Here is a 60948-nt window from a genome sequence, read left to right as displayed (position 1 = left end):
TTCCGATTTTTATCTTCAATAGTAAGGCTCCATTCACATCTTGGATAGTCACACAATTTTACCACCGATTGTCACCTGACGGATCGCTGCAAAATCACACCCCAATCAGGGGTGCCATTGCATAGGACGGGATTGCCTAGGTGCCCGTAAATTGTTGCCATTTCAAATCGCGGTAATTCCGCCCACGATTTGGAATGCCACGGTGTGAACAGAGCTTAAAAGCGCAGTTACAATATGTAAACCATGGATTAATAATAAGAAACATCACCAAAATGTATCATCCAAAATGATTTTTTTATTCAAACCAGGAGGTATTCACCAGTTAGTGCAAAATGCACTGCACACCTTCAGCCTGAGGAATTTACACCTAGAGATGGCTCCATAACCCCAGAGAACTTGCAGTTAGAATGCAATAAGTAAGGGGTACATATCAAGTCTCTGCATTGGTGACTTTTGAGCAGGTGACTGTTCCCTGCACTCTGCCTCATGTCAAGTAACAAAATCAAGAACTACACTCAGTAGGAAATCACTGGGTAACTCAGAGATGCTGACTTATTGCACTCAACAACCCACAACCCCCAAAATAAAATAAAATTAATGAAAAATATATTCAGAAGCAAGGAGTTAAAACTTTTCTGAACTCCAGTGTTGCCGGAAACCCTGCAATTAAATTAAAAAATAAACCTGCATACATAGTAGAAAATCTTTTTGTTTAAAAAATTCACAATTTTTAAATGTATATATTTTATCTTTAAACATAAAAGTTTACAATTAATGGTAAAACAAAGGCTCAGAGAAAAAAAAATTCCCCCAAAACAAGGAAAACAATATGAACCAATAAACCTGAAGAGTTCCATTAAAGCTGCAGATGTTTTCAAGACCCTGTTTGGAACCAGTGACTCATTGGCTTTGTTTGTGCTGATGGGTCAAAAAAAAAAAAAAAAAAAAAAAAAAAAAAGAGATGTAAAAACTCTTGTCCAAACACCCACAGCTTATCCTTCAAATCATAGAACCTCCACAAGTCTCTAAGCAGGATGTGTCTTGACCAGGTGATTGTCACAAGTTCAGAGGTGGATGCGTCCTTTTGTTTCCACTGTGCACCCCATTCCCTGATGTTAACGTCTATAAGGATGGAATCCTTGCACATTGTGATTCTGTCCTCTTCCCAAGCCACTGCCACCCACAGGCGGGCCTGCCGATGCCGGTGCAGTTGTTGCTGTCGTGTATGAGGGGGTTTGTTGGCTGAGGTCAGAGTAACTCTGTCCAAACCCACTCATATCCTGTCCATATCCTATAGCAAAGAAACAGACAAGCATAAAGATTGTGCAACCAAAACCAATACACAGTCAGGGATGTTTATAAGTAAAATAGGGTAAATGGTGTTCTGTGCCCCCCCCCCCCCCCAAATGCATACCATAACACATGCACTCTTACTTTGTAAAAGCATCACGGTTTTCTTTGTTTAAAGTGGAGGTTCACCCGGAAATTGCAATTTTTAACCTTAGATTGATGCTCATTTAGTCTAGGGGAATCAGCTAGTTTTTTTAAAGTCAAAGCTGTACTTACCTTTTTAGAGAGCGATCTTCTCCGCCGCTTCCGGGTATGGTCTTCGGGTCTGGGCGTTCCTATTTTGATTGACAGTCTTCCGACGGTCGCATTCATCGCGTCACGATTTTCCGAAAGTAGCCGAACGCCAATGCGCAGGCGCCGTATAGAGCCGCACAGACGTTCGGCTTCTTTCTGCTACTCGTGACGCGATGGATGCGACCGTCGGAAGCCTTTCGAAAGACTGTCAATCAAAATAGGAACGCCCAGTCCCGAACACCATACCCGGAAGCGGCGGAGAAGATCGCTCTCTAAAACGGTAAGTACAGGTTCGATTTAAAAAAAACTAGCCGATTCTCCTAGACAAAATGAGCATCAATCTAAGGGTAAAAATTATTTTTACGGTGAACTCCCGCTTTAAGTTACAAAAGCAGGTGGGCACACTTTGGGTATACAATTTTCCATGACATTTTTTTGTATTCCAGGTTTCTAGCATAACTAAACCTATTTGTGTATTGTACAACATCAGAAAAGTTGGGCATCACTTCCATAAGACTCTCAACCATGCTGAATTTTTAAGGGTGCAACCGAAACTAAACTTTTACCCCAAGGCAGAGTACAGAGGAGGGCAGAGAGATCCCTCCAGTGAATATATGAAACTTACATTTTTTCATTAAAGTGAAACTAAAAGGCAAAAAAAAAAAAAAAACTTAGGGCAGGCATGCAATGTCTCTTCTGCAATAAAATAAACCTACCTGCCTTTGTGTGCTGTGGCATTTGCAGCCCAATTTATATAGACAGCACAGTCCCTGTATGCCGAGATAACCGACTCCTATGCATATTGCTGGAGTTATGTCATCCCGCCCTGGCCAATCAAGACCGCCAAAAACTTGCATCTGAAAGGTGCTGGGGAGAAGACACCAGTGGGGGAACCCTTTCAGACTTCGTACCACTGGAGGAGTGAATATGGTGCAGGTCTGCTTCAATAGAGTAAGTTGCCCAGCAAAAGTGGCAGTTAGAGGTTTGAGACAAAACAGTTAGGGCTCGTTCACACCATACGTATATGAAAACTGATGGGAAAACCACAGATTTCACTTGGAGACATCAATTTCACATCAGTTAACATGCCATCAGCTAAGTGCCCTATTCACACCAATGTTGATGTCATGCCAGTTTTTCCCCATGCAGAAAATTGCATACATGTTGCAGATTCTTGCGCATAAAAAAAAAATAATCTGCACATGATAGCAGTGTTGTAGTGTAACCAGGACAGAGAACAATTTTTTTTTGTGCTCTTGCAAAACGCATGCAGAAAAACAAACGATTCTGCACCATGGTGTGAAAGTGGCCCTAAAGAAAAACTGAAGGTCAAACAACTTGCAAGTAGGCAGGCTATTTACCTTAGAAGTATTTTCTACAATAAATCTACCTGCCTCCTTCGCAGTCATCTGCAATGTACACTGAGCTGCGCAGTTTACACAGCACCAGTGCACAGCAGTTAGATCACCCGGTACTGGCCAATCAAGACTCCTAAATGAAACTGGCACCATGGATGTTTTGCTGTTAGAGAGAAGGTGAGTATCTGCAGCTTTAATAACTATTCCTAAAATGGTCAGGTTTATATTATTTTTTTGTAAAATCTTTATCAAAAATGGGAAAAAAAATGATGCTGCAACTGCTTAAAAAGTGTTAGCTGGAGAGTTTGGCATTATTTCCTTAGATGCACTAGCAAATTTAGGACCATATGAACACCATCATCTTTAGTGTTTGACAATGCTGCTGTCCAAGGGTGGCTCCTCCTCTTCTCGCCACCCTTAAACAGGAAGTGTGTTACTGGCCAGATCACCAGGTGTAAACATGGGAAAATAAAGTGGTTATAAAGGCTGAAGGGTTTTTTTTTTTTTTACTTCATGCATTCTGTGTGTATGCAGCTCCCCCCACAGCCCTCCCAAAACTCACCTGAGACCCCTTTCGATCCAGCGATGTGCATGAGATCCTCATTGGCTGAGACAATGGTTTGAGCGCCACTGGCTCCCACGGCTGTCAATCACAGCCAGTGAGCCAATAGAGAGAGAGCAAGGGCACAAAGCTGAGCCGCGGCTTTGTGCGTCTTATGGGCATGCACCATTGCCCCCATAGCAAGTGGCTTGCTATCGGGGGCAATAATCGAGGGGAAGGAGCTACAAGTGTCAGGGGACCCGAGAAGAGGACAACTGGGGCTGCTATATGCAAAACTATTGCACAAAGCAGGCAAGTATGACAGGTTTATTTTTTTTTAAATAAACACCTCTAAACCCTTTAAATATGACAAATGATTATTAAGCTGCAATACATAACATTTTTATTTTGGGGTTTAGATTTAAGACACTCCCAGAATGTTCCACAGTGCCAACCAAATCTTGGTTACTATGTTAAAGTGTTAGTAAAGGAAAAAAATATTTTCATTTAAAATAACATGTTATAATACTTACCTCCCCTGTGCAGTTAGTTTTGCACAGAGTGACCCCGATCCACGTCTTCTGGGGTCCCTCGGTGGCTGTCTCTGGTCCTCCCCACAAGTACTGACCACAGTCATGCGAGACCTCGCATGGTGGTCAGTAATTGCAGGTGACACAGCGAGCGGCCATAGCCGCTCACTGTATCACTCGGCCCCACTCCTCGGCGCGCGTCACGTCACTGGATGTGATTGACAGCAGCGCCAGCCAATGGCTGCGCTGCTCTCAATCCATCCGCTCTAGCCAATCAGCGGCCAGGCTGAGCGGCGAAGAGGATCTCGGGACCGCGCTCTGGACTTTCGACGGGTCAGGCAAGTAAAACAGGGGCTTGGGGGCGGTATACACTGAAGTTTTTTCACCTTAATGCATAGATTGCATTAAGATGAAAAAACATTTTCCTTTACAACTCCTTTAAGTACTGCAAGTGCGACGGACACCTAAGAGGTCAGAATTTGACCAATAATCAAGTTAGGCTTACTACTTAAAGCGGGGGTTCACCCTAAAAAAATGTTTTTGCCTAACCTATCTCTAGCCTTAATAAAGGCTTTTGTGGCGTTGTAATTTTTTTTTTTTTTGTGTACACTTACCTGTCTTCAGCCACACTTCCGGGTCTTCTTCCTTGCGGGGAGTGGGTGTGTCGCTCCTTTTCTCCAACGGGGAGCTCTGCATAGATGATTGACGTGCGCGTCATCGCCTTCCGAAAATATCCGACGGGGTCTCGACTCTTTACGGCGCTATACGGCGCCTGCCGTGTAGAGCTGACTGCGCAAACGCCGTAAAGTGCCGGGTCCCACTCGGATATTTTCGGAAACTCATCTATGCAGAGCTTAGGAACGCCTACTCCCCAGGGGATCGAGAACCCGGAAGCCGGGTGAAAAACGACGGAAAAAGGCAAGTACAGACCGAAAAAAAAAAAAATCCAGCATACTGTTGATGTCAGCAGTATGCTGGATAGAACAGTTTTTTTTTTTTTTTTTTTTTTTAGGGTGAACCCCCGCTTTAACACTGCTTGTTATTAAGGGGTCACTTTGCCATCCTCCACCCTCCTATTTACATGCTGTCGATTCCAATGTATCTTATTTGCTTAATTTCTGCACTGTCATATCTTTTAAACACAATATTTGTATATAAAAACAAAAAAATTATGACACTGGTGTTTTTTCTTATTTTGGTACGTCCTTTTAACCCTCTAATCAATTAGGATTACAAGAAAATCCTAACACAATAAAGCTGATAAACTGCTACAAGTAACAATCCTACCTTTATGCCATAAACAAGCCTTTCAAACAAAGCAGAGGCTTTCCAGGCACTAAAAATGATGCATATAGAAACAAAAACATATTTAATTACTGTTCTATGACGAATATCTTAACTCTATCTGGATAAAGCATTGTAGAAACAATTCTATTATTTTTTCAATTTTACAGTACTTTAAAGTGTGCACTAAAATTTTAGTGTGTTTTTACTTAAAATTAAAAATACTTTTTAAAAAATTGTTAAACAGTCATGCAAAATATCGTGCAACATAAAAAATTGCAACTGCCATTATATTCTACTGGGCCTCTGTTCTCAGAAAATATATAATTGAATTTCTAAAATGCAGATTTTAAAATGTGTGTGAATAATTAAACTGCTCCAGTAGTTAACGTGGTTAATGAAAGGCTTATGGTAGAGTTATAGGAGTTTTAAGGGCACCGAGGTTAGGTCTACTTCAAGTGGACAGTCTTTAAAAAAAAAAAAACGAACTAATCCTAATATTTACATGGGATGTTATTCCAAAAAGCCATAGCCAACTATAACCAACTGCCCTGTCACCACTAAACTCCACCTTGACGGGGGGGGGGGGGGGGGGGGCATAGAACACTGCGTCTAAATGACCTACCATTAAAAAAGCCACTAGATATCAATTCCATCATTACGAAGAGTACCTCACACTAATTTTGAAAGAGCTCTGAACACCATCTATCCATATATGCCAAGAGAAACTTTGCAAGCCGGGGGAATTAAAAACTCTTACTATTCCTACATAAATCACAGAGACAGCCATTGCTGGGGATACCCCTTTTTCTTTAACCACTTAAGCCCCGGACCCTTTTGTTGCTAAATGCCTAGGCCAGGTTTTGCGATTCGGCACTGCGTCGCTTTAACTGACAATTGCGCGGTCGTGCGACGTGGCTCCCAAACAAAATTGGCGTCCTTTTTTCCCCACAAATAGAGATTTCTTTTGGTGGTATTTGATCACCTCTGCGGTTTTAATTTTTTGCGCTATAAACAAAAATAGAGCGACAATTTTGAAAAAAAATCAATATTTTTTACTTTTTGCTAAAATAAATATCCCCCAAAAACATATATAAAAATTTTTTTTTTCTCAGTTTAGGCCGATACGTATTCTACCTATTTTTGGTAAAAAAAAAAAACAAAAAAAAACGCAATAAGCGTTTATCGATTGGTTTGCGCAAAATTTATAGCGTTTACAAAATAGGGGATAGTTTTTTTGTATTATTTTTTTTTTTTTACTACTATTGGCGGCGATCAGCAATTTTTTTTCGTGACTGCGACATTATGGCGGACACTTCTGACAATTTTGACACATTTTTGGGACCATTGGCATTTTCACAGCAAAAAATGCATTTAAATTGCATTGTTTATTGTGAAAATGACAGTTGCAGTTTGGGAGTTAACCACAGGGGGCGCTGTAGGAGTTAGGGTTCACCTAGTGTGTGTGGCTGTAGGACCGACGTCATCGATCGAGTCTCCCTATAAGAGGGATCACTCGATCGATGCAGCCGCCACAGTGAAGCACGGGAAAGCCGTGTTTACATACGGCTCTCCCCGTTCTTCAGCTTCGGGGAGCGATCGCGACAGAGCGTCTATAAACGAATAGCCGCGCAGTCGTCCCGGATCGCTCCCCACGGGAATCCGCCCGCCGCGGAGGGGGTCCCGATCGGACCCCCCACCCGCTAGAAGGCAGGGATGTATATATACGCCCATCTGCCTCTACGTGCCATTCTGTGGACGTAAATAGGCATGCGGCGGGCGTTAAGTGGTTAACGTGCAAACACTTATCTGCCACACTGCACTTGCACATTTATTTAAAGGTGAACTTATCCTTTAAGTCCTGATTAGCCATTGGTGCTTTGAATCTCTAAATTGATCCCCACATGAGAGTCAGTATAATCACCATATCAGTTCACCCTAGTATGTTCTCAATTTGTTATCCGTTCTTGGTATTCTAAAGTTTTACCCAATTAAAATACATCCAACAAAATGGTGACAGTCTGCACACAGACAGACTGCCTGTGGAATAAAATATATATGAAATAAGGTGGGTAAAAGATGGCTTCAGCACCTGTTCTCCACTGGTTGTGAATTCCTCAGAAGCCTTTCTCCCTTCTTGGGGCTAAACCATTGAGGCCTCAACAGATGTGGACAAACACCCCTGGTATTTTAGTGATGTTTCCTGTAACTTTGTCAAGAGCCTCCCAAACTCCCTACTAAGACTGTTAATCTCATTAGAAGAAAAGTTCTTGCTCACGTCAGGCCCATTTCAACGCATCCTGTCACTGTAAAAACTGCTCACAGGAGCACATCAAAACCCTCCAGCATACTAAGACCCCTTTCACACTGAGGAGTTTTTCAGGTGGTACACTGCTAAAAATAGCGCTGCTATACCGCCTGAAAAACTCCTGCACTGCATACTCAATGTGAAAGCCTGAGGGCTTTCACACCGAGGCGATGCGCTGGCGGGAGAGAAAAAAAATCTCCTGCCAGCAGCATCTTTGGAGCGGCGTGTATACCGCTCCTTGCCATTTAAAACAATGGGAAACCCGCGGCAATACCGCCCCGCAAAGCGCCTCTGCAGAGGCGCATTGCAGGCGGTATTAACCCTTTATCGGCCGCTAGCGTGGGTTAATACCGCATCGCTAGCAGCCGAATCCCGCAGCAAATACGACGGTATAGTGTCGCTAATTTTAGCGGCGCTATACCGCCACCCGGCTCCCGCCTCAGTGTGAAAGGGGACTTAGTCAACTGGAAGCAGGTTGTTGTCTCATACCCTCTCTGACAAACTTCTTCTAATGTATACTTCCTTGGACACCACCAATACACTGAGGATTTATTTTAAACTTCCAGATCAGTGAAACAGACAAATAAAAAATAGGTGGGACACACAGGTTTCTCCTAGTGCTGGATGGGTACTCGGCTCCCTCTCCCATATTTGAGGGCAGTGCCCACTTATTAAATCTTTTTAGAAACTGACCCAATAGCGAAAATTACCACTCTGAGCCTTCTACTAGACCTTACTTATTGCATAAGATAAATATTTCTGCCACTGCATATAATCATTGATACATTGGTTAGGACTAAGGCCTTATAGGCTGAAACACGTCAACCTTTTCTATTGCGTTTGTCTACTGTGGCTTGTCAATAAATACGTCTATTGTTTAAGAGCAACGACCGGAGTGCGGATCATCTTTTCCTCACCAATCATTGATACTTACACTTTCCAGAAGGGTTAGCTACATTATAAAAAAATCCAACTACATGTCTCTTATGGAGATATCTATGAAAAAGCTTTACATGTTCTCATTAGACATGGGAAGACCAGATGAATACATGCAATGCCACAACTAGGCTCTTACTGCATTCAACTGCCCCCTCAATGTAATTTATGTTAATGGTTTAAACAACTCATTTTCTACAATGTTCTGGTATATGCACCATTCTTTGAACTGTTTAATTTGCATAGATGGTCTCAGTCTTTATTGTAGGACTTGACCTGTACCTAAAAGTGACACGGATATCCCTTAGCTGTCCATAAATGACTCAGGTTTTTCCGTTTGGTCAGTGGGCTGAATGAAAAAAAAAAAAAAAAAAAAAAACACATCACACAACCAGCTGAGTCACTGTATTCTTATAGCAGACAACCCAGCTGGTTTGCAGCATTGATCAAACTATTTTTTTTTTCAGCAAGCCCAATCACGTGCAGTAGATTGACTGCTCTCGAACAGGACCAGCCATAGACTGGTCAAAATACATCTGGTCCCCGCTGACCTGGCCAAATTTAGATCCAGCCATCTCCTCCAAAAAGAATCCATACACATCCTAAACCCCTCCCCCCCCTCACTTCTGTTTGAAACAGGCAGTGCACATTATTTGCAGTCATGTGCACTTCTGTATACACACTACAAACACATCACAAAACAGATTTCCCAGCACACTTGCCAGCCTGCAAAACAACCAAGTTGGCCCTGTAACAGTTTACAGTTAAAATAGAGGGATTTATTTTCATAAGCCACAACTATTAGACAGGGTCAATTTGGTTGTTTTGCAGGCTGGTGATTATACTGAGAAATCGTATTGCCCCTTTCATGTGCGCCTTGCTCCAAAAAACAGTTATAGGTTGGTGTGGTTGCCACTTAAGTACACTACAAAGTCTATAGTTCCCAGGCCACCTCAGGAGCAAGCCAAAAAAGGAATTTGGAGGCAGAGAGCAATAGAAGTTACTTGTTTAACTTAATACATACTTAAATAGAATGTATTCTTTTCAAACCAGAGTTTAGTGTCACTTTAACTATTCCACTGTACTCTATGAATCCTTTATCATGAATTAAATGTTTATTTGTAAAACAAAGATTGGGTATATAGAATAAACACAATCCGACAGATGTAGGCCTGGCATTTGTTTACATCCAGCACCAGAAGTCTTTACTGCCTGGCCACGCTTGTGCATTAGTGCCCTATACACTATGGGGCTGTGTGTTAGGTTCAGAAACAAAGGGAAACCGTCCTATAAAAGTATGGACTTGCAAGACTATGTAAAACACACAATAGAGCCCGAAGGTCAGATCAAGGTAGGTGAGCATCTGAGGAGAGGGGTGAGGATGTTAGGTTAGCTCAGGTGAAGGGGGCAAAAGAGATGAGTACACTTTGTTTTAAAATGTACAGGCATACCCCGCTTTAAGTACACTCACTTTACATACACTCGCGAGTAAGGACATACCCGCGAGTGTATGTTAAGTGCCTCACAAGTACTGTACAGACATTTTGAAGCCACAGTAGAAGGAGCTGAAACTCCGAGATCATACCCCACCCTGTTCCAGTGTGCCCCTGACACCCCCACTACAGCCCCTGGGACCTCAACTACAGCTCTTGACACCCCCACTACAGCCCCTGACCCCCTAGAAGTGGAAAAAGGTATTGTTTCACTTTAAGTACATTTTCGTTTTACATACATGCTCTGGTCCCATTGTGTACTTAAAAGTGGGGTATGTCTGTACTTATTCTTTAGGAGCAACTCTGAATGACTGGGATGACAAGAGACAAACCTACCTAACAGAACAAAAAACCCTCAAAACGGATTTCAGATGGCTTTATATACCAGCTGAGCCTCAGTGGTCTGGTGGAAGAGGTAGACTATATTTCCTTATAATCCCATAACCCTTCCTGCCAAAAGGGAGGTTTCTCACTTTTATAGTGAGAAGAAAAACCTTTGCCATTTAAAAATCTAAAAATCCTAGTTCTGCGGCTCTATAATTACGATAAAACTGGCATAAATGCCTTCGATTTAGTGTTTGTACTTGAGGTAATTCTATTTTTTAACCAAGCTTCCATTCAAATATTGTTATATGATTTAGCTTGACTGTTTTTTTAGGGTACAAAATAGCCACTACAGGACTAACCATCAAAAAATAAAGTTCTTCAAAAAAAAAATAAAAAAAAATAAAGATATGGGCATTTGAAATACCCTAAAGAAAAGATAAAAGACTAATGTTAATGAATGGGGTGGTACTCTCCATAATGGAAGTGGTTAAAAACGATGATCTACCACTACCTACCATCTCTTACCTTTTTTCCTTCAGAGAGAGTTCAAATCCACTCGGATAATTTCACAAAGCAGGCATTTCCTAGAAAGAGTGATTTCTTCAGGCTTTTTACGTGGGATGATGAAGGCATGCACTAAAACCCCAACCTGATATGCTAACCAGCCAGGCAGCAGGGTTAATGCATGGCATGGTTAGGAATGGAGTGGTCTGCCCCAAACTATAAAGCAGGGGAGGGGCACATACAAATTCATAAAAAGCTATAAAAAAAGGGAACCTCACACATCCCTCACAAATGAAGAGCTCCAGCCTCTGCTCAAGAACTGTGCAAGACTTACTAACCACCCAACTAATGCCAAATTAAATTTTCAATAAAAGTTAATTAAATATTACTCTCATTGCTTACCAAATTGGCTAAAAGAAAAGTCTTGTTGACCACCAGGTTTACCAAGATCCTGAGCCGACTGCCCTGGAGGTTGAGGGAATGCCAGTTGAGGTGCTCCAGGAGTACCAGGTGGAGGTGGAACGCCTGTAGTGACATACTGATCAGGAGGAGGTGCAGGTGCATAGCCATAACCTGGAATGACAGAAAAAACAAACATACACACAATAGTTTAACTTAAGTAGAAAGTCTTACTGGATTTTATAAAAGTAAATATAAACATTATAATTTACCAAAAGGAGGTGGCGTTGCATAACCTGTTGGGAAACCTTGAGCTGCAGGGAAACTTCCTGGAGGTGACGATACTAGGAAGGGGGTAAAGGCTTGAGGTGGAGGAGGAGCACCCCGGCCAGCAGGAGGCCCGTACCCGCCTGTGGAGAAGACTGCATTAGGAAGAACCAAAAAGAGGTAGGAGAGAATGAAGTGATCTGCCCAAGTTAAAGAAAAACAACATAGATTAATAGGGGATTACTTACCAATAGTTTGTCCTGCTGGCATCCACATGCCTAAGGAAAAACAATGATAAAGTCAGCAAGTGAAAAAATAAATAAATAAATAAAAAATAAAAAAAAAGGAAAGAATGGTGTGAATTTCTATTTGCAATGATTAAAGAGAATAAATGTGAATATGCCACATTCGGGGCTGGTTCGTTTTACACACTCCAGGTGGCTGCTTTGTGTACACTCGGCAAGCCACCTGTCAGCTTGGTAATGAAAGTGACCCGGTGGCTGTAAAGCTGCCCGATCGCTTTCTGTGACCCCCGGAGTGCACTCCACCATCACGCCCCACCCAAAAAAAAAAAAGGAAGACTCTGGCGTCGCATTAAAGGGAACCAGTCTTAAAAATATTATAAGCTTTTAGTGAATGCAAGGAAATAAACTCAAAGAATAAATTACACCCAAGCATTTAAACCACTCCCCCACACGCAAATGTAAATGAACCTGTTGGGGGAGCCTATGTATGAAAACATTGCTCACGATACAAGTTATATACTGCTCCCTACATGGAAGTGAGAGCAATAATGCATGATCAAAGTATAACTAAAGGCAAAACCTTTGTTTCGGACAGAGTGGAAGTGTATCAGAACACCCATTAGGTTTTTATTGCCATTTGTGCCCCATGTGTCTCCCACAAAGATTCTGCCTCTCCATTTGTCGTTTAACATCATTAAAAGTGAAAGTAAAAGAAAATCCCACATTTTGGGTTGTACCCAGAAAAGTAATGTGGGGAAGAATTCCCTTTGCAGGGATTTCCTCTCACTACCCGTTTTAGCTATGAGACAGGAAGTGAAGGTAAATCTCCCTAATTAGACACATATGGTAAAAAAAAAAAAAAAAAAAAAAAAAAAAAAAAAATTCTGACAGGTAATAAGCCTCCTTAAGTCTATCCAAAAGTGGAAAAAATATAGGGTACTGATGCATGCAAATTTTATGTAGAACTCTAGACAAAATATATTGTTCTTTTCCATTTTGGATAGAGTAAGAGAGGATTAGAACCCCTGTCAGATATATTTGCCACCTGTGTGCCATTTTAGAGATTTCACTTCCTGCCCGATTTCCTAACCGGAAGTGAGGAAATCCCTGCAAAATTAAGAGAATTCCTTGGGGACCCCCAGAACTAGTGTCCCCATTGGAAGTTTACCCCTTCCATTATTTTTCTGAGAACAAACCTAAAATTTGGGATTCTGCTCCCACTTCCGGGCATAAATACCCGAGCCACACGCGGGTATCTACACCCCTTCCAGCGCCTTCTCTGTCTCCCCCGCTGTCTTCTGGGAGACACAGGGGTCCCAGAAGATAGCAGGGACCAGTGGGAACCAGGAAGTGAAGCCGCAAGGTTTCACTTCCTGATTCCCCTACTGAAGATGGCGGCGTCAGCAGCCGAGCGATAGATCAGCTTTGGGTGCCAACATCGAGGGCGGCCCTGGACAGGTAAGTGTACTTATTTTAAAAGTCAGCAGCTGCCGTATTTGTAGCCGCTGACTTAAAAAAAAAGAAAAAAAAAGCGGACCTCCGCTTTAAACGTTTGACACGTTGAGCATTTACTTGGCGCAACCTAAATATTATATTGCATTTTTGAGTCCCGACATTAACTGAAATTTACTTTTACCGAAATGCTGCACTTGATAAACTGTTGCGCAAATATGGTATGACATGAACTGGAACTACCACCATTTTAATCTTCAGAGTGTGCTTCCATAAAATATATGTTTGAAGCTTTATCTAACCTCTTTGTCTAAAATCATTTTCTAAATGTGTGCAAAAATGGCTTAGACAGCGAAAGTGTTAAACTCCCCTCTCCTGCGCATTAGAAAAATCACAGTGCAACACAACCAGTTTTTATCACTTTTCCTAGTCAATATCCCCTGATAGATGGAGATTAAATCTGCATAAACTGTCATTAGTAAACAGAGGATTAAAGAATTTATCCCCCACTTTTCTCTACATAAAAAGGTAATACTTTGATCATTGGAGAGCAGATTGACAAAATAGATTACCAAGAATAGCTGTTACATGGGAAATTTAAACCCTTTTAAACATTTCTCATCGGCATGGTGCATATGTGAGCTCTCCGTGGATAGGCTTTAACGACAAGAGGTGGCATACATGCAGCCTTAAGTAAAACACTATTGTGTGGTGAGAGCGCGCTCCCAGCGGGGACTGGAAAGCTCTCGATGCATACTTGCGATCAGGAGCTTTCCGGTTATGTAAGCGCTATGACCCGAATGCCTGCTTTCCGGTGATCTGCCGAGCTGGTTCCAGCTATCGATATGGTTTTGTGCGCAGGCGCAAGCTGAGCCGACGGAAACCACCAAGCGGGAACAGCTGTTCGCGAGCTATAGATGCGCTTGCTCCCGATGCCTTATGAAAATGCCGCCCATTAACATTTAAAAACCCGCCACGCAGACGTGTACTTTATTACAGGGGCTTGCTGCGTGCAAGCGTGGTTCCATAGGACACAAGTCTCCTTGACCCCGCCCCCTTTTCCGGGTTGAAGTGCGGCATGGCATGTCCTCCAACCCTTTGTGTCCGCTCTGTGTCTGCCCCCGATTCCGCCCAACTGTGAGCGAGCGCATTACATGGCCGAGCGCATTAACAGCTGACGATCAGCTGTTGAGTTTGGCCATTTTGGTGGCCTGTTACTGCGCATGCGCGGAGTCTGCGCAGTCGGTTCCAGAACCTATCCGATGGCGGAACCAGATCGATAAGACACTGGCACTTAGATCTTAAAAGGCCAGTAGGCGGCAGTGGGAAGGGGTTAAAAAACTATTATATAACAATTGCCAAAACCACTAAATTTGACTATTTTTTTTATTTAACAACAAAACTATGTATGTAAAATTAGTTTGTGTTTACACCAACATTAGACTTCTAGTTATTTCATTACATATATTTTATTACAGGTACCTCTAATGCTTTTTTTTTTTTTTTTTTTTTAATTCACACACAGAATTAGAAGGCAGAGAGGATAGTATGGTAATGTCAGTGGCTTAACAACCACTTTAAAGAACAGTTCCAGGCTTTTTATGTTTATTAAAAGTCAGCAGCTACAAAAAGTATAGCTGATGACTTAAAGGGGTGGTTCCCCCTTAAAACAAATTTCTAACAATACATTTGGAAGACTGCTTACACTGCGGGTAGGCTGGCTTTTTTTTTTTCGTACATACCTCGATATCGCCGTTTCATCCCTCGACTTCCGGGTATGAGTCTTGTGGCGGTGGGCGTTCCTAGTTGATTGACGTTCCTCCGACCGACGCATACTTGACGTCACGACTTTCCGAAAGAAGCCGAACATCGCTGCGCAGGCGCCGTAAAGAGCAGACTCTATACGGCGCCTGCGCAATGACGTTCGGCTTCTGTCGGAAAGTCGTGACACGCAGTATGCGCCGGTCGGAGGAACGTCAATCAACTAGGTCCAGCAAGACTCATACCCGGAAGCCGAGGGATGAAACGGCGATATGCGATATGATCGAGGTATGTACGAAAAAAAAAAAAGCCAGCCTACCGAATGTATTGTTAGAAATTTGTTTTAGGGGGAACCACCGCTTTAATAAAACAGACACTTACCTGTTCCACAGTCCAGCGATGCGGCCACCCGATGCGTCCTTCCTCTCCCCCTGTTCTACGCTGGCGCCTCCATCGACAGTGTGGGCACCCGGCCATAACAGCTTTCAGCATCATGGCCAGGCATGCACGGCACATGCGCGTGTCACGCTGCGCTCTTGGAGTGGACAGGCAATCTTCTGGGACCCGTCACGTGTCCCAGGACATCGCCTAGAGGGTGGGGCCGCCTGGGTGGAAGTGGGACAGTAAGTCCCACTCCAAACGAAGGCCCCCCAAAAAAAGTGACATGCAAAAATGTGGCATGTAAGGGGGCGAAGAGTGCTTAAAGCGGAAGTTCCACTTTAAGCACTGACATTTGCAAAAAACATGAGAGCAACATCTGTTACTTTATAGAAATATGCAACGTGATGTTTGTTTTTACAAGCTACCAATCCCCCCCAAAAGTCTCACCTTGTGGACTGTAACTCTGTGGCCATGTGGGAGGTTGACCTGTCCATCCATTGGCTGTGCTGGGCATGACCCTATTACCCCACTGATTGGATCCTGCAGGTCCAGGAGTTTGGCTTTTACTGTCACGAGGCTCTGCACGTTTCACTTCAACCTAAACAAAGACAGAGAATGGTCAAAAATAGTTCCATAGTTGCTGCCCTCTCCCCCTCCTGCTGTGCCCCATATTTGTACTTACAACTAAACTTATCATAATAATACTATAATTCTATAAAGTTCTACATAAGGGTCAGTGAAATACTTGACACGTACAATATATGGCTTCATAAGAATTATTAATTCTGTGTACTAAGGGTTCTTATCATGACTATAAAAAGCAAGGAAGCAGAACTTGAGTCCAGTTTGAAGAGTCCTGTGGATGCAGGACAATGCCAGGGGCAATAAAAAGGACAGGTGTACTTCACATGAACTGAAGTCTAAACTTCGCTCACAAGCAGGAATCACATAAGACGGGACTGGAATGCTGCTAGGGAGGCTGGTGATTGGCTAGATCAGAAATAGCTAATGGAAGATAAAGACTTACCTTCCCCAGGCTAACGCTTTAAGAATCTCAATTTAATTAACTTGCAAATAATGTCAGAGGGAATGGATGTGGTAAGAGAATCTTACACTATATCTAACAAAAAAGTAAACAAAACATGCAAGTAATACAAAATGGACAGTTTGGTCAATAAGAAGCATATTCTTCATACTGTGTTGTTAAGTTATCAGACTGTAACTGCTTTTTGCCCTACACCCCAATCTTTTTGACCAAAAAAAAAAAAAAGACAGAACAGTTGACAAACAATTGCAACCTGAATGTCAATAATGTTCTCACCAACAGCCATTTCCTATCACCCTTGAAATTTTGTATTACTATCTTAATGCATCATTAAACCCACAAGTAAAAATATACTGCGGCCTAATTATTCTTAGATGTAGTGGCTACATTCGTTTCTTTTTTGGCTTTATTTTCACCTGATATTGCCAATAAGTTTGGTATTTTTCAACTTCTCTTAGAAGACTAAGCTGTCCATCAAAACCAGCAGTTGGAGGGTTGAGACAACCCCTTTTAAACACTGACAGAGGTGCTTACAATTGTCAGCTTTTATTTAAAACCTTTATCCCAAAAGAGAAAAAAAAAACTGTGGCTGTAAAATGCCCTAAAAAGTGTTCGCAGGTGTTCAGCTTTAACTTGGTTAAATCCATCTAAACTTTCTACTGCACATAACACTACCCTTTCCTTCCTTCAGGCTGAGCGTGTTACTGACCAGATCATGAGGTGAAAATAAGGCGGAAACAAAAAAAAATGAATGCAGCTGCCACATTCAAAAATTGCTAAGCTGCAATATATAAAAAAAAATAAGTGTAATAGCGCTTAAACGTGCCATACAGCACATCTATAAATACACATTATATTATACAGTTACGGACAAACTTTTTGGTACCCTTACAGCTCACTGAATCAATTTTTCATTCAGCCAGACTGGAATTTTCTATAATACATATTGACAGGCAACAATGGTTTAGGGGGGGAAGGTCCTTTGACAGAGGAGACAAAACTGGAGTTTTTTGGCAAGTTGCGTCACAGATGAACAAAATAAGTTTTCAAAGAAAGAACTTCATACCTATTGTAAAACATGGAGGTTGCTCGGTTAGATATTAGGACTGCTTTGCTGCGTCTGGCAGGGCTCAGGGCATCTTAAATCTGTGCAGGGCTCAAATAAATCTCAAGAATCTCAAGGAATTCTGTACAGTCTGTTATCCAGTCTCAAATCATGATCATCCAAACAGGATAATGATCCAAGAAAACTGTGGGTTCTTTTATCATGGAAGTGCACCAATACATTTGTCCATAGCTGTATACCAAACATAGATCAATATATTCTCTCCCAAAATTAATCCCAAAGTCACAACAATGATGAGGATGATCGGATGACATTTGAGTATACTGTGCAAGCATCGAATGCTCACATAAGTGAATGCAAAGACCACCGATTTTTTTTTTTTTTTAACCATCGCAAACCTGTTAGTCAATGTTGTGCCAATTTGTGTTCTCAAACCCTAACACTAGCAATTTACACAAACCATTTTCACCCCTTAACGTACATTAGTGTTGAAAGGGGGGGGGGAATAATAGGCATACTTTCTTTGAATTTTAGGGTTACAGTGAGTAAATAATCACCCCTCCCCCCTTAAAATAATCACATTTAGCGGAAATTGAGACAGTTTTTGTTTTATCAAGATTTACACAGTGAAACGTATAAAATCCAAGTGAAAGGTATAACACCAACATGTCAAAAAATTAAAATATAATCACCAAGTTTAAAAAAAAAAAAAAAAAGAAGGATCACCCCTCCCTCATTAAAAATGACTTGTAAATCCCTACCTGAAGCATTTGATAGTGCAACTGAAGCAATCATCTATGGGTGGCAAGGCACCGTCAAAAGATCTCCGGGATAAAGTTGTGGACAGGCACAAGTCAGGAGATGGATACAAAACATATTTCAAAGGCTTTATTGCCTTGAAGCACAGTGATGTCTATTAAGATGTGAAATGTATTTGGCACAACACAGACCCTCCCTGGATCAGGATGTTGCTTCAACCTTGACAAAAAAAGCCAGGAGGCTACCAAGAGGGCTACATTAACTCTTAAGCAGTTGCAGGAATTTATGACAGAGTGGCCATTGTATGCGTGTAACAATATAACAAATTCTCCACAAATGTGCCTTGTATGGGAGGGTTGCAAAAAATAAAAATAAAAAAAAAATCCCACTCCTTAAGAACAGCCACATGCAATCACCTTGAAGATTCTGAGGCCACATGGAAAAATGTTATGGCCAGATGAGACTAAAATTTAATTATTCAGCCTCAACACCAAAAGATATGTCTGGTAGAAATCCAATACAGCTCACCATCCAAATAACCCCATTCCTACAGTAAAGCATGGAGGTGGTAATATCCAGTTATGGGGGCGTTTCTCTGTAACAGGGACTGGAGCACTTGTCAGGATAGAAGGAAAATGGATGGGGCTAAATACAAGTCAAATTCTTAAAGGTAAATCTGCTGCCCTCTGCCAGAAAAGTTGTCAATGGAAAGAAGGTTTACCTTCCAACATAATAATGACCCAAAGCACACAGAAGATATGACCACACAGTGGTTGGAGAAAAGACAAATGTCCATGCATGGCTTAGTCAGAGCCCAAACTTAAACACCATTGAAAATCTGTGGAATGACCTGAAGACTGCAGTCCACAAATGGTCACCATCAAATTTAACTGAACTTGAGCAGTTCTGCAAAGAATATAGTCTAGATGTGCAAAGCTAGTAGAGACATTTCACAACAGACTAAAGGTTGTAATTAAAAGCAAAAGATTGTTCAACAAAATACTGACACAAGGGGGGTGATCCTTTTTCCAACTAAGGGATTCTGTTTTAGATTTTTTTGACATGTTGGTGTTATATCTTTCACTTAGATGTTATGAGTAAACATAGCTGGATAAAACAAACTGTGCCTGTCCTTATTTCAGGCTGCAAAGTAACAAAATTATTTTAAAAAGGGGGCGATTCTTTTCTATACCCACTCTATGTATCCAAAATTTCTTCCCAACGTGTAAGAGTAGACTACACATACTACAAAGGTATAATGTGTGGAAGCAAAACATCCGCAATATTAAAAAAAAAAAAAACGCTGTGGGATTCAGATTCAGGAAGGACTGGACTTAAAAATCCCAGGAGAGGATTTGCACAAAGGCAGATAAGTGTCTTTCGCCTTTTTGTCTAGTCACTGCTCAACCAACTGCGAAGATTTTGAGGATGTCAGAGCTCCATTTTTGTGTGGTAACACATTGTATAAGGAAGATGCAAGAGCCAAATCCAACACCCGGATCTGAGGCTCATAAAATTGGTTTGTTACAATAGTGTACTGGTAAAGATTGTTCTACTGTTGGCACTATAACTATATAAATCCTGTATATTAATAATAATGTTGGTTTTAGTAAAGGTTATATTGTGCCACTTGAGATGCAACTTTTCAGTGTGTTATCTCCAAGCTATTAACCTATTTTCACAACAGCCAACCCACAGTGCAGGAGGCCACCCTACAGTATTTCATAGACCTGACAACACAGTATGAACAGATCACTTTACTGCAGAATGGTTAAACTACTGAGAACATGGCATCTATACCAAAGATTCACAGTAAGTGACCAAGTAATGAAAACAATAACAGCGACCAGTCCTTCGTGATGTCTAAAAAAAAAAAAATAATAATAAATAAAAAATGTATACATAACGTCAGCTCTTCCCACTCATTAAACCCCCAACCTCATTTAAAGTTTCTAATGAAAATGACATCAGAAGGAGTGGCAGTAAACCAAACCTTAAGCAGCAGAGATGTCCTTGGGGGCCAAACAAAATGTCTAGGACATTGCATTCACAGAATAGCAACATGAACAAAATGGATACCCACTAAACCTAAACTATTAAGTTTGTTATTCTTCCTTTTGTATCAGAAGCATGTATATCCCACCAGCCCTATACCGCACACTACTGGCCATTCACCAAGGACATTGACTGCTACCCAAGGCTTAATTCAGTCTTAAGGTAAAATAAAACTACAACTACACACTTTTTTGCCCATGATGTCGTGAAAATGCATGTTGACAGCCTGGTCCACTGATTGGTCGTCCTCGAAAGTTATAAATCCAAAACCTAGCCAACGACGAAGAGTGAATCAAGGTAGCAGGGTGTTGTGACACAAAACAGGATGATGAACAGTATTAGGAGCAGAACCAAGGCCGTAGCAGCAGGATCACAATAAAGCAACTGCAGCAGTTCCTTACACGCCTAATGTTCAGCATGTAGCAGAAGACAATTGTACTGCATGATTAAAAACAAAGTGCTTGTATTGGATCTACTATTTTTAATACTGATTTGGCAAGGAATACAAGCTGTGAGGTTGCTTTACAGTCCTGATGCTTCTGCCCTGGTGGCATTTTGCTTTGCAGCTAGTGCTGACAGCAGCCATATATTGTTCTAAAGCGTTAAACAGAGATACAATATCTATAACAGCTAAGGACTCTCAAAGCTTTTCCAACAAAGTTGAGAAAGCCCAGAGTATGTTTTGGAGAGAAAAAGCTATGTGAATCCACAAAGATACAGGCCAAGCTGAGATGCAGCAGGACAAAACCTGCTGTCGGCAGCAAGAGCAAAAGACAAGAAAATAATTCTCAAAAAACAGAGGATTGCAATTCCCACACTACTTGATATGAAGTGTAAATGAAATAGTCGGCAGTGCTGCACCCTGTCACAAGCCTTACACTGCAAAAACCAAAAAGGAAATCAGTAAGTGCTTCAACCTTTACTGGTATCTTCTTATTTCCAAAAGCTCAAACAATGAAAGCTAGCTACATTTGTATTGCCATTCAACAATTATGTAAGCAGTGATATTTTTGACCTTCACTAGATGTGAAACTAATGGACTTGATGTAGAGAGAAGGTATACTAAAGCCAACTATTATGGCTATTCTAAGCCTGGAAAGCAAAACTATACTATTTTACCTCAAAATGCCTGTCTATTATCTTAAAGGAAACCTATGTTTTGCCATTTAAGGGCAAAAGAAACAAGTCTACTTTAAAGCGGAGCTCCACCCTAAAGTGGAACTCCCGCTGATCGGAACCCTCCCCCCCTCCGGTGTCACATTTGACACCTTTCAGGGGGAGGGGGGTGCAGATACCTGTCTAAAGACAGGTATTTGCACCCACTTCCAGCCACACAGTTTCAAGTAAACTGCGGGCATGACGTCACCTCCCGCCCCCCCGTTGTGTTCTGGGAACACTCGGCTCCCAGTACACAACGGGAGCCAATCGGCATGCGTAGCGCGACTCACGCATGCGCCACAGGGAACCGGGCAGTGAGGCCGGAGCGCTTCACTTTCTGGTTCCCTCACCGAGGATGGTGGGGGGGCAGCAGAGTGATGAGCGATCGCTCGTCCTCTGCTGCGGACGGCACTGGACTCCAGGACAGGTAAGTGTCCTAATATTAAAAGTCAGCAGCTGTAGTACTTGTAGCTGCTGGCTTTTAATATTTTTTTTTCAGCGCACACCCTCTTTAAACCCTCTCCCAAGCAGCAAATACTTACCTTTCTTTCACTACTCCAACATGCCATGTGAAAGTCCATATGCACTATGAAAGCTACAACTCCTGCAATCTGTATCTTGCACAGGGCGTTCCTTTCACATACTGCAGTTCAATAAAGCCTCACTGAAGGACTGCATTAAAGCTAAACAAACAGTTTGTTTGGGCCAAGATCACCCAAACGACTTCTGTCCCTCACAAACGTGTGGCCGCTGGATGTGCGGTATAAATGGTACGTAACTGAGGCTACATACAACATACCGCACTGTGTTTCAGTCGAGACTTCCCATCTCATATCCGGAACACACTAGAGTCTATCTGATCAGCGCCAATCAGCAATGAACACAAAGCTTCCTCTGATTGGCCGAATCAGTGGTTGTGACATCAGCCTACCCCTCTGACCAGAGGAGGGTTTGTATTTATTGCTAAAATGAATGCTAATCAGATAGATTTTAAAGCGGGGGTTCACCCAAAAAACAAATTTTTAACATTAGATTGAGGCTAATTGTGGGAAGCACAGATCGGGTGTTTTTTTTTTTAAATCAATGCAGTACATACCTTTTTAGAGATCGATGTTCTCCGCGGCTTCCGGGTATGGACTGCGGGACTGGGCGTTCCTATTTTATTGACAGGCTTCCAACCGTCGCATACAGCACGTCACAAGTTGCCAAAAGTAGGCGAACGTCGGTGCGCAGGCGCCGTATAGAGACGCTTTCGGCAACGCGTGACGCGCTGTATGCGACGGTCGGAAGCCAATCAAATAGGAACGCCCAGTCCCGAAGATCATACCCGGAAGCCGCGGAGAACATCTCTCTAAAAAGGTATGTACTGCATTGATTTTTTTTAAAAAAAAAACACCCGATTGTGCTTCACACAATAAGCCTCAAGCTAATGTTAAAAAAAAATTCGGGTGAACCCCCGCTTTAATGTGTTCTAGGTATTAGACAGGAAGTCTCAGCTCGAACCCTTAACAGCGCAATATGCTGTATATAGCCTTAACTACATACAGTTTATACCACACGCTCAGTGGCCTCACACGAAGGACATAGTTTATTTGGGCCAGCCTGGCCCAAACAAACTATGTAAAGTGTAGCAAAAGCGTAAAGTGTAGTCACACCTGCACCCCCTCCCCCTTGATTAGAGTCTAGGCTGAGGATGCTTCCACTCTTTACATGAGGGTTGTGTGTGATGTACGGCTTCTTTTTCTTCTTCACTGACTATGAAGTGGAGACAAGCTCTTTCCCTCTCTTTAGAATATAAGGATCTACTAGACTAGAGTCTGAAGCTGCACCCTCAATTTCTTTGTTTGGGTTCACCAAGGTTGTAACTGTTTCGCACTCTCGCCCAAATTTTTTTTTTAGCTGGAGTTGGGTTTTAAGGTAGCTTCTCGGTCCAATTAAGACTATTCAAAATTTCACTTGTTATAATTTAGTGTTGAGCTGCAACAACGCAAAGCAGTGCTTATATGCACATGCCACAGTACATCTGTAGAGAACTGATATTTTAAAAGCCTGTAAAGACATTAATCAGGCAAATATGACTATTTTTACTTTGATTTCACGGTCTTGCTTTACAGTGTTAATATGTCAAAGTTGGAGATGGACTAAGATTTTAATAGAAACCAAGGAGAAATTGTTGGTAACTGCAAAGTGGGAGAGTATGGAAAGTGCACAGCTGTTGCAGGTAAGCCAGAGGAAGCTTCCTCAACAGACGTGAGATTCATTTACAAATGAAGCTCATGTCACAACTACAACTGGTATGTGTGCAAAAATTGCAGCATAATTTGCATTCTGAGTGCATCAATTTCTGTTAAATAAGAGATATGCCTCTTCAGCCAATATCCTCAGCTTGCAGTTAAAGTATATTAGGCAACAAAACCTGGTGCCTTTTAAGAAAATCTACTCCCTAATAATGAAAGATCTGCAAGAGAGACAAGCCCACTATATACACGCACATTTCAAAAATCTTTATACCAACAAATACAAAACACACAGATAGGAACCATTATGCTGAATTAACTCTTCAAATAATTGTCCTACAGTGCCGATTTTAACAAAAAAGGCTTTGTATTCATGTTACACAAGAGCGTATTAAGCACTAATGGCGCTAAACATGTAGTTTTCTGACGTATAACTAATCATATTGCAGTGAATCTACAATATTCAAGATATGCTGCAAGACAGTTTAGCGCACCGCAAAAATGGTCGCTTTGCACTGTTAAGATTTGCAATGACAAGATCTGAACACTGCCATGGATTTTAACCGATTTTCATACCAGTGTAAATGTACCACAGAGGTGTGACTAACCCTCTACGTAGGCACACTTCATTTACACCCCAAAGTTAAAGCACCCATCCCTTAACTAAATTGGCCTGTACCTGAGTGATAGAGCTTAACACCTAGAGAGAAAAAAGAGCTAGAGAGATAACATTAATCACAGTCAAAACAAACAAAACAGACAACTTAACAGTACTTTACTGTAACTTAAATGAGTGAGATTGTAAAATGAGAAACACTATAAAAACTTAGCTTAAAATGCAAAGAGCATTCTACTATATCCATAACTTGACAATGAAATGGACAGGAGGACATTCAGATGGCAAACTATTTTGACACTATGTATGGAACAGGCAATGAATGTTCTGAAGCCAGAACCAGCATGTGACCTGGGCTCAGGAGAGGAACACTGAGTAGTATAACAAAGAGCAGACAACAGGACAGAAATTATGCTTCCTGCACACAATGCAGAACTCCTGGGATTCTGATTGGTGCACTGGCAAAGTGCCATTCATATGTAACAAAGGAAAAGCAAATATGGCAGTTTAAAAAGAAATACAAGTGGAAATGTCAGATGTCTAAGACAAACGTCACAGCTTGCAAATTACCCAAACTGCTTCCTGCAGCAAGAGAGGGGCTGCGCTCAGATTTGGATTTCAGGATTTTCTTATTTTTAGCTCAATTTACAAATGCTGTCAGTTTGTACACTATAGTAACACATCTCCAGTGTAAAATGGAGCATGGATTAAACCCCAGGAAGGTGAAGACAGGAATGTGTGAAGTTCTGTTACTTGTAAAATTGTTTGCCATCTAAATGAATATGATAAAAAAAAAAAAAAAAAAGGACTGCAGAATAGGATGGATCAGCCTTTATTTACCTCTGGGCCTCTGTTTTTCAGCATCATAAATCATCACAACCTCAGTTACCTATGAAGAGAAGAAAAAAAATGATATTGCTTTTTGAAACACTACTACAGAAAAAAATCATTTTGCCTAAGCAAGGACATAGAAAGATTAACTAAAATAACTAACTTTTGTCCGGAGTAAATATTTAATAAGTGCAGCTTTAATATTAAAAGCACAGAGATATTGAGATCTTCTACTAAAATCAGGTTTAACATAAGAATACAATCAAACTGCAAAAACCAAAGCATTGTATTGTTTCAATATAGTCTGTACACCATGTGAGCCAAGGTTCAAAATAACAAAACTTAGCGGCAAACTTACATTGTTTACAATCTAGTGGCATGTAACTATTGTTGGAAATTCGGTGCATGGCCAGGGCTACAGGTGAGATGGAAGCAGTGGCAGCACATCGGTATGACTGATGTCACTGCTATGCACTTTCCATTGATATAGAAACAGGAGAGGCTACAGGAGCACACACATATGGGCGACAATGACGTGGTCCTATTTAAATGGTAGTATGTGGGCATTTACCTGCGCTAAAGGGAACAGTAACATTAAACAGATTACGATTGCTAAATTAGAAGAGACTATGCAAAACAAACTTTAAAGGAATGGGAGGGCAAGCATTTAAGGGTCTATAACCACAACCAAACTGAATCTGCCTTTATTTACACTCAAAATGATTTTCTTGAAGTACATTACAAAGCTCTATACGTTTTAGAACATTGGGTCATGGGAGTGGGCCTGTGGCCTGTTAATGTACTCCAAGAAAATAATTTTACAGGCAAGATTAAAATCCTATTTCCCTAATTGTACTTTACAGGACACAGGCTCTTTAGAGCAGTTGTGAAAATGTTAGACACTTTCTAACATAGTTATAACTATGCAATAACCATAACATTATTTTTGACACTAAGCAAATGGCCAGCCAAAGGGATAAAACCTTACCATGCTAACACAGATCAGCCTCTGTGCTTTGTGTGGTCAGTTTAAAACAAGGAATAAAAGGTAACTGGCAGGATCAGCCAGGTACCGCAGATGGAAGTACATAAAAAAGGATAAAGACTATGATTTAGAAATGTACACAGAGTACTGTGCAAAAGTGTGAAAAAATGAAGTTAAATAAGGAACGCTTTCAGAAATAGAAGTGTTAATTTATTTTCCATTTTGTTATTTGATAACAGAAGAGAAATCCAAATCAATATTTGGCGTGATCACCCATTGTCATCAAAACAGCATCAATTCTTCTAGGTGCAGTTTTTGAAGGAACTCGGCAGGTAGGTCATTCCAAACACCTTGGAGAACTAACCCCAGATCTTCTGTGGATGTAGGCTGCCTCAAATACTTCTGTCTCTTCATATAACCCCAGACTCGATGTTGAGATCAAGGCTCTGTGGGGTGCAAACCATCACTTATTGGTTGAACTAGATGGGCTTTTCCTTTACACTGAAGCTAGTTCCTTATGACATTGGCTGTATGTTTAGAGTCGTACCACTGCCGAATAAATTGTGGGTCGATCACACACCTCCCTGATGGTATGGCATGATTGATAAGTATCTGCTTGTATTTCTCAGCATTGAGGACACCATTTATCCTGATCAAATCTTCAACCCCATTTGCAGAAATACAGCCTCAAACTTGCAAGGCTGTAGATACTCATATTGTACCGCTCTCCAGCCCATCAGCGAACAAACTGCTTTTTGCTATAGCCAAATCATTAAAATTTGGGCTCATCAGTCCAAAGCACCTGTTGCCATTTTTCTGAACCTTGGTTTCCATGTTTTCGTTCAAAGTTGAGTTCACAGTTGAGTCCCTTAGACTTGTTTCCTTGTCCTAGTAAGAAAGAACCTTTGATTCCAAAACACGTCTCATAATGGTGAGAACAAGGAAGGGAATCTCTCCAATAAACCATAAAAAACAAAACAAACTGAAGTCCCACAGTGTCACTGGAGACTGTAAGCGGGAACAAGGTGAGCAAACCCCTCTACAGAGGCTTTCACCAATTAAAGAGAGGAGATCTGGGTGGGCCTACAGAGAGTGTTGTCCAATGCTGAGCTGCAATGATCTAGAGTGAATCAGGCTGAAAAATCTCATGAAAAAGCTAATTTTTGGGTGGCTTGGGTCGAAGCATAGAAAGTTATATGAGCTTGTACAGTGACCAATGCTGGACACGGCTGTGTATTCAGCAGGCAATGCATCAGACCCAGAGGCGTTTTCTGAAGATTTAGGAACCATGCTATTCTCCATGCAGTCTGCACTGCAGAGCCAACTGCTCCCTCAACAGCAGCAAGAGAACAGGGCTAACCGAAATGCAGACAGGCCAAGAGAAAAAGGCAACAAAGTGGTAATGCTGTGAAACCCGACAGTAAAAACGTAAGTATCGTTTGATGTCCAGATAAGCATCCTTTATGTTGACAGAGGCCAGAAAAGTGATTCCATACTGAATGTTTTAATGCACAGCAATTGGTCTAGCATGTGGGGTTCCAGTATGGGATGAATGTTTCCTTTCACCTTGGCAAACCTGAATAGGTTTGAGTAGAAACCCTGGAACGTTTCTTGTTCCAAGGCAAAAGGCACTCTTTCAGAAAGAAGCTGCTTGAGAGTAGTGTGAAAATCTGACAGTCTTTGTGGAGAAGCTGGCAAGTCCAACAGCATAAAACAGGGTGGAGAGCACAGACAAACTCTAGTTTGTAGCCCCCTGGATATGATGTTCTGTACACAATTTCCACATTAAATTAATGAATGCTTAAAATAGTTAAAGCATGCGAGTCTCTCAGAATCCTAAATTCTAGTCTACTTTCTTAGCAAAGAGGTGGGAGAACGAAATTAAAAGTGCAAGTTCACCCGCTTCACCCCTGCTGCACTTACCTCTGGATGATTAGATTTCACTGCCCATGCAGCCAGTGTAGGGGGTCTGGGGATTTGAAAACCATTCTTCCCTTAGGGACATCTGGACAGATCAAGGTGATTCTGATGGGTCAAAGTGGTCATGTGCCAGCATGTGACCAGTCAGAATTGCTCTGATCCATCCCAGAAGACCACGGCTTTCAAATCCCAGCTTCAGCTTCGCATTTTTGGTGTAAATGTGAACTTTAAAAAGGGGTTGTAAAGGTTTGTGTTTTCACCTTAATGTGAAAAAACACCTGGCAGTCACAGGTCCCCCAGTTTTACTTACCTGAGCCAGTTCACCTGCTCGGCTCGTCCCCAGCGTCCTCTTCTCCATGGAGTCTCTGCGTTAATTGGATAGATTGATGGCAGCGCAGCCATTGGCTCCCGCTGCTGTCAATCAAATCCAATGACTCAGCCGCCGGGGGGGCGGGACCGAGTCATACACTCTGTCTATGGACGCAGAGTGTACGACACGGGAGCGCACCTGCAAGGTAACCCCCTAGGGGGGAGCTCCCCAGAGGGGGTTAGCTATTGCAGTGAGGAGCCGAGAGAGCCGCCGTGGGACCCCAGAAGAGGACGATCGGGGGCCACTCTTTGCAAAACAAGCTGCACAGCGGAGGCAAGTATGTTATATAAAAAAAAAAAAAAAAAAAAAAAATGTACCTTTATTACCACTTGTATAAACAAACACTTACCACGCCAAATCTCTTGAAGTAGTCCCTCAGCTCAGCTTCACCACAATTGTGAGGGATTCCACCAACAAAAACCTTGGTAGACTTATTGCTTTCACTTCTTGGGCTTTTTGGTTGCTGTACAAATAAAACACAATCTGCATTCACAAACTGGCCACTTGTGTTTAACGGTTTTCTTTTATTACAAGAAATTTCGAAAATTGCACTACTGCTTATAGATTCGGTCCTTACCCATCCTTCCCGTGATCTTGATCTTTCTGGCTGCATTCCACGAGGAGTGCATGGCTTTGGGTCAATCTGGAAAAAAATACTGTTCTATGAATACACAATCTAAAGAAAGAGTGTGTGCGTGTGTATTTTTTCTTTTTTATTATTACACACACTTTTTTCTATTTATCATTTTTATATTTTTGGGACAGTCACAAAAATATGGGGTCCTACAGTTCACACAACTGACATGAACAGTAGATCTCTGCTCCCTTTACTTCACACATGACAGAATAATCCCATTCCAGCATGTGCTCCAGAGTTTAAAGTGCACCTGCCATGGTATGGGTGCTACAACTCCAGAAATCAGCAGCTTAGCCGTTTCTGGTTTCAATTCTTCTGGGTCACTGACCTAGAACAAGAATTAAACACATGAAAGTCTCTGAAAGGCACAATTCTTTATTGAAACACTTGTTTCAGTGCACAGATTCAAATTATTGATACCAAAGCATCACATTTAGGCAGCCAGCCTTGTCAATGCTGCTTGAATTAGCAAGAAAAGATTTAGTGTATAAAAGTTACCCTGGTTATGCATCGCATCTCTCTCCATTACTAGAATTATACTCATCCATGGCAATAACAGAAAACAGAATAAAAAGACTTACGTTTCTGCCATCCAATGTGTGAGGTTTGCTGGCTAAAACTGTTCCAACACAGTTGGGATCTTTAAATTTGACAAATCCAAAACCTCTTGACTGATTTGTTGTTTTGTCTTTCATTATCACACAGTCAACGACTTCTCCATATTGGGAGAAATATGTGCGCAGGGTTTCTGTTTAAGGCATATACATACAGAAGGCATAAAGTTATTTCAGTTTCTAAGTATGCAACATTGCAAGAGTTTAAATATTTATTGGCATAAGGTACATATTCCTACTGGGGTAAATCCTAACAGCTGACAAATAAAATGTTTAGCTCCCCTTTAGTTCAGTAGCACATTTCAAAAAGCAACTTCTAATTCGAAGAGTGAAACAGGAGTCTGTTAGGCCAAATACAATATGTTGTAAATTAGTCATTTATCATCATAAACCCCAAAAAACTAAATTAAAAATATCGAAGACAATGTGAAAAAGCACACAAAGGGGATCATTTACGAAAGTGCAAATGAAATTACACTCGGAAGTGAGGGTCGCTGTAAATCTGAGAGGAAGATCTGAAATGAGGGGAAGCTCTGCTGATTTTATTATCCAATCATGTGCAAGCTAAAATGCTGATTTTTATTTTCCTTGCATGTCCCCCTCGGATCTACAGCGACTGCACTTCCAAGTGCACTTGTAGTGCAAAGTGGAGTTGCCTTTAGTAAGTCCCTATAGAAGTATATAAGGATTCTACTGTTCATACGGGATGAAGAAGCAGGTCTACAGGATGCAACTATTGTGGCAAGTTCCATTGGTGATAAATCAGTTACTTTCACTGAAAACACATGTACAAGCGGATGGACCTATGGCGAGTATCAAATTCACTGCTTTATAAAACATGTTCTTTGGTGTATATACAGTACATTAAGACAAATATATTATTGAATACCAATATCAACAAGTCTATGTAGGGGATAACTTAGGCTTCATATTGAAGTGAAAACAATTTTATGAAAATAGTTCTTGTAAAGGAAGTGTCTGTGCTGCTCACCACAGAAATACAAGTTTATATCTGCCTAGCCAGGCTATAAATTCAAAGGGATTTGTATTACATCTACATTCAACACAGATTATGCAGTCAGAGGAAGATAGATACCCCGTTTTAATCTAGCAATGACAGACTAAAGGAGCAGCAAGCAGAATCTGATAGTAGACTAAAAAAAAAAAAAAAAAATATCATTTAAAACTGCCAACATCTTCTAATATTACAAGCAACAGTGCCTTACCCTGCGTTGTACTCCAATCAAGGCCACCAACAAAAAGTTTTCTGAGAGAAAAAAAAAAAAAAAAGAAGATTAAAAAAAAAACACAGAAAAAAAACAGAAAAAAACATAGTTCGAATTCAAATATCTGCCAAATATAGTCAAACAAAAGTAACCCACATTAATTAGAGATCACAAATATTTGGTAGTAATTGTTTTTTATGTCAGAACCAGGATGTTGAACCTTTCGACTACTGGGGCACATTGAAAGAGAAATGGTCTTGGACACCACAAAAAAAAAAACCACACCAACAATAAGGCCCCAGCTACACTTTGCGATTTTGAATAGCATGCAGAATTGCTGCGATTCTGCCACCCACAATTCCAAATCGCACTGCAATTGTGGCAAAGCGCATGACGCGTTTTCGTATGCAATTTATTCCTAATAAAAGGCTCCTGCTCCTTTTTGGGCAACAAGCCTTGCGCAATGAGCTTTGAAGCAACTGCCTCATTATTATGTCAGACAACATTAATGGCAAATTTGCACCACGTTTAAGGTTCCATTTACCACTATCCGCCTGGCAAAATGATGGCCGGACGGGACTTTCGTTGATCCGGGTGGATGTCATATGTCTTACCAGGCCGTGCCGTGGGAGCAATCTGTCACCCACTGTGTCCACCAGCTGATGACATCACTTTACCGGCTGGCTACCCGTTCCATGCAATAGTTGTGACCAATGACAACAGATCGCTTGACAATTGTAAACAATGAATGGCTTCCTTTCATGCATCCATTGCGCATTTCATCCATTGTGTGGCTAGCTCTAATTGGTCACAGTGATCACATGGTACAGACAGGCCCAATCACGGCCCACCTGTACCTCATGCCAATCATAGCCAACAATAGTTACTGAATGTATCGGTTTCATTCAGTAAAAAATAGTTGCTTATACCAGTGAAATTCATTGGTATTAGCCATCATAATGTGTAAAAAAAAAATCCTGATCACTTTCCCAGACTAGTACAGTGTTACTTTGGTAACACTGTTATTGCTCGTCAAAAAAAAAAAAAAATTGACAAAAATGAGTCATTTGGGGGTATTTCTACAGTCCTGGTGTTTTTGGCCCTGAAGAAATCAATTTTCAGAAATATAATATACACATATTGCCAAAGAAATGTAGCAGAATACATTTTGGCCAAAAATTTATGAAGAAAGATTTATTTGCAAAATTTTATTAACAGAAATGAAGACAAATATACCTTTATTCAAAATGTTGTGTCTTATTTTTCGTTTATTTAGCAAAAATGTAAAACACAGTGGGTGACTAATACCACCAAAAGAAATCTGTGTGAAAAGGAAGGGGGTGCAAGTGCCCTGTATTGAAGCGATTAAAAGAGAAGGATATTTTTTTTTTAAATCGTACTTACCTCAGTGGATGCAGCATTGGTCCGATGCATCCGTCACTTTGGCGCCTCTACACTGAGAACTGAGCGATCGAACACCGCCGATCACTTGGTTTTCAGAGAGCTGCAGACTGTCAAGTCACAGCTCTGTGCTCTGCCCCATCCACGTTCATTGGAGCGCTGGGCTGTGGAGGCGTCGGGGACGGCTGGCTCAGGCTCTTAGCGGCTCACTTGTCCAGGCACCTGGCGGATCCAGACTTTGTAGTCGTAATGACGCGGTGCCTAGACTGACATCAGAAACTGGACTTCAACCCGCTCTCTGTGGAAAACAGGTCACACGAGTGCAAAACAAATTGCACTCCTGTGATCCATATGAATGGCACCGAAATACATGTGGTGCAGTTTGCCTTGATTGCAGTGGGATTTGGAATTGCAGGCAGAATTACAGCGATTCAAAATGTGAATAGGGCCTGCGGATGAGCAGAAAATGTCTAGCATATAGTCAGATTTCAACTATGTGCTGTGTATTCAGCACGTGTGTGTGTGTGTGTAGAGACAAAAGAAGGCACAGTATCACGGAAAGGGGGGGTGGGAGCCTAGCACTCCCCCTAGATCCAGTCATGCGGCATTTAGTTGGCTGGCTAGCGGGAGTCCCTGCATGTGCAGCCGGTGCTACTGGAACAATAAACTTTAATATTTTCAACATTACAACAAGCCAACTGTGACCTCTCAAGCTGCTTTTATTGGAAAATTATTGTTTTTTAAAAGATCACAACAAAGACTGTGGATTCAGGTTTTAGGCCTGGTTCACACCCTTTCGTTTTTATGTGGATTATGGAACACACAAAAATACATGTCATAAAAACACAATAAATCCCATGAGGCTGTTCCCATCTGGCCACTGCGTTAATAAAATTAGGTATATCCGATTTCTTTGTACATTTTTATGCTCTGCAACTCTCAATATCCAAAACACGATATGATGCTAAAAACGGAGAGAAGCATCCCAGTTGTCGCGCAACCCCCCCCCTAAATACTTAGTTTTCACTCAATCCAGTGATGTGTCCATCTGTAGTGAATCTTTCCCTACATTCACAGGACAGACAGGCAGCATTTGGCTCCTGCCAACCACATCCTGTGAGGAGAGGGGGTTGTTGGGCCGAGTCGCACTCTGTGCATCTATGGACACACATGGGGTTGACTTACTAAAACTGGAGAGTGCAAAATCGGGTGCAGCTTTGCATAGAAACCAATCAGCTTCCAGATTTCTTGTCAAAGCTTAATTGAACAAGCTGAAGTTAGAAGCCGATTGGCTTCCATGCACAGCTGCACCAGATTTTGCACTCTCCAGTTTTGGTAAATTAACCACAAAGAGTCTGGCTTGGGCACGAGTCCACAAGTTTGCTCCCGCAGCAAGAGCTTACTTATGGGGCAGACACAGAAGAGGAGGAGCCAAGAGCGCCAGTGGGGGACCCCAGAAGAGGTGGTTTGTGTCGCTTTACACAGGAGTAGGTAAGTTTAACATGTTTGTTATTTCAAGAAAAAAACAGCTAGGTTGGAAAAAAACGATATGGTTCAACCAATAGAAAAATATATATATACAATACATAGAAATCTTTTCCTCCAGAGTGCCCCCTGTCGTTTGTAATGACTTTACAGTGAATAACCGTTCACCAAGTTCACTACATGGTTATCCCCTCAATCACCTCTTCACAAGAGAGAATTGACTTATCAACTTGGTTGCCCTTGTCTGCACTTTTTCCAGTATCACAATATTCATCAACATAAATCAGAAAAAAATGATCAATGTATGCAATGGTTGCCAGGACCTTATGGAGCCACCTGAAAAGAGGAAACCTGAAGCAGCAATCTTTGGAATGACTAATTCAAGAAAAAAATCTTAAAAGCAGATGTAACCTCAATCAATAGCAAGTTAATTTTCAAAGTTAAAGCAGAGTTCCACCCAAAAGTAGAACTTCTGCTTATTGTATGCCTCCAGTCCCCACCATCTGGTGCCACATTTGGCACCTTTCGAGGGGGGGGGGGGGGGTTGGACGACAGCATACCAGTCTTTCACAGGTATGCTTTCCTCCACTTCTGGGAGCCTCAGCCGCGGGTATTGACATCACGGCTGGGGCTCCCTCCTCCTCCCCGGGCCAGTAGGAGAGGAGCCTCGCGAATGCGCAGTAGGGTTCCCGGCGTGAAGCTGAAAGGCTACACTGCCAGGTTCCCTTACTCGCAATGGAGGCGGCAGCACCCGACAGCTGATAGAAACATCAACTGCGGTGCCGACATCACTGGGCTCCAGGACAGGTTAAGTGCCTGATTATTAAAAGTACCCAGCTGCAGTATGTGCAGCTGCTGGCTTTTAATTTTTGCAATGGTGGGCGGGCCTCTGCTTTAATCAGTCAGTAGCTTTCAATAAAATACTTGATGAGTCGTCCATGTTTAGGTCCACCTCCTGCCTTCATTCTTCCCAGGTCAGAAAGACCTCCCCTTCGCTCCTAAAGCCTTTTAGGATACGCATGTCGTATATCCCAGGAGGCATTAGCAATACAACACAGCAAGAGGAAGGCGATAGACCCCAGTGTCTTGCATGTATTCCAATGGCTCTAGTTGGCTCCATTTCCACACCATGCAGTCAGTTTCTGGTGCGGAAACTGACTGCATGGTGTGAAAATGGAGCCAACTAGAGCCATTGGAATACATGCAAAACACTGTGCATGCAAGCACAGGGAACTAAACAGAACTGTGTCTGGTGTGAACTGGCCCTAAAAATAAAAAGTACATTTTCTACCTGCATAATCATGTGCATTCATTTATTAAAAGGAGTACTTGGCCCTTAAAGAAAATACAGATGTTACATTTCCCCCCCAGTTATGTCAGTCAACCTACATCAACCAGTCCCATCCGCCACAAAAGGGACTGTAAGGCATCATGCACACTGTAGATGTGGTAAAAAGCTGCATTTTACATGGGTGCTAATGTGCTTTCCTGCATCTGGCATTAATACATTCTATATGCCAGAATTCTGGCCATTACAATGAATTAATGTGGGAACACGCCTAGTGCCAATGAGCGTTAAGAATCTTTTGAGCGTTCCTTATGCTCAAAAGATCCTCTCCTAAACACACAAGTGATTTTTTTTTCTGCTTATAAACTCCCCTGCCTTTAAAACTCCTGAAAACATCTATAGTGTGCATGGACACACGGGAAAACATGGGAGGGCGTGAACACGCAGAAAAAAAAATCTCAAATGCCTGTAGCGTGCATGAAGCACAGTACTCAATTGAGCACACGTGGATTAGTGTCATCCAAATCCAAATTGTAGTCCTTTGATACGTTCTTCAGCTCCATAGCTTAAAGCGGAGGTTCACCCTAATTTCAAAGTCATCCTTAATCACACCGGCTCAGTGTCTATACTTAAAGTTGGCTATCAAATTTTTTTTAAACCAATGCCATACCGTGTTTGTCTTTTCTGAACCAGGCACTTCCTGGTTGAGCTCCCGCGGGAGTGGGCCTGTCGGTTTAGCTACGATCGCCCCAGTGATTCCTGGGATTAGTTTGCAATGTCTCCTGGGAGCATAGCGTGACGCTGCCCAGGAGACACTTCTGTAGCTAACAAGATGAACTATTGCGTGATTTGACACGTCACGTGACTCTTGCAGTCAGTCACGAGACGAGGACGGATCCAATTTCGCCATTTTAATTGATGGTAAATAGGTGAAATCACCATTACACACCTGCAACACTGCACATGCACGGGATAGAGCGGTGAATGCTGCAAAATCAGCATTCACCGTATCCCGGAAGGATTTGCTTGTGGGCTTCAGAGTGCCCACAAGCAAGATGGAACCGTACAGCAAAGCTTTTTGATAAATTATTGTTTATGGCAGAATGTCAATGCGAAGGTTTTTTTTTTTTTTTTTTTTTTAGGTCAAACCGAACCCCTTTTAAAAGTTCTATAAAAATCAGGCAGGTCCATGCACTACATAGCTGAAGGTAAACCTGAAGGAAATTACATTCTATAATGTATGGACAGCTTTAATTCATCTTTAAAAAAAAAAAAAAAAAAAAAAAAAAAAAATTGCCTTAAAGCGGTTTAAAAATTAAAAGCCAGCAGCTACACATACTACAGCTGCTGGCTTTTAATAGGACACTTACCTGTCCTGGAGTCCAGCGTTGTCGGCACCCGCAGCTGATGTTTCCATCAGCTGTTGGGTGGTGCCGCCGCCATTGCCCTTAGGGAACCCGGCAAAGTAGTCTTTCGGCTTCACGCTGGGAACCCTAGTGCGCATGCCCGAGGCCTGCTCCTACTGGCCTGGTGATGAGGAGGGAGCCCCGTGGTGACATCACGGCCCGCAGCCCAGACTCCCGGAAGTGGGAAAGGATACCTGCCCCCCCCCCCAAAAGGTGTCAATTGTGGCACCGGAGGGGGAGGGAGGAATCAGATGAGCGCAAGTTCCACTTTTAGGTGGAACTCCGCTTTATGCTATACTTTAATGTAGAACTATAGACAAAACTTTTTTTTTTTTTTTCCTATTTTGGATAGGGCAAGGGGTGGTTATAACCACTGTCAGATTTTTTTATTTATTTTTTTGCCATCCTGTGACCCATTTAAAAGGATTTGTAAAGGAATTTTTTTTTTTTTAAATAACATGTTATACTTGCCTCCACCCGATCGTGGTCTTCCGAGGTCCCTCAGCGGCTGCCGCGGCTCCTCCCCACAGCAACTACACACAGACATGCGAGCGAGCTCGCATGGTGTGTAGCTGTTGCGGGCGCGCTCCCGTGATACAGTGGCGGCCATAGCCGCCGCATCACTCGACCCCGCCCTCAGTGCGCCGCGTCATTGGATGTGATGGACAACAGCACCAGCCAATGGCTGCGCTGATTTCAATCCATCCACTGTAGCCAATCAACGGCCGGGCTTCGACTCGGAGGATGATGGGGCGAGCGCAGGACTTTCGAAAGTCCAGGTAAATAAAACCGGGGGGGATGGGGGCCGGTATCATCTGATGTTTTTTCACCTTAATGCATAGAATGCATTAAGGTGAAAAATGGTTTCCTTTACAACTCCTTTAACCTTCACTTCCTGTCCCATAGCCAAAACAGGAAGTTAGAGGAAATCCGTGCAAATTCAAAAAGGGAATTCCGTGGGGACCCCCAGGTCACCAGAACTAGTGTGCCCATTGGAAGATTAGAGAACTTGTCAGAAGAACGGAGCATGAGAAAGTCACGGGACTTCAAACCGAAGGGAGATGAGAAAAAAGCTACAGATATATGTACCCAGCTTAAATTTCATGAATCGAATTTACATCCACTTTAACAGGGGCAAAGATGGCAAATAAAAATTGACAGGTGTTCTAATCCCTCTCCACCCTATCAAACACACAAAAAAAAAATTGCCTTTAGATCAGGGCTTGACAAATTTACTCTGAAACTAGGCGCCAGCTAAAAAAGTTAGGAGCCATGTTTTTTCTTTGGTATGACTCCGCAACGCGAATTTATGTACAGGGCTGTATGCCACGCTGTCATACATGGGGCTAACATTGCGTTAAAAGAGAGGAAAACCTGCGCTACTGAACTACACTAGGTATCAACAGCCCAGTGAAAGAATTCCAAACATTTCAATAAAATTAAAAAAAGAAGGTTGATAAGGGAACAGCTGTTATTCTGTTTATGATAACATCAAAAAATTGTTATAATGAAAAAAGGTGGGGAGGGGGGCGTTAATCCTATCTAATAGTGGTTTGCAGGACTTGATATTTTTTGGCATGAAATAGTTGGACGTTTTCTTTATATATGCACTTTGGTTTATATTAGCACAAGGCACTCTATTGAATATGTTGTTTTTTTATTTGCATTTGAATTAAGCAATATTTTGTTGTCTTTTTTGCACATGAATTAAGTAATATTTGATACATTGCACAGGGTATAGGTGATATATACATATACTGTACATTTCCATGCTGCAAAAGGATTTTTTTTAGAAATGAACTATGTAATAAAAAGAAAATATAGAATGTGAAAAAAAAAAAAAAAAAACACAGTTTGCTGTGCGCAGTGTGTGGCCGCGATTGACACGATGGCAGGCATGCGATTACCTCCCAACGGCTCTCCATGAACTGCCCCCGGCTCAGCCTGTCCTCCAGCTAGAAGATCAGGGCGCTCTGGTGCTGGGAGACCACGACTCCGAATCCCCCATGTTCCCGAACCAGGCCGCTGCCTTCCGCAGAAACCAAGGGGAATGCAGCAGCAGTGGGGATGACAGGCTGAATTTCACTCTGTTGGCTGCTCGCTCCTCCCCCTGTGTCAGCGGCTGCTGCGCCTCTCTTACTGCTCCATCCCCGCTAATCACGTGCTACACGCTTCACATGCTACGCGCTACCACCGCTAATCACGTGCTACACGCTTCACGTGCTACCACCGCTAATCAACCAGACAGTGCTTTACGAGGCCCCGGGTCGCCTCCACTTTCCCGGCGAAGACCCCGCAACCTGCCCTATAGCAGAGGCACTCTGTCACTGACAAAAGCCTAGGAGCCAGGGCATAATTTCTAGTCGCAACGTGGCGCCCGAGATTTGTCGAGCCCTGCTTTAGATATACTTATAGACCCCTTTCACACGGAGGCGATTTTACGCTAAAAAAACGCGCCTAAAAAGCTCACAAACATTTTTTCATTAAAATCAATGAATGCTTTCACAATGGGGCAGTGTGCTGGCAGGGCGGTGAAAAAACTTCCCTCTCCAATGAAATGAATGGAAAGCTCTTCAAAAGTGCCTGAAAAGCTCTTCAAAAGCGCTCAGTGTTTTCACTGGCAGATTAGAAGCGCCTCAGTGTAAAAGGGGCCCAAGAATTGTTATGGTATGCAGGTTACATAGTTAACATCATGTAAGAAGCAAACATCTACATTTGAAAGGCAATATTTTTTAGAATACACTTAGACCCCTTTCACACTGAGGAGTTTTTCAGGCGGTACATCGCTAAAAATAGCGCTGCCATACCACCTGGAAAACTCCTGCCCAGCAACCTCAATGTGAAAGCCGGAGGCAGCAGTTTTACTGCTATAGGGTTACAGCTGTGCGCCGAATCATGTATATATTCAATTATATTCTCCTGTGAATATTAAGAGTAAAAACCGATCAGGGTGCCGAACACTCGATGTCCGCCGTCACCCGCCGATCGTTGGGCAGAGACACAGAAAGGAGCTCTGCCTCTAAACAAGGCAGAGTTCAGTTCTGACCTGGTGAAGGGATGGATTCTGTTTTCCTGCAAAGCAGAGACTAGAGTCCATCTCTTTCCCTAATAAAAGCAGCACACATAGTAACCGCAAACACTGGCTATGCCTACAGTAACCCTTGTATAGCCCTAGATGTTTACCCCTTCCCAGCCAGTGTCATTAGTACAGTGACAGTGCATTTTTAGCACGGATTAGTGTCTCTAGTTCCTGCAAAGCATCAATTAGTGTCCGATTGTCCGCTGCAATATCGCAGTCCCACTTTTAGTTACTGACTGCATTACTAATAAAAAAGAAAAAAAATCCAGTATATATTTAATTCTATGGTTTATAGACGCTAGAACGTTTGTATAAACCAACCAATATACACTTATTGGGATTTTCTTTTTTTACCAAAAATATGTAGCAGAATACATATTGGCCTAAATTCACAAAGAAATTCGATTTGTTTTCTATTGGATATGTTTTATAGCAGAAAGAGATATATATATATATATATATATATTTCAAAATTGTCAAAAACATTTATGTTTATAGCACAAAAATAAAACATCAGAGGTGATCAACTACCATTAAAAGAAATCTCTATTTGTGAGAAAAAGGGACCAATTGTATTTGGATACAGCGTCGCACAACCACGCAATTGTCAGTTAAAGAGGAACTGCAGTCTGCTCACATAATTGGTAATAAAAACATCTTTGCCATTCTGAAACTTCCCTCCAACCACTTTGCATATTTTATATATACAGGCAGTCCCCAGGTTACAAACAAGGTAGGGGCTGGGTGTAGGTTTGTTCTTAAGTTGAATTTGTCAGTAGGAACAGTTACATTTTTTAAGTGTAGCTCCAGCCAAAATAACAATTTTATGTTTTTGGATAGCATAGAGAAGGGTTGTCACCCCTGTAACATTTGTTTAGCTGTCTGTGCCCCTGTTCAGAAGATTTCACCTCACTTTCTGTCCTAATGAATTGGATTTTGAAAATGTTGGGGAAACAAGGATTGGTGATAAAGCATCAATGGAGGTACCTTTTCCCATAATAACTCTTAAGCCCTGTACACACGTTCAGGCCTTTGTCCAACCAAAATCACATCGAAATTCCATCGGAGTAAAAGAGAACATGTTCTCTATCTAAACTCTGATGGAATTACGCCCATGGGGCATACACACGGTCGGAATTTCCGATGGAAAAACGCTGTCTGACCTTTTCCATTTGTAATTCCGATCGTGTGTACGGGGCTTTACAGGAGTGAATTTCCCTTCCTAGAAGTAGATTTCCTCACTCTTCCTGTTGTCGCCCTCCGTTTGTAAAATCTAATGTTTGTAACTAGGGGACCGTCTGTACTGTGATTCTGTACCTGCCAAGAGCAACTGCAGTCTGCTCACATAATTTGTAATAAATACATCTTTGCCATTCTGAAGCTTCCCTCCAACCACTTTGCATATTATTTTATATATACACTGTTTCTGTACTTGCCAACTAGGCTGCAGAAATCTCCCTCCACTAAGTCTGGCTGCATCCATTTTAACTGTGGGAAGCAGAAGCTGCCGACTGTTCACTTCCTGGATTTACACAGAAGCACGCCTCCAGCTCTGCAGCTCTCATTGGCCCTCTCATGACCCCTCTCTTCCTGTCAAACTCTCACGAGAGGGAGATCTGTGCAGGATGTCATAACCCTAGGGCCCCTTGCACATTGGGGCGTTTTTCATGCGGTACAGCGCTAAAAATAGCGCTGTTCTACCGCATGAAAAATCATGCCCTGTAGTGTTCAATGTGAAAGCCCGAAGGCTTTCACATTGAAACGGTGCGCTAGCAGGAGCGCACCAAAAGTCCTGCTAGCCGCATCTTTACCGCGGTATAGGAGCGGTGTGTTCACCGCTCCTATACCGCGCCTTCCCATTGAAATCAATGGGAAAGCGCGGTATTAACCCTTTTTCGGCCGCTAGCGGGGGTTAAAACCTCACCGCTATCGCCCGAATATCGCAGTAAATACGACGGTATAGCCGCGCTACAAATAGCGCGGCTATACCGTCACCGCGGCTGCACGCCTCAGTGTGAAAGCAGCCTAAGCTTTTTACCAGACAAGAAAAAGGAAGGGGGGCTGTATAAGGCATTTACTGGCAGAAAAAAGTGTTTTATTATCCAAAGTTAAAACAATAAGGGCAGAAGATTAAATAGATGGGAAAAAAAATGACTGAAGGTCTGCTTTAAAGTAATGCATTGCTGTAGTGGCCTGGTCATGAAGGCTGCCAAGTGACCCAGAACGAGGCCCGCTACAGCCATGTGGAAGTAGATGCTCGATAGGTACTTGATTATGTAAACCTTCCAGGAATTAAGTGGTTAAAGATAATCATAGTATGTTTACTTGTAACCAAACAGTATTGAGAGAAAAAAATAATAATGAGAGAAGAGAAACCGGTCCACGTAAGAATAATTAGCTATTCCCAGTGAGGCCAGGCCTTAATTACCCAGCCTATAAATACTAGTATCAGAGAAGGAAATCTATGGGGAGCAGGGCAGCTCTGTACCCCCCGTGGGGCTGCTCCTACATATGGGCACTCACTGCGCCTACCGTCTAATCAGAATAATAAGCAGGAGCTGCACACAGCAATTACCAAACAAAGGATGAACCTGTCAAACCGGTTTATAGCCAAAACCTCTGAGCTGTAAGAGATCAAGGCCACCGAGGCAGCTTAATATTAAAAAAAATGGCTGGTAAAAAAAAGAGGGTGCTCAGCTCCTACAGAGCCCCTGTACAGATCAGACATAAAAAAAATAAAAAAAAAACGGGGTCTTGAGCAGCATAAGAGGGGGGTCATATCACAGCAATTGTTTTTTTGTGTTAGAATGAATCACATCAGCCATATGGGATGTGTCCGATATAGGGATCACCCCCCCAACAGGGTGCCAAGCGACCCAGAACGAGGCACGCTACAGCCATGCGGAAGTAGACGCTCGATAGGTACTTGATTATGCGCCCTGCTCTCCCACCAGCAGCCATGCATCACCTATCCTATCACCATGAGGTGTCCTTCCAGCAACTATCCGGCCTGCCCGTCTGACCTCCAGGCCTGTCCCTGCGCTGCCCATACTCTCAGGCCTGGCACCCCCCATCTCTCTCTCATACGATTTTTCTCTCTCTCAGGGTCACGCAGGCCTTTCCTTCTCCTACGAGCCCATTTTACCCCACCGCGTGCACCCAACCGTCTTCCCCCACACCTCGTGCTACTCACCCAATCTCATCCCCGCCCTGGCTGTTCATTTCTCCGCGGCCACTCCAGGCTCTCAGCCGCTGCTCTCTCCAGCTCCGGCCAACGGTAACACGGCGCGAGGCTACGGGGTTTCCACGCAGGGGGCGGCGTCATCACGCACGCGCAAAACACTGGAGAGAGCTGGGCCGTGTGACTGGAAGGGCTAAGTGAGCACTAGAGGACAAGGCTGCGGCTCTGCTTCTCCTGATTACAAATGGAGCCATTTTCCCAGAGACAAGAACTTAGCTAGCTAGACATAGCTGTGAAATGGGTGCCTGCATGGCGTGAGGTGATGGCTCCGGGGGAGGGGGGAGAACTTGCTCTGCACAGCACGTTAGGCATCATACTGCTGACTGAATGTTATTTAGGCCTCATGCACAATGGACGTTTTTGACATGGCTTTTTTTTTTCCTGCTTGAATGCATGTCAAAGCGGAGTTCCGCTGATTTTTTTTAATTATTTTTTAAGTCAGCAGCTACAAATACTGCAGCTGCTGACTTTTAAAATAAGGACACTTGCCTGTCCAGGGTGCCTGCAATATCCTCACCCGAAGCTCTCGCGTGGTGGTGCCGCCATCTTTGGTTAGGGAATAAGAAAGTGAAACCTTGCTGTTTCACAGCCAGGTTCCCTACTACGCATGGGCGAGTCGCGCTGCACGATCCCACTGGTCCCATCTGTCTTCTGGGACCCGTGTGTCTCCCAGAAGAGGGGCCAGACATGGCATAGATCACCGTGGAGCCTGTGGCACTCTATGCACAGAAGTGGGAGCAAATGCCTGGATTAGACGGGTATCTGCTCCCCCTCCCCCTGAAAGGTGCCAAATGTGCAGGAGGGTTCCAAAAAGCAGAAGTTTAATTTTTGGGTGGAACTCCGCTTTAAGCTTCGTGCACATTTTCGGACGACCGTTCGTCTGTTTGTTGTCGCATGCTAGTCTCATGTTTAAAGTGAAGAGGTTATTCACCATATGAAAATTCCCTTGCGTCAGAATACAACTTCAGAAGTGACGAATGGTTGAATCGTTTTTTATGTATTCTTTCCTTTCTGAGCATGCATAGTCTCGCTCTTAAGTTTTCTTTTGTATGAAACCCATACTGATTAAACAAAAGTCAGACGTTGAGTTCACATACAACAAAAATGTTATAGTCCGCACATCCAAGCTTTTGTCGGACAACAAAACAGAATCAGCTGTGGAAAGCATCGTACTAATGATCCGAAAAGCAGATTGTTCGACGGACAAATTATATATTTTTTTTTCAAATAGAAATCTTATTGAAAAGTACAAAAGAAAGGGGGGTACAGAAAAGATACAGTTCAACTGTGGTCAAATTCGACATTTCAACAAATATAGAGGTCTACAATAAAAGACTTGCATTTAGTCTCCAGGGAGGGTAGCATACCATATGTCAAACAAAAGAAAAGGACATGTTAGGTCAGTGTATAAATCATACTATTTAACCTGAGAACCAGTCCATACCACATATTCTAATATACGCAACATTGCTATAACAACTGGTTAGTGTACACCATCGGGCTACCGACTACCTTATGACCGTAACCAAGCTGGAGAAAGAGAACAGCCTCAAAGTAACGGGAGGCAAAGACATCAGTTGAAAAGATAGGGGGTGAAACAGACAGAAAATAGAAAAGAAAAAGGGGTGGTGTATCTGTTCAAAACTAACGCGATAGACATGGCAAGGGCGTCTTCCCACATTAGGTCTACACCAGCGCAACCCTCAGGAGTTCAGTAAGGTCTGGCCTTCATCAGAGAAAATGAACATATTCCATAACATCCCAGTTTTGGAATGCTTGTCCTGTTTGTGTTGGGCATTGAGCATTAAGTCTTCCAGTTTTTAAATGTCTTCTACTCTGCACAACCACAATCCAACGGAGGGGGGCACGTTTTGCTTCCATGTAGCTGGAATGCAAGACTTTGCGGTGTTGAGCAAGTGTCTAACCACCGATTTCTTGTACGACCGTGCCAGGATTGCGGTGGCGTGTAGTAGGAAGAACACAGGGTGTCTCTGAATAGTATGATCTGTACATTTTTGAACGATTTTCGCAATTGTTGTCCAAAAGTGTTTTTAGTAGTGGGCAGGACCAAAAGACATGGAGGAGTGTCCCTTTGTCTGTCTGGCAACTCCAGCACTTATCTGATGTAGTAGGGAAGAATCTGTGCAGCAACTGAGGTGTATAATACCACCTAGTTAGAATCTTGTAATTTGTCTCTTGAATTTTTGTGCAGATGGACAATTTCAGGGAAAATCTAAGAATGTTTTGTGTTTGTATGGCTGTGAAAGTACATTGTAGGTAATTTTCCCAAATCTGGCTGTTCCGCTGGGGTGTTGACCAGAGTATATGTTTTGGAGAGTACCTGGGGTAGTGTACCTTTTGTCCCTACAATAGTCTTCCAAGGTTGTCAAGTGGCGTTTGAAATGTGCAGGGTCTGGTATTGAGTGAACGAAATGGTGCAGTCTGATCTCTTTCCAGAAAGGTAGCTGAAAACCCCCAGTCTCACTCGTCAATGATTGGATCAAGGCCCAATGGTTCCCGTCTACGTAATGTAATGCACAGTCTTTGCCTGCCGTCTATAGCGTGTCATACTCCCGAGTGGTCCAGTCCCTGCGCTAATGGTGGATTGCCTAAAATGGGGAATAGAGGGGACTTTCTGGAGGTTAGGGCGGTGGTCTTTACTACCTCCAAGCCCACAAATAGCGTGGCGCATATGATAGGATGTGTAGTCATGACTGGGGGGTGTCGATCATAGCACCAGATTGCTCCCTTTAAGGGGACACCTACCTGGGTGCGTTCTATACGAATCCATAGTTGAGTTCGTTCATGTCTATTCCAGTCGATGATCCTCCCTAGGTGTACCGATTGGTAGTAGTGTTTCACGTCCGGGAGGGCCAGACCCCCATAATGTTTCGGTAGCATTAGGTAAGGTTGGTGTAGTCGAAGGTTTCGTCTGTGACCATATACATTTTGTGAACAGTGAGTGTACTTGTTTAAAATATTGGGAAGGTATCTTAATTGGCAGTGTTTGAAACAGAAATAAAAATTTTGAGAGATTGTACGTTTTGATGAGGTTGCACCTTCCGAAACAAGAGTGGAGGCCTTTGCCCCACTCTTCGGGCAGCCCTTTTGCTTTGGCTAACATTGGTGGGAAATTTAATTCAAATGTGCGATTCAGGTCACTGGGTATACTGGTTCCTAAGTAAGTAAGATGGCTGTCGGACCATTTAAAGTTAAATTTAAAGGGTGTCAATTTGTCGGTCATCATGTTAATGCCCATAGCTGCAGATTTGTCAAAGTTAATTCTTAGATTAGATATGTTCCCATATCTCTGGAATTCTTTAATTAGGTTAGGAAAGGACACGACCGGGTTAGTCAGAGAGAATAAGAGATCATCTGCATATGGAGAAATCTTATATTGGGCCTGATCTATGGTAATTCTTGAGATATCTGGGTTTTGGCGTATCGTACATAAGAAGGGCTCCAGTACTAGGGCAAAGAGAAGAGGCGACGGACAGAATTTTACTTCCGATTTCCGTATCGTGTGTACAGGCCTTTAGTTTATGCGCCCATGAACACATAGGAGTTTAGAGGGGGGGAGAAAAGGCACTCGCTGACAGAGCGCCCAGAAACAGTGGCGCTTTGGCAGAAATAAAAAACACTTGACGCATGTTAATTAGTCTAAACACATGTTAACACTGGTTGCGTTCAGCTCTTGAGCATTCATTTATTTTGATGAACAGAATAAATTATTGTGTCCAAGCACTTGATGTACCTAAATATGTTACACATGTTGAGGCCTGATTCACACCTATGCAAGTTGCAGTTTGCATATTCCAGGTGCATTTTGCGTTATTCAATACACGCTTTTTATTCATTGAAGTCTATGGAACCAAAAACCAGAAAAAAGTCCCTGACCCTTTAAATAAAATGCACAGATGTGAACTAGATCCATAGGAAACCATGTTAAATAGACTGTAGAGTGTTTCTGCAAAACTGAAAATGCACTAAAATATGCTTGGGTGTGAACCAGGCCTTACAAGCATCCTGTCGCCAAGAGCAAAGGCATCTAGGAGAGAGAGTAAAAACATTCAGTGTGCATGTGACCTTAGCCCCGGTTCACACTGCCATGGCTTAGATGCCGAAAACCAGCACAAGTTTGGCACGACTTGCATGTGACTTCTTTAACCACTTCATTACTGGGCACTTAAACCCCCTTCGTGCCCAGACCAATTTTCAGCTTTCAGCGCTGATGCATTTTGAATGACAATTGCACGGTTATACAACACTGTACCCAAATTATATTTTTAGCATTTTTTTCCCACAAATAGAGCTTTCTTTTGGTGGTATTTGATCATCTCTGCGATTTTTATTTTTTGCGCTATAAACAAAAAAACAGAAAATTTAAAAAAAAAACACAATTTTTTACTTTTTGTTATAATGATATCCCATTTAAAAAAAAAAAAAAATTCCCTCTGTTTAGGCCGATACGTATTCTTCTACATATTTTTGTTAGAAAAAAATCGCAATAAGCGTATATTGATTGGTTTGTGCAAACGTTATAGCTCCTACAAAATAGGGGATAGATTTATGCTTTTTTTTTTTTACTAGTAATGGCGGCGATCTGCGTTTTTTTTTTTGTCAGGCCTGCGATATTGCGGCAGATGTATCGGACACTTTTGACACAATTTTGGGACCATTCACATTTATACAGCGATCAGTGCTATAAAAATGCACTAATTACTGTATAAATGTGACTGGCAGTGAAGGGGTTAACACTAGGGGATGAGGAAGGGGTTAAATGTGTATCCTGGGTGTGTTCTAACTGTGTGGGGGAGGGGACTGACGGGGGGGAGGTGACCGATGCTGTGTCCCTAAGGGACACAGATCGGTCTCCTCTCTCCCTGACAGGACGTGGAGCTCTGTGTTTACACACAGAGCTCCACGTCCCTGCTGTCACCGCCGATCGCAGGTACCTGGCGGACATCGCGGCCTGGACTGATGCCTTTCTCAACCTCTCAGTGAGCCGCTAAGAGCCTGAGGCGACCGCTCCCTACCCCTGCACAGCTCAGTGCTCCAGTGAGCGTGGAGGAGCAGAAAGGGGAGCTGAGAGAACCAAGCCATCTGCGATGTTCGATCACTCGGTTCTCAGTGTAGAGACGCCGGGGGAAAGATGCAGCATCGGGCCAATGCTGCATCCACCTTGGTAAGTATGATGGGTAAAAGAAAAACAAAAAACATACTTTTCTTTTAAAAGAAGTCGATGCAAGTCGTACCAACAGTAGTGCAGGAACCCTTTTCTAAGTCGGAGCGACTGAAATCGCACCAATTAGAACGGTTCCATGGGGTGCGACTTCTGATGTGACGTGCTCTAAAGTCGAAGTGCTTCTCACAGTGTGAACCAGGCCTTATTGTGTGGTTGGAACAGGCTGTTCTGTGGTGTATTTATGAGCGGTGTCACATCACATGACCCTGATGAAGTATTTGTTTTTTAATATATTTTATATATAAAGTTTAGGGGTGTCTGGCTTACGAAGACTGTTGGAAAGGAGGGTACTTTTTCCATTATTTGGGAGACCTGGTCTCAGAGCAGAAATGCCCCTCACCAGAAAAAACATAGACGCTTTCACATCTATGAATGGAAGAATTATTATTATAATACACAATTAATATAACGCCAACAGTTTATGTATTGCTTTACAGTGTAGAGCGGGGACAGTACAATTATAATGCAGTTCAATACAGAAGGAATAGGAGGGCTCTGCTCATGGAGCTTACAATCTAAAGGGAGGGGGAGTTTATACAAAAGGTAATAGATGCAGGGGATGATCTGATGGAGGTTCTTGGGTGGGGGTGGGGAAGGCTTCCTCGAATAAGTGAGTTTTCAGGGATCGTCTAAAGGCAGACAGGGTAGGGGCTGACTGGCCATACTGGGGCAAGGGAGTTCCAGAGGATGGAAGATGCTCTGTAGAAGTCCTGAAGGCGAGCATGGGAGGAAGTAACAAGGGAGCTAGAGAGCAGGAGATCTTGGCAGGAGCAAAGAGGATGATTTGGGCGATATCTGCAGATGTAGCTGGGGGCGATGTTGTGGATGGCCTTGTATGTTGTGGTTAGTAATTAGAATTTAATACGATGGAGTAGGGGAAGCCAGTGAAGGGATTGGCAGAGAGGAGCAGCAGTCATGGATTGGTTAGTGAGGTGTAATAGTCTAGCAGCAGCATTCATAATAGATTAAAGGGGGGGATAGCCTGTGTAAAGGTAGGCTAGTGAGGAGAGTTGAATGAATAAGTTGTTTTGTGGTGTCGTTAGTCAGGAAGAGGCGATTTCTGGAAATGTTGCGAAGGTTATGGAGGCAAGATGTAGCCAGTGATTGGATGTGGGGTCCATAATAACACCCAGCAGCATTGGGTGTGGGAAAAAACAATGTTTGTGCCATTGATCTCAATGGTAAAGTCACGGGGAGGGGATCAAAGAGGAGGAAATATTACAAGCTCAGTTTTAGAAAGATTGAGTTTTAAGAAGTAGTGGGACATCCATACTGACATTTCGCAATAGGGGTGAACACCCATGCAATTAAAATCCAATTTGGGGGAAAAAAGGGTCCTGCACATTTTTTCGTCTGAATACGGTGCAATTTGAGCCATAAAAATGAATGGCTCATATCACAGCGCACAGACATCCCTGTGAACCCAGCCTAAAGTAGAACTAAACCTTCCTGTACTTTACAGACACGGAAACTGCCATCTTGGCCTCTTTTTGAACTGCAGTTGCCAGGGTATTGTATACATAACAGCGTTGTTATGGCAACTCCTTATTATTTAATCGGGTGCACGCTATCCATCCCCACATCCGCTGAAGAAGTCCCGCCCTAAGGGACGCAACGTTCAGTGGGGAAGGACGTGACGTCACCCGCAGCCATTCTCAGTTTTTATATCTTGCTGTATTGCCTGGCACTGGGCCAGTACCCGTGTTTGTGAGTTTTATTCTTTATTTATCAATACATTTTGTACCTGTATATGCGGAGAGCACTATGGTTTGTCCTCCCTTTTTTACATGATTATATCCACGATTGCATCTACTTAATATATGGTATCATCTGCTGTTTTGATTGCCTGGTCCCTTTTGGAGCATTGCCTGGATCATACCCGTAAGGGAAAGCGTGCTTGACCCTATCTAACAGAGGGTCCACCCTGTGAGGTGAGTGGCCATTCCAGCTATTGGTGGAGGTGTCACAATATTTCCACGCTCATCACCTGCATGATATTTGTTTACAGTCACCTTGTTTACAGTTCACGTGGATGACTCTTATGGACTTTTCATTTAGCGCTGCACTATCTTTTGTATATTAAAGTATCTTGCCTCAGTGGGTTGTTACGTATGATACTTACAATGACAAGAAAAATATTGTAGAAAATAAACTATGGAATAGGGCTCAAGATCAGAGGTCCCTGCTCCATGCAATAGTTGCTGCCTGTGAGAATATTACAGAAGATCAGTGTAGGGGATGGTTGCGACATTCACGCCGTTTCTTCCCTTGTTGCATCGCAAGGGCGGATATACGCTGCGATGTTGACGAGAATCTGTGGCCAGACGAACAGCAGCATGTGGATGGGTAGAAGGGTGAGGATGGTGGCCAGGAGAGGGAGGGTGAGGACAACGACCAGTGAAGAGATGTTACAGTAGTTGTGAAACTCCAGCTTTATTTACAGCATTGTAGGCTAAATGTAATTTTTCTTGTTTTTTGTTTGTGTGTCTATATTTCCGTATATTATGCTGTATACATTTTCTTTTTACTCTGATGTATGGAAGTTACTTTGTGTGTGAATGATAATGGTTACAATACTGTAAAGTAATTTTTCCTTGGCAGTATGAGTGCAATGTGTGATGTTAAACCTTGTAGGTTACTCTTATGCCGCGTACACATGATAATTTTTTGGCATGAAAAAAATAACGTTTTTAAAAAATGTCATTTAAAATGATCGTGTGTGGGCTTCACATCATTTTTCGGGTTCTGAAAAACGACAGTTTTTTTTCCCGAACATGCTGCATTTTTTAACGACGTTTTAAACTATGTCGTTTTTCGGGTTGTAAAAAATGATCGTGTGTGGGCTAAAACGAAGCAAGTTATGAGACGGGAGCGCTCGTTCTGGTAAAACTACCGTTCATAATGGAGTAAGCACATTCATCACGCTGTAACAGACAGAAAAGCGCGAATCGTCTTTTACTAACAGGAAATCGGCTAAAGCAGCCCCAAGGGTGGCGTCATCCGCACTGAACTTCCCCTTTATAGTGCCGTTGTACGTCACCGTGCTTTGCTAGAGCATTTTTTAAAAACGATAGTGTGTGGGCAACGTCGTTTTAATGAAGTTGGAAAAAACAAAGTTTTTTTTCTACATGCCGAAAAATGATTGTGTGTACACGGCATTAGGCCTTGTACACACGGGCAAGAATCTCGTCGGAAAAAAAATTTCGTTTTTCCCGATGAGATTCTTGGCAAGAATCTCTTGCCGCCCGAGTGTACACACAGACCTTTCAAAAGAACCGGCGTTCTCTTTTGAAAGGCAAGAACGCGGTGACGTCATTGCGTACGACGAGCATGCGCTCGTCACATTTGATGCCGTCGACGCCATCTTGCTTTACCCTACCTATGCCGTGGAAGCTACCGCGCATGCATCAAAGTAATTTTGAGCATGCGCGAGTTTCCACAGCGACAGGTAAGTATACACACTCTCGGGTTTCTCGTCAGGAAACAGGCCGACAAGAATCTCGTCGAGAAAATATATTCTTCTCGTCGAGATTCTCGCCAGATTACCAGACGAGAATCCTGAAAGCCCTAAAAAATTTCTTTTCTTTTTTTCAGTTTTATACACAATTGTATTTAGTTAGCTAGACAAAAACTGTACAGTAACCATTGTCAATGAAGGACTGGGCTAAGACTGAAAGCTGGACATGAGGGATATTTCAATGGTCCTCTGCCATAGAGACAAAACATCTAAACTAGGGTTGTCCCGATACCACTTTTTTAGGACCGAGTACAAGTACTGATACTTTTTTTCAAGTACTCGCCGATACCGAATACCGATACTTTTTAGATGCAGCCATGTCCCCCACAGATGCAGCCATGTCCCCCACATATGCAGCCATGTCCCCCCACATATGCAGCCATGTCCCCCCACATATGCAGCCATGTCCCCCCACATATGCAGCCATGTCCCCCCACATATGCAGCCATGTCTCCCCATACCGCAATGCCCCCGCCGCCTATTTAATCAGCGTGCGGGGAACATTACAGCTTTCATTTGAATAGCTGTCTGTTCCCCGCCGCGTATAGACACTCCCCCTTGCTCGGGATTGGACGGGTGATCTGCACTTTGATAGACAGATCACCCGTCCAATCCCGAGCAAGGGGGAGTGTCTATACACGGCGCGGGGGGAACAGACAGCTATTCAAATGAAAGCTGTAATGTTCCCCGCACGCTGATTAAATAGGCGGCGGGGGCATTGCGGTATGCGGCGACGGGGGGGGGGGGTTCTGGGGGACTAGTATCGGATCTGGCATCGGGGGCATTTTCGGGAGTACAAGTACTCCCGCAAATGCTCAGTATCGGTCCCGATACTGGTATCGCTATCGGGACAACCCTAATCTAAACATTTTGATTTGCAGTCCTTACACAGTGCCAAAGGGATGAAGCATTTTGGGGGCACTGACTATTTGAATGAGAAATAAATTTAGTTTTGACACATGAGTGAACTGTTTTGAGAAAGATATGAGCTTTTGAAGGTGAGCTATGGTGTTGTGCTGAACCATCCAGGTTATTTTGGCAAAAGCACCAAGAGAGTTGAGAACGTCTGGTCTGTTTCAAGAAATGAGCTAAAGCAATTGAGAAGAATCTTTGCCATTTTGGGGGCACTGACTCTTTATATGGGAAAGGAATATGGTTTTGAAGCATGAGTGAACAGTTTTGGAAAGATATGAGCTTTTGCACGTGAGTTATAGTGTTGTGCTGAACTGTAAGGCCCCGTACACACGACCAGTTTCCTCGGCAGAATTCAGCTTCCGACCGAGTTTCTGGCTGAATTCTGCCGAGGAAACTGGTCGTGTGTACACTTTCGGCCGAGGAAGCCGACGAGGAGCTCGACGAGGAAATAGAGAACATGTTCTCTATTTCCTCGTTGTTCTATGGGAGCTCTCGTCCCGCCGAGCTCCTCGGCGGCTTCAGTGCTGAACTGGCCGAGGAACTCGATGTGTTTGGCACGTCGAGTTCCTCGGCCGTGTGTACGAGGCCTAAGACTGTTTTGCCAAATGATCTAATGCCGCGTACACACGATCATTTTTCAGCATGAAAATAAAAAAGTTTTTCAGCATGTGGAAAAAACAAAGTTTTTCCAACTTCATCATTAAAACGACGTTGCCCACGCACCATCGTTTTAAAAAAAATGATCTAGCAAAGTGTGGTGACGTACAACACGTACGACGGCACTATAAAGGGGAAGTTCCATTCGCCTTTTGGGCTGCTTTAGCTGATTCCGTGTTAGTAAAAGACGATTCACGCTTTTTTGTCTGTTACAGCGTGATGAATGTAGTTTTACCAGAACTAGCACTCCCGTCTCATAACTTGCTTCTGAGCATGCGCTGTTTTTTAACGTCGTTTTAGCCCACACACGATTATTTTTTACAACCCGAAAAACGACATAGTTTAAAACAACATTAAAAAATGCAGCATGTTCGTAAAAACATTTTTGTCGTTTTTCAGAACCTGAAAAATGACGTGAAGCCCACACACGATCATTTTAAATGACATTTTTTAAAAACAAAGTTTTTTCATGCCGAAAAATGATCGGGTGTACGCGGCATTAGAGTTTTGAGAATGTCAATTCTGTTTCAAGAAATGAGCCAAAACCATGGAGAAAAACTGTTAAAGATCAAAAAATTTGCAGCGTGACGAATGTGCTATCTCCATTACGAACGCTAGCTTTACCAGACAGAATGATTCCATCTCGTACTTGATTCAGAGAATGCGTAAAATTTTGGAATTGGCTACACACGATCGGAATTTTCGACAAGAACTTTTGTCAGAAAATTTGAGAACCAGCTCTCAAACATTTGTTGTCGGAGATTCGAACAGCAAATGTCTGATGGAGCATACACACGGTCGGATTTTCCAACAATATGCTCACATCGAACATTTGTTGTCGGAAACTCCGACCATGTGTACACGGCATAAGTCTCTCTACATCCAGAGAGTGTCATGATTGCTCTCAATCAGTGATGACCTTGTGTGTTCAGACACACATCTAAACCCATTTCAGCTATCTCGTTGGGAAGCTGTCGAGCCAATTGTAGTTGGTGGAGGCATGAACCGCACTGCAACCACAGGTATACACACCACATGCGTATATACATGCAGCTGCAATGAATGCCTCTGCGTTCTATGATTGGCTGGCTTTGACAGGATAGCTGAGGTGAGTTTGGACTTGTGTCTGAACATGCACAAGCTCATTCCTACTCTCTATGGTTAGGGGAGATCTAACCTTTGTCCAATTGGAGGATGTCAGGCTGGTCAAGTGAATTTGGTACTGGTAGGAAAAAGCCCAAAGATTTCTCATTTATCAAAAGCATCCGTTTGGGTGGATTTTGAAGGTAGTCACAGAGATCGTAAGATGTTTAGAAAATAATTGCAGATGGAGAGTGGTGTTTGTTAAAGAGGCCACAATATAGAGTCATATTTCGCAGAGTTTAGTTAGAGGTAGAAAAAAATATATATTGTTGTGGCAGTGTATATTCCACCTTCTACTAAATCAATTTTCCTTGAAAATTGAAAAAGAAAATTGTATAATGTATGGCCAGCTTAACTTCACACAGTTTATCTGCTGTGCCACTAGAGAGTATAAGATCCTGGATCTGCTAAATGCCAATGTGAAAAATGCATACAGCTCTTCTCATCTACCTCTGGGCAAAGCCGATCATATTTTGGTCTACCTCACTCCCTTTTATGTGCCCCTAGTTAACCACTTCCACTAACTCTGACACACTGCATCTTAGTGTAGCGCCTGTGTACTTTTCAATACAGGTGCTATGTTAAATTTAGTGGCATTAGAGACCTATTTGCTCTCATCCATGTTTGATCTGTTCAAATTCGGCTGTCGCCAGCCCTGAACTATCCTGTGGGTCATTCTGTGCTCCAGAGATGTAGTTCCATCTTTGGATGGCAGGTGGCGCCAGAGGGGTCCAGGCGGAGCCGCTTCTCCCCAGCAGCCAATTAGAGGAGCGTTTTCCCTCACGGGGCATGCTGGGGAGGGGTATTTCTGTGGCGGAGGCCATTGCTTTGGGTTCTTCGTGGGTTCCTGGTTCCAGGTGCGGCACCCACCTTTAGGGTGTGCGCACATCACGGGCCCCGGCGATATGGCCTACCAGGTCGGGGCGCACGTGCTACGCGAAGTTCCTGACTCTGGGCCCTCATGGCCTAAAGCAACTGATGCTTCAAGGGGACCCCAGTGACTTGCTTGGTCCTCCATCCATTATCAAGAAGATCCCAAGCGAGTTGTGCTGTTAGGTGGGGAGTCGGTCTGAGGTGAGCCCGGAGGCAGGTGATCCAATAGGGTTCAGACGAACCATCGGGGATCTGGATGACCGGACACTGACAGGTTGTATGCTGCAAACTGTCAGTCGGTGACCCCAAACTATTAAGTCTACCTGAGGGAGATTCAGGCAAAATTGTGTCACTGGGAGGATTCGCTCTACTGTTCATGTTCCTGAGTATTGGGCCTGTGGCAGAGGTCTCACTATTAATCTTTATTCTATTAGAGCCAAGTCGGTGGCAGAGACTTGTTCCTCCCAGAAGTTCTAGTGACGCTCCGGCTGCCAGGCCTGTGAGAGGGACCTGTTCGGGGGCACTATACCCACTCCGGCTGGAGTGGCGACGAAATCAAAGTTGCTACTGGAAGCAGGACTGCTTCTTCTATCCATAGCCAGAATCTGCAAAGTTTATTCTTCTCTTCACCAACCTATTCTATCTACCTCAAGTTGACTGTTGGTCGTGTTGGACCAGAAATAAAAGCATTGAAAAACGTCAACCAACTGTCTGGACATTCCATCACTGCTCTCACCATCATCATCACCCCTAGACACATCACAGAGATAACATAATTATGCCGTCCCAAATCTAACCAGCGGCTCTTCCGGGGGTAGCTCTACACGTCGGGGCTCATCCGGGATTCGGCTGTTACCTCTGGCAATGGAACCGTGAGTTAAAATTTTATTGTGAGAGAAACAAATTGTCAGGTGTTCACTGTGCAGTGAAGAAGGAGTTAACCTCATGTAGCAGTAACCTGGGCGTACGTGCAGCGGAGTGCGTGCCTGCAACGTGTCCAGACAAGTTTTCAAGTGGGAGGAGCCACCCACTCCTGCGTGAGATGTAGGGCGAAGTTTCGCGCCAAACCAGTAGTTGCTGCCCGCCTGCGAGAGAGACTGCCACGTGCGAAGATGTCTGCTTCCTCGTTGCCGTCCGCAGCTTTCCAGAGACTGAGACCCCCAACAACTGCCCCGGGAGACTCCACCATGTCTGCCGCATCCGGAGCACCCCTTACCGATACGTGGACCCAGATGAGCGCGGAAGGGCAATCTGTTCTTTTCTCTAGTGGGGGATCCGAGGCCCTTGGACTATCCTGCCCGCGCTGCGAGGAGTTGGCCGTGCGGATCCTGCCCGATGCCACCGATGCCGGGCCTACCTGTTTATCGTCAAGCCACCTGCTAAAACTCCCCGTGAGTACCGGGTGAACTGGATCTCTGGGACTGTTCCTGCGGAGGAGGAGACCCCCTGGCCGGAACCCTCCCCGTCGGTGGAGATCGTGGAGCCGGAGGCTGTTGACCCAGAGATCATTTCCGTCTCGTCCACCCTGACCCTGCTAACCGCTGCTTCGCCATCCCGCTCTTTGGAGGTAAGCGAACTGGGCGAGACGGACCAAAAAGACTGTGTGTCCTGTGTGACGAGCACACAGGCCGAAGCCGTGCCAGAGACCACCACAACCACAGTGGTCTCCGTGTGGCGTGCTGCTATTGGAGAGGGCCCTGCACAGGCCTCCCGTGGCTGCGGTCAAGGCCTACCTGCTCGCCGTTGTTTACCGGATTGGCCAAGAGACCCATCAAAGGCATGCGGTTACCCACCTCCGGAGGAGTATAACTCCCCCGAATTGGACTCTTTTTCGGATGATGATACGATTGACCATTTGTTTGAGCCCGAGTTCCCAGAGTCACAGGGCTTCGGAGAATTTCGAGCCCCCTGCACAAGGAGGAAGAAGCGATCCGTCCGAAGTGCACCGCGTGGGCCTAGCGAGCCGAATTTGAGCATCCCGCAGCTGACCTGGGGAGACGGTGAGTCCGTTCCTGTCTGAAGTGTCACCGCTCCCATGCCCACTGCTGTGCCTGCACTTAAACGGGCCCCTAATGCCATAGTCAAACGTGGATTTGGAGACCCACGTATGCTGCCCAGACTGGCTCGTTTGCAGCGTGTCTTCATGCAGCGAGTTACTACTGAATATGGGTATGAATACCCGTACGTACCTCCATCCCTCCTGACTGAGCTTGAGAATTTGAGGGAGGATTGGTACCGCAATGCCATTTGGGAGCACCTGAATGTTCCTGTCAGACATCGGGAGACACCATATGCTTTCCTGTGTATCGGAAATCGGATGGGCAATTGTTTAAAGAGGTGGAGCCCAGGCAGACACATTTTTCACGACCGAGTGGTCCTCAAGTGTCCCAGGAGGGTGGACCAAGTGTTCTCTGTTGCTGGCATTGACTCCCAGGGGAACAATATTTTCCTGCCTGATCCACGCTTCTATTGATAGGCCCCATGCCTGTATTATTGAACCTGTTGCTGTTAAAGAAGTGATGGACAAGGACCTTTTCCCCCTATTCGAGTTTTTGTTTGTTTATTCCCCTCCCGGATCCACATCTTGGTGTATGAGCAGAACTTTGGGTTGGGTCTATCTCAGTTATTTAGAATAGGGTCTTGTTCACTTTTCCACAGCACCAGAAGGAAACTCAGCAAAGGAAATATTTTATTCTTCAGTTCCCTCTTGTTGCTATATCTTTTGAACTAAACTTGGACTGCCGTGTAATACCAGCACACTGAACGCTAGGAGGCAGTGTTCTGGAGCGTTCTATTGCAGGACTTGAATGTATATTGTGTTTTTTTTTTCTTTTCTTTTCTCTTGCAGCAGAGTAAAAGAGACGCTCAGCACTTATAGTTAACTCCCTGGGAGGAAGGGAAATTTCACACTCGGGCCCGAGGGTGCAGTTTCAATTCTGACCTTGGAGATTGTAAATATATATTTTTTATAATAATATATATGTATATACAGTGATGAAAATAAGTATTTGAACACCCTGCTATTTTGCAAGTTCTCCCACTTGGAAATCATGGAGGGGTCTGAAATTGTTATCGTAGGTGCATGTCCACTGTGAGAGACATAATAAAAAAAAAAAAATCCAGAAATCACAATGTATGATTTTTTTTAAACTATTTATTTGTATGATACAGCTGCAAATAAGTATTTGAACACCTGAGAAAATCAATGTTAATATTTGGTACAGTAGCCTTTGTTTGCAATTACAGAGGTCAAACGTTTCTTGTAGTTTTTCACCAGGTTTGCACACACTGGAGGAGGGATTTTGGCCCACTCCTCCACACAGATCTTCTCTAGATCAGTCAGGTTTCTGGGCTGTCGCTGAGAAACACGGAGTTTGAGCTCCCTCCAAAGATTCTCTATTGGGTTTAGGTCTGGAGACTGGCTAGGCCACGCCAGAACCTTGATATGCTTCTTACAGAGCCACTCCTTGGTTATCCTGGCTGTGTGCTTCGGGTCATTGTCATGTTGGAAGACCCAGCCTCGACCCATCTTCAAAGCTCTAACTGAGGGAAGGAGGCTGTTGCCCAAAATCTCGCAATACATGGCCCCGGTCATCCTCTCCTTAATACAGTGCAGTCGCCCTGTCCCATGTGCAGAAAAACACCCCCAAAGCATGATGGGAGTGTTCTTGGGATGGTACTCATCATTCTTCTTCCTCCAAACACGGTTAGTGGAATTATGACCAAAAAGTTCTATTTTGGTCTCATCTGACCACATGACTTTCTCCCATGACTCCTCTGGATCATCCAAATGGTCATTGGCAAACTTAAGACGGGCCTTGACATGTGCTGGTTTAAGCAGGGGAACCTTCCGTGCCATGCATGATTTCAAACCATGACGTCTTAGTGTATTACCAACAGTAACCTTGGAAACGGTGGTCCCAGCTCTTTTCAGGTCATTGACCAGCTCCTCCCGTGTAGTCCTGGGCTGATTTCTCACCTTTCTTAGGATCATTGAGATCCCACGTGGTGAGATTTTGCATGGAGCCCCAGTCCGAGGGAGATTGACAGTCATGTTTAGCTTCTTCCATTTTCTAATGATTGCTCCAACAGTGGACCTTTTTTCACCAAGCTGCTTGGCAATTTCCCCGTAGCCCTTTCCAGCCTTGTGGAGGTGTACAATTTTGTCTCTAGTGTCTTTGGACAGCTCTTTGGTCTTGGCCATGTTAGTAGTTGGATTCTTACTGATTGTATGGGGTGGACAGGTGTCTTTATGCAGCTAATGACCTCAAACAGGTGCATCTAATTTAGGATAATAAATGGAGTGGAGGTGGACATTTTAAAGGCAGACTAACAGGTCTTTGAGGGTCAGAATTCTAGCTGATAGACAGGTGTTCAAATACTTATTTGCAGCTGTATCATACAAATAAATAGTTAAAATCATAAATTGTGATTTCTGGAATTTTTTTTTTGATTATGTCTCTCACAGTGGACATGCACCTACGATGACAATTTCAGACCCCTCCATGATTTCCAAGTGGGAGAACTTGCAAAATAGCAGGGTGTTCAAATACTTATTTTCCTCACTGTATTTTTGGTGTGTCTGTTCTTTTTTTTTTTTTTTAGGATACTGATTCAATCTACTATCAACGCTGTCGGAGACTGGGGCAGATTAGATAGATAGGAATGTATATGCTATTGTGTTTATTTGTAGTGTTGTGTAATGCCATAGTTCTTCCTATAGTATTCCAGGAAGCTAATATTTGTAACTCAGTTTGCATTTATGTTTCTCTTCTTTCCTCCTTTTTCTATACTGTTTAGCAGATCCAGGCCGGCATTCAGGCTTGAATGCCTTAGGACACTGGGGACAGTGTCATTTCAAGTGGGGGGAGTGTGTAGCGCCTGTGTACTTTTCAGTCCTGAACTGTCCTGTGGGTCATTCTGTGCTCCAGAGATGTAGTTCCATCTCTGGATGGCAGGTGGTGCCAGAGGGGTCCAGGCAGAGCCGCTTCTTCCCAGCAGCCAATTAGAGGAGCGTTTTCCCTCACGGGGCATGCTGGGGAGGGGTATTTCTGTAGTGGAGGCCATTGCTTGGGGTTCTTCGTGGGTTTCTGTTCCAGGTGCGGCACCCACCTTTAGTAGTTGGATCTGTATGTGCGTTATAATTAATTGAAATTAGTCGATTAAAAAAAAAAAACGATTAATCGAACAGAACATTTTTGATCAGTAACAGCCCTAGTTTAAAGGTAAATGTTTTTTCACCTTAATGCCACAGTCACTTACCACATGACTAGAAAAGGGGGGAATGAGGGTGGGACTTTATGTGAGGCAATGAGGGGTATATTCATGTGCCTCCATCCCTAATATGTTTAGACAAGGGGGGGGGGGGAAATATGTATATGTATTTATCTACTATCCTTATCTATGTTGGAATATATGTGTATACACATGAACCATTAATTTGTTACCCAATGCTATTATTATTACAGTTATTACCATTACACAATTATGTATCAGGAATCAATAAACATAAGTGCATTTTAAATTTTTAGTAGTGTGCTTCATTTAAAGTCCCACCAATCTCCCCCCCCCCCCTTGTCTAAACATATTAGGGATGGAGGCACATGAATCTTGCAATTATGTACTTGGCTGGCACTTTGGGAGGCTATTATTATCGTAGCATTTACATGTGTTGACTGGAGACGCTGTTGGTTCATTCTTATCCCGGAGCTTTGATGCTTGCCGGGGCCCTCCCTCCTTCCACTACTCCCATGCTAGTGTGGGGGGTGGGCGGGCACCCAGCAAGCATCAACGCCATGTGTTATACGTC

General features: G+C 43.2%; 1 protein-coding gene across 5 annotated transcripts; it reads right to left on the bottom strand.

Moving 5' to 3' along the window:
• Positions 1 to 275: 275 nt before the first annotated feature.
• Positions 276 to 42880, bottom strand: DAZAP1 (DAZ associated protein 1). Of its 5 annotated transcripts, XM_040323437.1 has the most exons (13): positions 42742 to 42880; positions 30890 to 30930; positions 29631 to 29797; positions 28990 to 29055; positions 28762 to 28875; positions 25147 to 25195; positions 20483 to 20565; positions 15818 to 15968; positions 11780 to 11809; positions 11537 to 11686; positions 11268 to 11438; positions 5301 to 5349; positions 1205 to 1291 (listed from the first exon to the last, which is right to left on the bottom strand). In XM_040323437.1, the coding sequence occupies exons 1-12, from the start codon at positions 42768 to 42770 to the stop codon at positions 5303 to 5305; spliced, it is 1098 nt and encodes a 365-aa protein (XP_040179371.1). In that variant the 5' UTR covers positions 42771 to 42880; the 3' UTR covers positions 1205 to 1291; positions 5301 to 5302. The 5 variants fall into 5 exon arrangements, with proteins under 5 accessions (XP_040179354.1, XP_040179363.1, XP_040179371.1 ...); XM_040323420.1 differs by lacking the exon at positions 5301 to 5349 and having other exon boundaries at positions 276 to 1291; positions 42742 to 42879; XM_040323429.1 differs by lacking the exon at positions 5301 to 5349 and having other exon boundaries at positions 276 to 1291; positions 11537 to 11674; positions 42742 to 42878.
• Positions 42881 to 60948: the final 18068 nt, after the last annotated feature.

Source organism: Rana temporaria, chromosome 1 (genome assembly GCF_905171775.1).
Source record: "Rana temporaria chromosome 1, aRanTem1.1, whole genome shotgun sequence".
NCBI lineage: Eukaryota > Metazoa > Chordata > Amphibia > Anura > Ranidae > Rana > Rana temporaria.
Note: the sequence above shows the minus strand (reverse complement) of the source record. Positions and strands in the feature narration are given on the sequence as shown.

Bases quoted from the DNA above. Each gene is read 5' to 3' on its own strand.
- DAZAP1 (XM_040323420.1), bottom strand. From the start codon at position 42,770: ATGAACAGCCAGGGCGGGGATGAGATTGG. The intron at 15,969-20,482 runs GTGTGTAGTTGT...GTCTTTGTTTAG, and splicing joins ACGACATCATGGGCAAAAAA to GTTGAAGTGAAACGTGCAGA. The intron at 11,687-11,779 runs GTAAGTAATCCC...TTCCTAATGCAG, and splicing joins GCCAGCAGGACAAACTATTG to TCTTCTCCACAGGCGGGTAC.